At 52.4% G+C, this 70383-nt stretch overlaps 1 protein-coding gene across 1 annotated transcript; it reads left to right on the forward strand.

Moving 5' to 3' along the window:
• The first annotated feature begins 6056 nt into the window (after window positions 1–6056).
• On the forward strand, window positions 6057–53350 carry MN1 (MN1 proto-oncogene, transcriptional regulator). The gene is made up of 2 exons (XM_049788763.1): window positions 6057–10379; window positions 51662–53350. The coding sequence occupies exons 1-2, from the start codon at window positions 6386–6388 to the stop codon at window positions 51841–51843; spliced, it is 4176 nt and encodes a 1391-aa protein (XP_049644720.1). The 5' UTR covers window positions 6057–6385; the 3' UTR covers window positions 51844–53350.
• The last annotated feature ends 17033 nt before the right edge of the window (window positions 53351–70383 follow it).

Consider the following 70383-nt stretch of genomic DNA (forward strand, 5'->3'; position numbering starts at 1 on the left):
ATCGGCGTTTTCCTTTCTCTCCAAGAAAGACTGGGGAGGCCGAGCTGAGCGCCAAAGAAAGCAGATTTCTCGGGGCTCCCTTGTCTATTCCCCACCTCCCAGACCCAACCATAGAAATAATGGCGATGATGACTATGATAATGATGATGATGGTGATCATAATAATAACAGGAATAATGAAGACCACTGTTTAATGAACGCCTGCCATCTGCCACTCCGTCACTTTGGAAATGCTGTCTCCAGTTTGTCTGTTTCCAGTGAGTTGGCTACGAATCTCCCTTCAACAGGCAAACCAAAGCTCAGAGGAGCGAAGTGTTTAGTCCAGGGTTGCACCGCTCCATGGTGGTGAGAACAAGACTTGAGTGTTGGCAGGCAATGCCCGTGCCCTGTCATTCTGAGCCCTCTCTACTCCTGGGTCTCTCATGTCAGTAGATAGGCACCTTCAAGTGTGAAGAGGTTGTAAAGCACTGCCGGAGGGAGACTGGGGTTTGGGGAGCTCCCACTATGAAGTGTGGAGGGTCTGGGTTGAGAAAAGACTCAGGATGTAAGGTTTGAGCCAGAGCGACCATCCTTCACGCTCACTCTCCCCATCACAATTCCAGTCATAGCCTTTAGGGGGCAGCAGCGAGCAAGGGGGCAAACTGCTCTGGGATCTATTACATTCTGTAGGGCAAACACAAGGGAAGCCCTGCTTAGCCACTCTGATTTGATTAGTCGGAGGCTCCCAGTCCTCCAAAGGGGTTCACAGACCCTTCCTTAGCTCCCCTGTTGCTTCCGGAAGAAATGGTACCTCAGATATGAAGCGATTCGCTGGGGTCTGACTCAGAGAGAGCCTGAGGTGTGGAGTGCATGTGTGAGCGTATACATTGTGTGAGTGATTGTGGAATTTGGGAGGGGGGTAGTTTTGGGCTTATACTCAGCAGTGAGTGCTCAGGGCTTACTCCTGACTCTGCACTCAGGGATCACTCCTGGCTGGTTCCTGTGGTACTAGGGATAGATAGAACTTGGCTTGGCATTTGTGGGCCAGAGAGATAGTACAATGGGTAGGGAATTTACCTTGCATGAAGCCAACCCAAGTTGGATCTCTTTGTTTTGTTTTGTTTTGTTTTTGGGCCACACCCGGTGACGCTCAGGGGTTACTCCTGGCTATACGCTCAGAAGTTGCTCCTGGCTTGGGGGACCATATGGGATGCTGGGGGATTGAACCGCGGTCCGTCCAAGGCTAGCGCAGGCAAGGCAGGCACCTTACCTCTGGCGCCATCGCCCGGCCCCAACCAAGTTGGATCTCTTGTATCCCTGAGTTCACCAGGAACTATTCCTGAGCATTTTGGGGTGTGGCTTGACCACATACGAGGCAAGTACCCTACCCTCTGTACTATCACTCTGGCCTATGTGTGAGCGATTGTGTGTGTGTGTGTGTGTGTGTGTGTGTGTGTGTGTGTGTGCATATGTGAGTCCAGGAGATGGTGTGCAGACTCTGGGGCTGCATGCTTCCTTCATGATGTTGAGGCTTGATGAGTTAAGGCGACTGCTGAGTCGAAGGGCTCACCATGGAAGCCCCTTTGGGATTGGAGCTCCTGGGCTGGTTCAGTCATGCCAGGCCCTATTTGGGAGTGTTCTGGGGTGCCCACTGGGGAACAATGCAGGAAGCACCCCGCTTGTCACTAATTCAGAACACCCCACTCCAGCTCTGCCTTCCACTCTCTTGCTGTGACCCCTTCTGGTTTTGTCCTGGAGATCCTTTCGGACCTCAGCCACACTCGCCGTGGCTGCAGCTCTTCCAGGCTCAGCTTGAGCAAGAGGCAACGGGGACCTGGAAGCCTCTGAGCGCTAGGGGGCACTGTGTCTGTTTCAAAGACACCAGGCTAGGCCTGACCAGCACACAGCTCCACCGCCCCTACTGCTGGGACGGAGGACATGGGCACTGGCAGGGGCACCGGAGACTCCCACCCCCAGACACTCGGACACACACTGTGGGAGGCAGATCTGAAAAGCCACACGGTGACACTCTATGCCCCTCGCACTGGAGACAGGCTTGGAGACACGTACTAGGACACAGCCCTCTTACTTGCCCAGGGTCACATCACACAGTGTGATAGGAAGGTGACCCAGACACCTAGACAGCAGGATCCACTACACGCACCACAACACGGGCACACACACTCTGTGACATGCACACACAAACTCACAATCACACATACTCACACCCCCCTTCTTGTGTCCACACTCTCACATGTTCTCGCACTCATTCTCACACACTCACACACCCTACATTATTCATCCATACACATACATACATGCACACATCCCTCATAGAATTAATTCTTGGAAATAGCCCCAGAACAACACTCTTCCACCCCTCCACACCCCCCCCCCAGAGAGCGGGGAGCGCAAAGAATTATTCCACAGGAAGCCTGCCCAGGTGTTTTGGGGACCCCCACCCAGCTCTGCATGAAGTCATACCTTAGCTGAAAGCGGCTCCCACCAGAGACTCCCCAGACTGTGATTCCGGGAGGCCGTTTTCCTTCAGCTCTGGCAGCTCAGAGAGGTCCCCACTTTTTCTGTTCCTTTAGCGCAGACACAAGGCTACTTGTCTACTTTTCTTTGGCCTGGGTATGGGACCAGTTGTCGGGGTGATATAGGGGTCCGCTATGCCAGGAGTTGGGGTTGCCCTGTCTCTGGCCTGAGGTACAAGTTGAGGTAGTCCAGGGGCCAATGGAGGTGCACGAAGGCCCTTTATTCCGAAGCACCGAAGCAACCAGCCTCAGTCTTTCCTCTGGCTCTCACATCCCTGTCACTTTGCTAAGTAATAATTTCCATGTCCAATTCCATTTCTTTTCTAGTTCTGAAACCTCTAAGCTATCAGCAAGAGGATAGTTCACATGAAAACTAATTACACAAAATCAATATTTAATCACAGACCAACAACCTGATCCTGCAGAAAAATCCTTTTAAAACTCCACAGCCCTGTACAAATACTTCTTCCCGCTGCTTATTTATGGACCCCATTTTTGGTGGGGGTAATTTTCATTTTTAATTTCAAAAAAGAGAAAAAAAAGTAGCTACAGACACCCACTGCAGGAAGGGCCATAGCTCTGAGCTGACTTGAGTTCTGGGCGTTTTTTGTTTTCATGTGTTTATACTTTTCTTTGGGGGGCCCTGGGAATGGTGGTTAAGTTCATTGCAAGTCTGACTTCCCTTTCCCTTTCCCCTAAGCGGGCCACTTTTGGGTTCTCCAAAACCCTGCTGCTGCCTTCCGTGGCCTCTGCTCTGGGGAGCAAAGAGTGCGTGGCACATGGCGTGGTGGTAACTTTGCAACTCGGTCTGCTGACGGTGCACCGCTTAATCTGAAGTTTTTAAATAAAAACGGCTCTGGGGTTGGTTTTATTATAACGTTTATTTCATTTCAGATTTCATGCGCAATTTAGCAAATGCTAGACAGACTTGGGCGATAAACACTTTCTTTTGTGTGTGTGGGGGAAGGCCTTTTTATACACCATGCTTAATTTTATTTAGATTTAATAGGGATGTCAGAGGCACTTCAAAGAAAGTTTCTTTTTTTTTTTTTCCTCCCTTCCCGTTTTCCCCTTTTCCTAAGAATCCTGGGCAGCTAGCAAAATCACCTAGTATTATTTTATGGAATGAAAATGAAAGGCCTTCCACCTCTCTGCTCTCTTACGCAGCGCTTGAGGCAGGAAAACACACACACACACACACACACACACACACACACACACACACACGCAGAATAAACAACTCTTGGACCCTCCATCAACCTCCTAACTTCCAACTTCTAATTGCTAGATAGATTTCAGCCTCGGTGGGGATCAGGAAGATATAAACATTTAAACTAAGATTATTGGGATAAATATTTCATAAGGAGCAGGGCAGATATTAAATTACTCCTATTGATTTTAGTATCACAACCCAATTCTGTTCCGTGGCCTCTTCAGTTTAATTGATCTCTTAAGGAAGCCAACCTTGGGCCTTAGCTAGCCTTGGATGTCCAGGCACCAGCGGATTTCTCAGGAACGGGGGGGGGTGTCCCCCTCAACCCCCATCACCCTCCCATTAAAAACTGGGCTCCTTCGATGTACCCCCAGATCCACGGAAGAGAACCAATAAAGTCCAGAAAGCTGTCAAAACTGAGAACCCCAGTAGGTAGTTATTTAGAGAATAATTGTGGGATCCCGCCTTTGGGGATGTGTGTCTAATAGAGAATCCTAACTTTGAGGGTTCCCCCTTTTGGGGGGAAAGGGACCAAAAAATCCTGGGAGCCGCTTAACTTGGGGGGAGAAGGGCATCTCTGGCTGCAGCCAAGAACCCAGGCCATTGCATCCCAGAAGAACCAGCCAGCCTGAGAGCAGGGCAGGCAGTTGACACTCGAGCGACTCCCGTGCTGAGTCCCGGGAGCTCAGCCCGGCGAGACCCTATTGTCTGAGCGCCCCGCAAAGCTCACCGCCCACCTCCCCGCCCCCTTGCCCACCCCACAGGCAGCAGGACCCGCTGGCAGTGGGGAGGTGGGGAGTTAGGAACCCAGAGAGTGGGAAAGAAAAAAAAAAGGGGGTGGACCAAAAAAAATTAGCTAAGCTTTCGCCATTCTCCTCCTCGATCCCCCAACAAAGATCCACCCGGAGAAGTAGCCCCCCAAATGCTCTACGCTGCGCCCCAGCAGCAGCAGCAATAGCAGCAGCAACAGCCATACAGCCCGGCACTTCAGGACCACCTTAAGAGTTAGCCCCGCCCCGGACCCGAGTAGGGAGCGCGCTGATTGGTGGAGACGGCAGGGGTGAAATTGATGGGTGAAATTGATGGGTGAAATTGATTGCTGAAATGCAAAACTTGTTGCTGCTGCTCGGGGCGCTTGGGCGAGCGGCAGACTCGGAGCTAGCTCTAGGGGAGCCGAGACCTTCGCGACGCCCCACGCGGAGCCCCCCCTAGCGACCCCAGAGAGGGGTGCTCGGACCCCCCAGAACTGCCCCTCCGCCACCCGATTGCTCCCCCCCCAACCCCACCCCGGCGGCTCAGCTCTAGCTCGGAACGCCTCCTCCAACCCTGCTCGCCCCCCACTCCGATCCGAGGACGCCCCCCTTCGCCGGGGTCCGAGGTGGGGGAGATCTCGCCAGCCCGCCAGCCCGCTCAGCACCTCTCCGCCGTGCCGAGCTTCGGAGCGATCCAAGCAAGCAAGCAAGCAAGCAAGCAAGCAAGCAAGCAAGCAAGCAAGCAAGCAAGCAAGCAAGCAAGCAAGCAAGCACGCACGCACGCACGCAAGCAAGCAAGCCAACCAACCCATCTTGTTCGGCTGCAAGCGCTTGCTTGCTTGCTTGCAACTGGGTGCAGGAGGAGCCCCTCAAGAACTCCGATCGGGGAAGCGCAGGACATAAGCGGCTGGAAGGAGGACGTGGCGCCGGCCCCGGAGTGCAGCGCTCGCCCAGTTTCGGAAGAGCGGAGGAGCCTCGGTGTCTTTTTTCCACCCACCCTACACCCCAAGACCACGGGGCGCCCCGCGCCTGCCCAGCCTCGCCTCGCCTCCTGCCTGCGCTCTCCTCGGCTCGGGGCACCCGCGCTCGGTGATGTGCAGAGGCGCCTCCGATCCTTCGAGTCTCTGAAAAAGAAAAAAAGAAGCTATAGCCAGCCAGCCAGCCAGCCAGCCAGCCGGTGGCACCGTGGTGGATCGCCTCCTCGGATCATTGCCCGGAGGCGGCTTCTCGGATTGCGGGGCGCGGGTGGGTGGGATCACTCAGTTCAGCTCAGCTCAACTCAGTTTGTGCCGGGGGCTCCGGCCACCGCTTTGCAAAGTGAGGGGAAATCTCCGGGCTCCCCACCCACCCCGGCCCTGAACTGCTAGAGCACCGCCTTGGACTCCGGGAGGCTTCACTTCAGGCGACGTCTTGGGGGTAGGGGGCTCCCTGCCCGACCCTGGCCCACCCCACCCGATCGGACTTGAGAAGGTGATCGCCCTGCTCCTTCCCCCCACCCCCCACTTAACTTTTTATTTTTTTGTCTTCGCTTGCTCGCCTGCAGCTTTCCCTCCATCCCACCCCACAAAGCAAAGCAAAGCAAAGCAAAGCTACTCGCTGCTGCGTGGCACCCACCGCTCAGGGCATGGGTCCCCCAACTAAGCTCTTGGAGGCCTCGGGGCGCCGCAAGATGTGAGAGAGGCCCCGCAGCGGGCATAGCCAAGAGCTTTGGCGGGGAGAGGAGCGAGTGAGTGAGCCTAGCTCACTGGGGGGTGCTGCTTGAAAGCGTTCGGAGCGCCCAACCCAGGGCACCCCCAAATCGGATCGGGTAGCTGGAGGGAGCAGCCGCTCGGCGCAGAAAGACAGAGAGAAGCAGGCTGTCATGCCCTATTGATCCCCACCTCGTCCCCTGCCCCGTGCCAAGCATGTTTGGGCTGGACCAATTCGAGCCCCAGATGAACAGCAGGAACGCCGCCGGCCAGGGCGAGAGGAACTTTAACGAGGCCGGACTGAACATGAACGCCCACTTTAAGGCCCCGGCTTTCCACGCGGGGGGACCCCCGGGCCCCGTGGACCCTGGCATGAGCGCGCTGGGCGAGCCCCCCATCTTGGGCATGAACATGGAGCCCTATGGCTTCCCCACGCGAGGCCACTCCGACTTGCACGCCGGGGGGCTGCAGGCGCAGCCGGTGCATGGCTTTTTCGGGGGCCAGCAGCCGCCACCTCCTCCGCCTCCACACCACGGCCACCCAGGAGGAGGCCACCACCCGCACCAGCATCACCCCCACTTCGGGGGTAACTTCGGGGCCCCGGATCCGGGCGCCTCGTGCTTGCACGGGGGTCGCTTGCTGCACGGCTACGGCGGCGGCGGAGGCGGCGGAGCGGCCGGCGGCCTGGCCAGCCAGCCGCCGCCCTTCGCCGAGGGTTACGATCCCATGGCGGAGAGCCAAGGGGGGCCCGAGAGCTTCGGCCCGCAGCGACCCGGCAACCTCCCGGACTTCCACAGTTCGGGCCACGCCGTGCCCGCCCCTTGCCTGCCTCTGGACCAGAGCCCCAACCGGGCCGCCTCCTTCCACGGCCTGCCCGCCTCCAGTGGCTCCGACTCTCACAGCCTCGAGCCCCGCCGGGTCTCGAACCCGGGAGCCGCTGGCGTTGACTCGCTGGAATACAATTACCCGGGCGACGCGCCCTCGGGACATTTTGACCTGTTTTCGCCCTCGGATTCCGAGGGGCAGCTGCCTCATTACGCAGCCACGGGCCGCCAGGTTCCTGGGGGTTCCTTCCCGGGCGCCTCGGCCTTGCCCAGAGCTGCCGGCATGGTGGGCTTGTCCAAGATGCATGCCCAACAACAGCAGCAGCAGCAGCAACAGCAGCAACAGCAGCAGCAACACGGGGTGTTCTTCGAGAGGTTCGGGGGTGCCCGCAAGATGCCCGTGGGTCTGGAGCCCGGAGTTGGCACCAGGCACCCGCTGATGCAGCCCCCGCAGCCCGCACCGCCGCCTCCGCCGCAGCAGCCGCCTCCCCAGCAGCCTCCGCAGCAACCCCAGCCCCAGCCCCAGCCCCAGCCGCCGCCGCCGCCGGGACTCCTGGTTCGCCAAAATTCGTGCCCACCCGCGCTCCCGCGGCCGCAGCCGGGCGAGGCGGGCACGCCCAGCGGCGGCGGCCTGCCGGACGGGGGCCCCATGCTGCCCGGCCAGCACGCTCAGTTCGAGTACCCCATCCACCGGCTGGAAAACCGGAGCATGCACCCGTATTCCGAACCCGTGTTTAACATGCAGCAGCACCCCCCGCCGCAGCAGGCACCCAACCAGCGGTTGCAGCATTTCGACGTCGCCGCTCCCCCTTACATGAACGTGGCCAAGAGGCCGCGCTTCGACTTCCCGGGCAGCAGCGCGGGCGTGGATCGCTGCGCCTCGTGGAACTCCGGGAGCATGCACAACGGTGCTCTGGACAACCACCTCTCGCCCTCGGCCTACTCGGGCCTACCGGGTGAGTTCACGCCACCTGTGCCCGAGAGTTTCCCTTCGGGGCCACCCCTGCAGCACCAGACCCCCGACCACCCGTCGTCCCTGCAGCAGCAGCCGCCGCAGCCGCAGCCGCAGCCGCAGCAACAGCAGCAGCAGCAGCAGCAACAGCAGCAGCAGCAGCAGCAGCAGCGCCAAAACGCGGCCCTCATAATTAAGCAGATGGCATCGCGCAATCAGCAGCAGCGAATGCGCCAGCCCAGCCTGACCCAGCTCGGCCACCCGGGGGACGTGGGCCAGGGCGGCCTGGTGCACGGGGGCCCGGTGGGCGGCCTGGCCCAGGCCAACTTCGAGCGGGACAACAGCGGCGGGACGAACCGCCTGGGCCCCTTCGAGCAGCCGCACCAGCAGGCACCGCACTTGGCGCAGGAGAGCGCGTGGTTCCCAGGCCCGCACGCGCCTCCGGGCGACCTGCTGGCCCGCAGGATGGGCGCGTCGGGCTTGCCCGGGGAGTGCGGCCCTCACGACCCGAGCCTGGCGCCGCCGCCCCCTCCTCCGGGGGGTTCTGGGGTGCTATTCCGGGGCTCCCTGCAGGACCCCTTGAGGATGCCCGGCGAGGGCCACGTGCCCGCGTTGCCCTCCCCGGGCCTGCAGTTCGGGGGCAGCCTCGGGGGGCTGGGGCAGCTGCAATCGCCCGGGGCCGGAGTGGGGTTGCCCAGTGCGCCTTCGGAGCGCAGGCCCCCGCCGCCCGATTTCGCCGCGCCAGCCTTGGGGGGCCAGCCCGGGTTCCCCTTCGGCGCGGCGAGCCGGCAGGCCACTCCACATAGCGGCCCGGGTGTGAACTCGCCCCCGAGCGCGGGCGGGGGCGGCGCCGGCGGCGGCGCGGGCGGCGCGGGGGGCTCGGGGGGCGCCTACCCGCCGCAGCCCGAATTCCAACCCAGCCAGCGCTCCTCGGCCAGCAAGCTGGGCGCTCTGTCGCTCGGCTCCTTCAACAAGCCCAGCTCCAAGGACAACCTGTTCGGCCAGAGCTGCCTGGCCGCGCTGTCCACCGCCTGCCAGAACATGATCGCCAGCCTGGGGGCCCCGAACCTCAACGTGACCTTCAACAAGAAGAACCCACCCGAGGGCAAGAGGAAACTGAGCCAGAACGAGTCCGACGGGGCCGCCGTGGCGGTGGTGGCTGGCACCCCGGGCTCGGATTACTTCCCGGGGGGGCCCGGGGCTGCAATCGGGGCTCCCGGGCCTGCGGGCCCAGCTGTGGGCAGCAGCTCCAAAGTCCCCCCGGGCCCCTCCAACCCACCCCCCCGGGAGGCGGGGGACTGCACCAGCCTGTCCCCCAACTACAGCTTGGAATCCACGTCGGGGAACGACGGCAAGCCCATCCCCGGGGGCGGCGGCCGGGGCCGGGGTCGCAGAAAAAGGGACAGTGGCCACGTGAGCCCGGGGACCTTCTTCGACAAGTACTCGGCCGCTCCGGACAGTGGGGGCACGCCGGGGGTGAGCCCCGGCCAGCAGCAGCAACAACAGCAGCCACCCTCGGCTCAGGGGCAACAGCCGCAGCAGCAGGCGGCCCCGGGCGTGGCCGTGGTCGGGGCAAGCGCCCCCGGGGAGGCTCGCGGGGCGCCCACGCCGCACGACAAGGCGCTCACGTCGCCGCCCTCCTGGGGGAAGGGGGCCGAGCTGCTCCTGGGGGACCAGCAGGACCTCATGGCCTCCCTGGAAGGGGGCCCCAAGTCGGACAGTAGTTCGCCCCGCGTGGGCGAGTTTGCCTCGGACGAGGTGAGCACGAGCTACGCCAACGAGGACGAGGTGTCGTCCAGCTCCGACAACCCCCCGGCGGCGGCTGCTGCTGCGCTGGCCAAGGCGAGTCGGAGCCCCCTGGTGACCGGCTCCCCCAAGTTGGCACCCCGCGGGGCAGGCACGGGGGAACACGGACCGAAGGCGCCCCAGCAGCTCGGCTTGGGCATCTTGTCTACCTCTAGCTCCACCCCGGACAGCTACGGTGGTGGCGGCGGCGGCGGCGGTGCGGGCCACCCCGGCACCCCCGGCCTGGAGCAGCAGGTCCGCACCCCGACGAGCAGCGGCGCGCCCCAGCCCGAGGAGATCCACCCGCTGGAGATCCTGCAGGCCCAGATCCAGCTGCAGAGGCAGCAGTTCAGCATCTCCGAGGATCAGCCGCTGGGACTCAAGGGGGGCAAGAAAGGGGATTGCGCCGTCGCCGTCGCCGTCGGGGCCTCCGTGGGCTCGCAGAACGGAGGCGACAGCGAGCTGGGCAGCTGCTGCTCCGAGGCGGTCAAGAGCGCCATGAGCACCATTGACTTGGACTCCCTGATGGCAGAGCACAGCGCCACCTGGTACATGCCCGGCGACAAGGCCTTGGTGGACGGCACCGAGGAAGACAAGACGCTGGCGCCCTGGGAGAAGGCCAAGCCCCCGAACCCCAACAGCAAAGAAGGTAGAAGCGTCCGCGCCCCCTTTCCCCCTTCTCACCTCTCTGGACCCACTGGTCGGTAGGGGATGGGGGTGGGAGGACTGACTTTTGCTGACATCCTTGGGCTCCCAGGGCAACTGTTTTGCCCTCCTCATCCTTGTCCCCATGGCCTGGTAGGTGGTACTAGTTTATTCCTCTTAGGCCCTATTTGGGGGATCATTTTCCTGAGTCCCCAGAACCCCTTCTCTCTCTCTCTCTCTCTCTCTCTCTCTCTCTCTCTCTCTCTCTCTCTCTCTCTCTCTCTCTCCCTCTCTCTCTCTCTCCCTCTCTCTCTCTCTCTCTCTCCCTCTCTCTCTCTCTCTCCCTCCCTCTCTCCCCCTCTCCCTCTCTCTCTCCCTCTCTCTCTCTCTCTCTCTCACTCCTCTCTCTCTCTCTCTCAACCCCACTCAAGTTTTAGCTGAGTTGTTGGATGTTCTGAGTTCCCCTTTTCTTTGAAGCTTCAGTCCTTTCCCACCCTGAGTGTTTAGGCTGTTTCTACTTTTTTAGGAGTTATGTGACCCCCCCCCCCCGACTTTCCTTCCAGGTTGGTTACCTATGCCAATACCCACTGACCCCCTTCACCCCCTTGTTCTACTTTTCCAGCCTCCTAGTTTGAGTTTTCTTCCAGTGACAGCATTTAGGGGGAAAAAGTTCTCAGGTCTGGTGTCACAGCAGCCCAGCCCAGAGGCGGTGTCTAATTTGACATCGGTTTCTAATGAATAGGTGTTTTGTTTCTTCTGAACTATTAGCGCTTCATTGGATACCTAGGGAGCCAGGGGCTTGCAAGGCAGCACTTTTCTTTTTCCGGGTGCATCTCCCTGGCAAGTGGCGGCATGGGGTGGGGGGAGTGGTGCATGCCGGATGGATGGCTGGGGTGGGGTTGAGTACTGGGCCCAGGGAAGATTAGACAGCCAGAGCACTGGTTGTGGACAGGGACAAGGAAGCATTTTCCTTAACACACAAAGGATCCCCCTTGTCACTATCTCCCCTAGCTTTAGTGACACGTTGGGGCTCAGCTCGTCTTGACATTCTAAGCTTCTCCCTTCCGCACCAGGCCAGGAGCCCTGTAGGGTGGCATTGGTGGGGCTTAGAAAACGGCCACCCTGAAGTCAGACTAGTAAGTTTATTGTTGTTTAACCTCCAGAGGAATGAATGAGTGTCAGTAGTTGTTCTTTTTTATTCTAATAGGCCTGAGAACGGGACCTTAAAAATAGGTAGCCTCTTATCCCCAACCCTTCGGCCCACCCCTTCCTACATTTTCTAGAAAACCCATACTTGGATCCCCTTAGTCTCACTGGAGAGAATATTATTCCGAAGTCAGTGGTTGGTGATTTCAGACAATCTTGGGGAAACATATATCTGGGATGTGTCTTCTCTTAAGAGTTCATTTTCCCTAGCCCAGTCCACATCTGGCCATTTCTTACCCCTGGATTTAAGGTGAGGGGAGGCAGTAGAAGACTGAGGTGGAGCAGTCCAGAAGAAGAACAGAGAAGTGTGGCAGAATTGGGTGGCTCTGGCCTCATCCTGGGCAGCTTTTCCCCCTGCTCAGGGTGATTCAATTCATGAATGCAGCCTGGCTGGATGCTTTTCTCTTTGTTCCTCTACTGCCCAGCCCGACTAGCCCGCCGCTCTCTCATTTGAAGGCTGGTATTTAGCATGCACCACGCCGCCGTGGCCAACAAGCATTCTAGCATTCTCCAGGCTTCTTGCTGGCAAGGCCATAAATTGGTTAGTTTGGGACCCTCTGTATTCTTCTGTCCCCCTGCCCCTCCCCCACCCCTGCACCCCTTCTTTCAAAAATGGAGTTGGACGCAGTGTTCATCCTGCTTGCGCAGCCCCCCTTCCCTTTTATTTTCTTGTACACAACATCTCCAGCCTGCCCCATCGATCGATAGCTGGTTAGCACAAATCCCAGCCCTTGTCACTCCTACCTGCCTGGGGGGGGGGGCGCTCCTCCCCCTTCTTTCCTGGTGCCCACACCCCTCCCACCCCTACTCCGCCTCCAGTAATTAAGAACACACTGGTCAAAATGGGGTGAGAAAAGTTGAAAAATAAATAACACCCTCCCACCCCAGTCGATTGTGAGAATTTCCAAAGAAAAAACAAGAGTATGTCACTCACTTGCTCACCAGTCTTTGGAGAGGCTTTTGGAGATGAGGTGTGGAAGTGGTTTTCATGCGATTTTTGTTTAAAAGCCACGATCTGCCTCTCTTCTCAGTCAAACTCATCGACCTTTACTGGTGGCAGGGGTGGAGGGGGGAGAGTTGCCGACAGGGAAGGAAAAAATGTCATTCAGGTAATATTTGGTTGGGTTCCCAAACTGTCCTCTATCCCTTTAGGGTTTAGTCCCTCTGGAAAGGACAGGGGTGACTGGACTGGGAGTGAGGAAACTGTTTCAGGGCAGCCTATTGGAAGCTTCTGCAGAGGGACACTCACTTGACCTCCTTTGTTTTCCATGCTGTGATGAGCGGACAGTTTCCTAGATAAAGTTCCTGAGATTGAGGTCAGTTGGAGTCGCAGACTCTGGCTGCTCCTTTGCATCTTGCAAGGTACCAGCCTGTTTCCCTTCCTGCTAGGATCAAACTTTTTGTTTGGCTACAGTTCCTGAGACATCCATGCTAGAAGTAGGTACTGAGAGTTTCTCCATCAGGCCCTGAAGTCCTTTGGTGAAAGGCAGAGTGAGGAGATGCCTGTTTGAAAAATCATTGCGAATATTCTACTTTGCCTTAAACACATGCCAGCGGGCAGGGGACTGGGGGTAGGGGTGGGTGTCCAGCCACGGTGAGTCCCAGTCTTGTGGGCCCTACACACTTTCCTCTCCCACCCCTCCTCTCTGCAGGAAAAGCCCGTTTTCTTTTTGTAATGATATTTTATTTTGTCACGCCATAAAGCACGCCAGTACTAATGTGATTAAATATTAACACCGTTTCTGAAATTCTGCGCTCCAATGACAAAATATGAGTGGGTATTTAACAAAAAATGATCCGTACTCGGATTGGAGAGAAGGAATAAGTCTTCAGAAGGGCTGGAGCGGAGCAGCTTCGGGACGTGCATGGATTGTCTATGGTCTGTGGATGGGGGATGATGGCCTTGGAGAGGGGGAGAGACAAGCTCAGTGCTGATGGAGTCTAGGCCAGCTGCACAGATTTTAGCCATGAAGAGTGTGAGTATGTGAGAGAGAGAGAAAGAGAAAGAGAGAAGAGAGAGGGAGAGAGAGAAGGGGAGAGGAGAGGAGAGAAAGAGAGGGGGAGGAGAGAGGAGAAAGAAAGAGAGAAAAAGAGAGGAAGAGGGGAGAGGAGAGGAGAAAGAGAAAAAGAGAGAGGGGAGAGGAGAGGAGAGGAAAGAGATAGAGAAAGAAAAGACCAGGAAACTGCGTCTTCACATGATGCTTTCCCTGACCAAATCAAATCACCAAGCAAAAAAAAAAAATTTTTTTTGCTTTTTGGGGGGCCTCACCCTGTGACGCTCAGGGGTTACTACTGGCTATGCACTCAGAAATCTCTCCTGGCTTGGGGTACCATATGGGATAACAGGGGATCAAACCACGGTCCCTCCTTGGTTAGCGGCGTGCAAGGCAAAGCGCTCTACCACTTGTGCCACCACTCTGGCCCCTAACCGAGCAACTTTTTGAGAATGGAACTGGACATCTTTCGAGGTCCTGTTCTGCATCAACCTGGGTTTGGAGAAGGGTAATATTTTACAAAGAGGGGGAACCCCTATCCCCCAAGTGAGTTAGTTTAGGTCTAGTTAGACATCGATGAAATCCATGAGGATTACATGCATTTGTGATTCCTTTGCAAAATCTGTCCACCTATCTTTGAAACGGATATGTGACTAGAGGCATTTAAAAATGGATAGAAGAGAAATTGATAATTGATTGGAAAAGAGAAATTAATAATTGATTGAAAAGGAAGGCTCTTAAGTCTGGAAAAGTGCTCCCTGTTTACCAAACCCCTTCCTGCCCTTTACAATTTTCAAAACTTGAGTTCAACTGTAAGTTTATCCATGCTGAACTTCCATTCCAGCATTCCAGTTCTCTCTCTCTCTCTCTCTCTCTCTCTCTCTCTCTCTCTCGTCTAGAGCAATCTACAAACAGGTTTTCTTCCACATTGAACTGGGAGAGGACTTCTATATACTTCAAGCTAGATGTGCAATGCTGCCTTTTTGGGGAGGAGTTGGCTATTTCCCCGTAGCGATGTGGGAGAAATTTTCAGAATTTTATGCTTCTCTCTGTGTTCCATTTGGAACGCAGGAAACAGAGCTGAACAATACTAAGCAGGCAGGATTGGGGCAATGCATTTCCAAGGGAGGACAGGGCTGGCCTCAGAATGAGGGAGTACAGTGTTTTGGAGGGGAGTCGTTTCTACTCCCTATTCTGCAGAGAGCATTCTTTAAAGACTCCCTCAAAACTTGTCTGGGTGGGGGGAAGCAGAGAGCCTTGCATTCTTAGTCCTCAGTGAAATCACCCAGCTAGGCAGGGTTGCCTGCCTTGGTGTGATTTTTGCAACCTTCAGCAGATGTAACCCAAAACTCCGCAGGTGTTAATGGGGAGGGGAATGTAAACGGGAATGTACTATTACTGTTCTTGGTGCTTGTTTAATATTTCATGGCTGTAGTAAACCTGTCTGCTTTCCCCGCCTCTGGATAGCCTAGGCGCCCATCTGCAATTACACGTTTTCCACAAAATATTAATAATGGACTGGGATGCTTTCAGGGGCTAAAGTTGGTCACTGTTGAAATGGCCGTGGTTTCTGTCCCAAGACTTTATTTTATTTTATTTTTGCCTCCCTGGCTCTTTTGGTTCTAAATAACCACTGTATTCTATGGACAGAATTCTGCTGTGCTTGGATGGGATGGCTGTCCTCCAGGACAGCTTGCTTCCATGTACATCCATTTAGATTTCTTGCCAGCCCTTGTAGCCAGCAGGTAGAGACCACCGGATGCACTGCTCTTTCGTGGAGGTTTCTAGTGGGGGAAGAAAAAAAAAAAAGCGAGGGTTAGTTCATCCCATTTCTCTTTCTAGCAATGCAACTCTATAATTCCTGATAGGATTTTGTTTGTCTGACAGAGGTATTTAAATTTCCACCCAGCATTCTAAGAGGTCAGAAACATATGGCTGCTCTCTGCCTAGAAGTTATTTGATCCCCTCTGCTGATATGAGATGCACATCTTCCTTATACAGTCTTGAGGACCAGGTGGAATTAGAGGAGGATTTTCTTTCTCTCCTCCCCAGTGGGAAGGCAAACTGTAGTGTCCCCTTGGGATTTCTGGGCTCACCTAAGTCCCTCCCTCCTAGAAGACTTAGCAAAATCACCGTGACCTTTCTCTCCACTCGAGTGACAATCACTCTGGGTCCTGTTCCTGGCAACAGGACACGGTTTGCTTTGCCGACAGCATCCAGGAGTGGCGTCGCACACTCAAGGCAGGAATTCCGTTTTGCCTCCGCTGAGTCCAGTTTTAGAGATGACAAGGCTGAAAGCTCCAGGGACCAGGATCAGATGGGCTGGGGAGACAGGGCAAGCCTCAAGGGGGGTTCGCCCTGCAACAGGGCAGCTCCAAATCTGCCCAGCCACAGGGAGTAATGTTGGCCTAGTAGGGAGGGGGCTTGTCACTAGTGGGGGTACTTTTTCCACTACCCTCAAAACTCCCCTTCCTTTTTGTGTGTGCCACCAAGTCTTCATTTCGGAGCAGGCGGCTGGTCGAGCAGGGCTCCAGTTGCTGGACGCCAGGCAGCGTTTTTGACAAGCCGAGCGCTGTGTTTGCTTTAGGACAGCTTCTATTTTTAGGCACGTCCTGGGTGGACAGATTTGAGTGTGGGTTTTGATTTCTCATGGCGGAGATGTTGGTATATAAATGAGTGCGTGATTGAGAAGAGAGACACTGGGGGTGGATGGGCGGGCAGGGGAGTTTTGTTCAAGTTTTCTTGCCTTCTTGAACAGCACTGGGGCCCAAATAAGTGAACTTGGAGGATGGTTGGATTGAAATGGGGGTCTAGGCTCGAACTGCCTAGTGCACAGAGATGAGTGAATGAGAGAAGCAGGGGCCCCAATTCTTGGGTGTGGGAAGGAACCCCTCTCTTCCCTGTGCCTCTCCCCAGCATATACACATACATGTATGCATGGTCAAGTGTATTTCAATGACATCACCCAGGCTAGTCCTTCCAGGGTATTGGTCACCTGCTCTCCAAAGGGGGGAATGAAGTGAAATGTTGACTCTCAGTGGCCTCAGCTGACAACTTCTGCCTCTAGAAGGGACGGAATGAGTGCGAGGACTAAAAATAGAGGGAGGATTTGGAAGCTCCTCATGAAAGCTCCTCTGCTGCCCTGGCCTCTGGGCCAGGGGTGACCTTGATCTGAGTATTCCAGCCACAGACCAGCAAGCATGCGGCCCCTCGTTGAGGTTGGCGGGTTGAACGTGTGGCCATGTCTCTCTGCCGGGTTCAGCTGCCACCACCGTTCTGCAGCCGTGAGAGGAATCTTTGAATCAGTGACCCCCTGTCTCCCCCCTACTGCCCCCTTCAGCTCTCCCCTCCCAATTGTGGGACCCGGACACCGCTTTTCATTTATGGAAATTCGAGTCCTTTATTATGATCTGTGGGTACCCACGACAGTGGCTCAGAGGACGCTGGCCTTTCCAATTAGTCACAGCCTTCCCCTTGGGACCCTCTATCCAGATGCACAACAGCTCAGTTGGCAGCCCCCAACTCAGGGCTACTTGCCCCCTCCCTCCCCAAAAATAAAACCCTTCAAGAAGCTGCCAATGGGGATCCCACTCCTAAGAAAAAAGAGGTTTCTTGGATCTGCATGTTTTACCCAAGTGATCACCGGAGCCCACTTGGCCCTGATCATTTTGTTTTATTTTGATATGATTCTCCCATAAACTTGGAACTCTCATCACCTCAGCCAGTGGTTTGGGGGCATGAGTGTGAGAAACTCTGCAGTATGCCTTGGGGGCTGGGGGCCCAGACTCTGAACTTCTTTTGCTGCGGCTGAGATGGGAGAACACAGTTTGGTGACATTTAAAGCAGCGAGGCTTCATGGCAGGCGGGCCTAGGCTTTGTTTGCTGGCCTGCATTTTAATCAGGGGCCTCCAGGGTTCTGGAAAGAAGAGGAAGATTGGCTCCCAACCCAGGATTTGTGCAGAGAGGACCCAAGGTGGGGTGGAGAGAGGAACTGTGCCCCCAAACTTAAACCCTCTGGACCCCCATACCTTGTAGCGGAGAATCTCAGCGACCCTCTGAGGATCCTGGCAGCTTCAGAATTGGAGCCCAACAAGGCTGAGAACCATATTGGACCAACACGCTCTGTATTTACTGGGTGGGATTGGGGTGATGGTACCCCAGGGTCTCCTTTCTCTGACAGACACTGGTAAGGTTCCCCCATCACCGCTTTCTAAAGAAGCTGGGTCTGAGCGAGAAGTTTCTCGAGCTTGTGGAGGTGGCATTTCTGGCTTAAATACGTAGTTGCCTAGGTTCCAGTGCCCTTTCCATGCAAAGGCACCACCGTGGAACCATTCAGGGTACTTAGCATGAGTGGAAATCAGCGGGGAGTCTAGAGAGCCCCGAGGAGTCTCTTATAGGAAATATAGACTTGTCCAACAGAACGGGGAGGGTAAACCCCCCCCCCCCTCAACATTCTAGCACAATCCCCTTGCCCTGGTGGCTAGACAGGCTTTCATGCAGTTCTGATCTTTCAGGCTCAGGGAACGGGACCTCCTCAAGGCCCTCCAGAGCTCGTTTTCTTTCTACCTTTGACTTCTCTGTGGAAGACCCTGGGTATCTTCTGAAATGTGCGGCTCCATTCTGTAGTTTGCTGGGAGCAGCTGGACTTCCTGGGGCTCGAGTTCGGTCTCAGGTATCGAATAGTGGTTTTGGGAAACAGATTTCTTAGCAAAGGCCTATGGGTATTTCCTGACTTAAGGATGGCAAATGGGGAAATTCAGTGCTTGGAAGCAGGACATTTGCGGGGAGCAGGGTCGTGTCTGTGCGTTGCACACCTCGTCTGTGTCTGCACAGGCTCACACAGAGCGGGCATTGTCCTCCCGCGCAAGAAGCTAGTGACGGTTGAGCTGTCTGGGGTCATTTTCCCTCACCCTTGCACCTTCTTTCTCTCCGAAGCCCATTTTGGGAGAACAGAGTTACCCCATAGGTGCATTTGAATCTCTGGACTTAAAAAATATTCATACCCTCTGTCTGATATCAATCCACAAGTGTGCTGGGACCCAAAGGTTGCATTTGTTTTTGAAGCTAGGGTCAGAAATTTCACTTGGAGGCATTTCTTGGTGCCACGTGGAAATCTGTCTGAGGATGCGTGGAGATTGGGGGTCATTGAGGGCCCCTATATGCTCTTTTTGGTCTTCTTTGGGAGTTTCTGGACAGAGAGGTTGATGAGGGGACCCCATCACGCACTCATGCATACAGACAGGCCCGTTCCGGCCGTGTCTGGCCCTTCACATCTGTCTTGTTCCCATCCACCCGCTGATCCAGGGCCTGGGAGAGTGCAAGAAGGGGTGACCCTTTCCCATTCCTGTGAAGAGTTGTTTTAGGTGGATGTTTTGTATGGGGATGTCAGCATTGTGCCATAATTGGGTTGAAGTCCTTTGGAGGGACCTTCTTTGCCAGAGAGGGGTGTCCCCAGCAACCCAGCAGAGGTGCTTGCTTTGCAATCTGCCCTCCATCCAGCTCAGTTTTGGCCAGAAAGCAAGGGCAGATTCACATTGAGTCCTTGGGAAATTGTTTGAAAAGTTCTTGAAAATATTTGGTGCCCTGAACTGGATACCGCAGACTTTTTGCTTTATGAGCTGGAAGAAGAGAGAGAGGAGAGAGCAAGAGAGAGAGAGACAGAGACAGAGAGGAGAGACAGAGATGTCCCTTCTTTTTCCACTACCACCCTTGTTCCAAGACACACACACACACACACACACACACACACACACACACACACACACAGAGAGACAGAGAGACAGAGAGACAGAGAGACAGAGACAGAGAGAGAGACAGAGTCAAAAAGAAAGGAGAGAGATGCCTACTGCCATTCCTGCTCCCCCAGAGAAGAGAGTGGGGGTTGCGTTTCTTTCTCTCCTGCTTGGCTCCCATGACCCTGCATGAATCTAAGCGATACTAACACAGCCAGGGTTTGAGGGGGCAGGAAATGGGGAATGGTGTTGGTGGCTGAGGCTGGGCTGAAGAAAGTGAAGTCAACCCACTGCCCGGTCCTGGTCCAGCCTCATAAAGGATGACAAGTCTGGGGTTTACGTCTCTCTGGCGGGAGACTGCAAAGAGAGGGGAGGTCCCCATAGGGCCTGATGGCTACATGTGAGCTGTGACGAACAGTGGTGTGGTGGGTGCCCAGCGGATGAGATTGGTATGTGTGTGGAGACCCCGAGAGGTCCTTCTGCCTATGTCTCTGCTTGAGTCCTGTGAGGTGCCCATGACCAGTTTCTTTTTCCACAGACCACTATGACTTACCTAGTTGTACCATAAAAGAGAGATGTTGGGGGTGGGGAAAAGGGGTGACATTTCCAGGTGACCCTGGAAAATCATCTCCACCCAGGCTTTCCTCCCTCCTCTGAGCCCCTCTGGGGACAATCTGGTAGACTCGTCCCACCGTCTAGAACCTGCCAGCAATTCCCTCCCACACACTTTCTACACTTTCTCCTGCTTCTAAGTGGCAGGCAAGAGGGGGAACAAAAGTGACAAATGTGGCACGAGGAAGGTATCCCCGAGGGTGGGGGAGTCCTCTCTCTCCTGCTCTTTTCGGAGACCCAGGGTCCAGCACTCAGGAGTCCTTAATGCGTTGGTATTGAGACTTAATTGGCTCCCTGGCAAATATTCTGTTTTCATGCCTTGCCATGGAACTTCGGGCGGTGGTTTTGCAGCTGAAGGAAAGGAGAAGCTCCAGAGCAAAATCTGGCTTTTTAAAACAGGAGCAATTTCACGATTCTTAGGCCGTGACTATTTCTAAATTGTCTGGGTTGAAAGCTTTAGAGGCCTTGGTTTCTGCTCGTGTGCACGCCCGCCCACTCGCCCACTCTCATGCACCCGGCATGGGCCTTCCAAGTCTTAATAAGAAATTAAAAAGAGGGGGCAGGGAAGGTGGTGCTAGAGGTAAGGTGTCTGCCTTGCAAGCGCTAGCGTAGGACGGAACGTGGTTCCATCCCCCGGCGTCCATTTTGGTCCCCCCCCCCAAGCCAGGGGCAATTTCTGAGCACATAGCCAGGAATAACCCCTGAGCATCAAACTGGTGTGACCCAAACCCCCCCCCCCCAAAAAAAAACCAAAAAAAAAAAAGAACAAAAAAAAACACACAAAAGAAATTTAAAAAGTTTTTTTCTACCCTCAACAAGCAGCTTTTACAAAGATTTTGGCCCCATTCCGTGATAAGTAGCTTATTGATCTCCATGGGGTCAATTTTTGCCGAATTTGTAATCCTGTTAGGTCTCCGGGAGAGGCGTGATTAGTTTACTCGTATACCCACTATTGGGGGGCCAGTTTCCTTAATAAGCATTTATTGTGTGCTCAGCGTGTGCAAAGTATTTTGCTGGGATTAGAAGAAGCGTGTGTGTGAATGTGGGTGAGTGAGTGTATGTATGTATGTGTGGGTGTTTGAGTGTGTGTGATGTAACTGTTCACTAATGGGCCTGCTAGCCTGTCACAGAATAAAGACACCCTCCCCTACCCCAGTTACAGCCCTCTCTCACCTCCCTGTCCCTTCCCCTGTCCCTGTCGGGGAGAAAGGAGGAAAAGGCCCGATCCTTCAGGAAACTGCTTCTAGAAAATTGCCTGAGATGCGGGTTTTCATGGGGAACCTGATTCGTTGCAAATTTCTAGCGTATGAGTCCTGGCCTAAAGAAGACTTAGGAATCTTATACTTCTTTAGGTTTCCCTCTATTCTACAGGGTGACGAATGATGGTTGCTAGTGTGTGTGTGTGTGTGTGTGTGTGTGTGTGTGTGTGTGTGTGTGTGTGTAATTCTCAGAGACACGCAGGGTTTGATTTCCAAAGAAGGAAGAAAAATCAGGCATTGGTCTTGAGCGCCGGAGAAGGGAAGAACAGAGCCAAGCAGTGGGCCACATTGTTGGCCTTGTGGGGGAGAGACTGCCTCTCCCTAGCCCTGTGCGTGTCAGCTGACCTGCTCAGGGTGTCCCTTCCTCTTTTCTGGGTACCACAGGTCTATCTGTCTGTCTGCTTCCACGGGATGGGTTAACATTCCACTTGAATAATTTATTTTTTTACTTATTATTATTAATTTTTTGTAAGAAAGAAACTCTGGCTATGCCTTATAAAAGCAGTTTCCCCCCCCCCCCCATGCTTAAACTTAATTCCTCCCACGTTCCTTTCCAATGGGGACCTCGCTTTTGCCTGGCAGAGCGTTTTCAGCATCAAGCCTGCCCAAAATGAACTTGAGGTGCTGAAGAAACAGGCACTAGGAGAAATGAGGAGACAATTTCTTTTTTTTATGTGGGCCCGTTAAAGCCTAATGGACGCCGGTGTCTGGCCTTAAATTTGGAGAGCATCTTTATCTAAGCCTTAAGAGCAGAGTCATTTTGGTGGTTATGACACCCCAGGCTAGCTACTAAATCTTCCCAAAGCTTGTGGCAGGGGTAGGGGGGTGGGTGGGAGGCTCGGCATGCACACCTGTTACCTAGATCAGCTATAATGATGACATTTCTGGGTTTGAAAGGAAGAATTTATGGGCAGAGCATGGAGGGCACAGAGCCGCCTGAGGCATCCTGGCAGCCAGAAGCGAAGGCCCCCCCACGCTCGGTGCCCATCACAGACAGCCCTTGTATTTCCTTAATGAATTAATTTAGCTCCCAAACATTTGGTATTAAACAAGGAGTTATTTTGGGAATCCAAAAGAGAAAAATATGGAAGAGGAATTTTTTTTTTGGTTAAACTTTTTTTGGGGGTTAAAAAAAAAACAATATTACATTTTGAAGTTTGAATCAACGGGCAGCCAGGCATAGGCTGTCGTGGGAGAAGACATGACAGAATAACGGCCTTCCTCTTGCCTGTGCTCACGTTTCTCTGCTGAGGGAAGGCTCCCCACCCAGCACCTCCTTTCTTCAGAACAGAAGAGACCACAGTCCCCCTCCACCCCCCCTCAACTCTGGGGTTTGTTTGAAAGTCTTGTTGAGGCGACTCTTGTTCTGCAAATGGAGAGAAACTTAGTTTAATGGGAAGTTAGTGGTATCATTCTGCTGCTGTCTGTGTGTATGTGTGTGTGTGTGTGTGTTTGCGTTCACGTTTAAAAATAGTTCGTTTTCCTACTCTGCATTTCATTCTTCCCCTGTGAACCTTTCTGATGGAAACCTGTGTACATGTGTGTGCATTTGTATGTGAGATTACACATCTGGACACGCACACGGACACACCAGGCAAATGCTTATAATCTCGCATCAGTCCAGCATCAGTTGCGATTTTACAGCTGGCGCGAGGGACCCCAAGGCCCGATCATTTGCTTTTAACTTAAACCATCTTTCCCCTTCCTCCCCCCTCCACACACGCTCCCCCCACCCCTGCCCCTGCACAATATTTATTTCTTCCTTGAAAAAAGGAATGTTGGGTCTGTGTGCTGAGGTCCCTGTTGGAATAGATTTTCAGGGGTTATGTATTAAATGTCTGAGGGTGATTTCAGTCCTCAGCCTTGGCGTCCCAGCACTAAATGGTAGCAGGGCCCATTATAGAGAGGCAAAGAATATTGTAAATGGCTTATGCAGAAAAACCATTTAGATAAAAATGCAATTTTCCCTTCTGCATAGAGTGCTAAGAATTAATAGCACGTTCTTTCTAAATGGGTATTTTTATATTATATTTTCCCCCTAATGAAATTCTTTCTCCAAACAGGAGTATGTTTCATTTTAAACTTTAGAGTAAAATGGATCTGTTTGGAAGTCGGCCCCAAAGCCTGGCCCAGTTTTCAGCCTGCCCCATCTCTTCCTTCTCTGCACCCCAGAGTTTAGAGGTGACATCCATGGCTATTGGAAATTTGGGTTCACTGTTCCCCATCCACATGTCAGTTAAAAATAGGAAGAGAGGGCTGGCTTTGTCCATATGGGGCTATTTCCCCCTTTTCTTCTACTTGGGCTGGGTTTGGGGGTACTGAGTTGGGACTGGAGCAGTTTGTGTTTGAGACCCACCTGTGTTCGGGGAGGAGGCTCACCCCTTCTCTAGCACCAGGGAATTTTCCACCAGGCTTTTGACCTGGTTGCCCCTTGATCCTTAGGTCCCCACTGCTCAGTGCCTGTGCCCCAGTACCTGAAAAGATGAGGAAGCCCCCAGATATCCAGGGAGGGCAGCTTGTAGGTGACAGCCCATGGAGCCCCTTGAGAGGAGAGAAGACTCAAGGCTTCTCAGGAGGCTGATTTCACACCCGTGTGCAGACACTTCCAGTAACCTCGTGGCAGGAAGTCTGGAACATTCTGTGCCAGCTTCTGGGGGTGGCTTTAAGCCAGTCCTTCCTGCGGATGGACGGGCATCAATGGTTTAGCTGCTTAGACAGACACAGAGGTGGGGGAGAATTGAAGGGTCATATTATGGGGGGGGGTTTCTCCAAATACACGATTGCCATTCCCCGTTATAATAGACCTAGGGATGAGTTTTAGTTAGGTTCTAGGACGGGAACTGACTTCTTTTTTCCATGACATCTTCCAACAGAGAGATCAGTGGCTCAGAGAGGGTCAGGAGCTAGGCCAAGGTCACACAGTTCTTTCACAGAGGCAGAGCAGACTAGAACTGGTCCTGGGCTTTGGCTTTCTCCTGACCCTTCTCATTGGGGACCTAGGAGTTGATTTTAACTGGTCAAGACCAGGACTGGGAGTGTTTTGAACCACCTTTCTCAGCCTGGAATAGAATTTCATGTTCTGCCTTCCTTAGCTTTGTAACAGCCACACATGTAGCTCTTCTTTGATGTTGTGTAGATCATTCTAGGCCTGTGAATGCCACAGGGCCAGGTGAGGGTTGTGGACATTAGGTCTGACCCTTGCATGCTGCAGGGCCATGTCTGTGCTCCAGCTTGTTCTCCTAGAACTGAAGGGTGAGGAGGGGGACACGCAGGCCTGTCAAGATGTGGTAAGGGCTCAGGTTCTGGAGCTAGACCTCAGTTCAAATGGCAGCTTCTTCACTCCTAATGGAGTGACCTTGACCTAGTCACCTCACATCTCTCTCTGGGCCTCTATTTTCCCATCCTGGAGCTAGGTTATCCTTTGCTCCTATCCCTAAAGGGATGCTCACAGGATGCCCAGTGGGGGGGAAGCAGCCCTTTGCTCTTTGTCTGTCTCCAAAGGTGCTTGGGGCACTCAGGATTGGTGCTAGGATTGTGGGATGGCTCTGAGAGTTCAGCATTTGGCCCCCAGTGATCAGTGGGATCCTATGGTCTCAGGGAGAGAATTAGGGCTCTGGGCATGCTGGGGTGTGAGTGGTGTCCAACCCACCAGCTTTCATGGATGCCTGCTATGACCATTAGGCCCCCAGAGTGAACCAGAGTGTCAGCTATTACTACTTAGTCCCATCTAAGGGCGGAGGGATGAGATGCCAGAGAAGAAGTCATTCTCCAGGGCTGGCTGGAAGAAGACCATGGCATGACATTGTGTTGAGCTGGCACCCTCAGCCCTGGAGACTGGCCCAGGTAATGATTTTGTGTCCTAAGCCAGGGCCCCTGTGTAGGTCACTTTGGGCACTGGTGTTTTTCTACTCACACGAGGAATGGGCAGGTCCTCCTGGAATGAAGGACTTAGTTTAGAGAGACTTAGAATGACTCTAGCTTTGAGCACTTTGCTCAGACAGTCTGGGAGAGGCCACAGGGAAAGGCACCTAGTCTGGTCCCTCCATAGTAGCAGGATTTAAATGGAAGGAGGAAAGATGGAAGGAGAGGGAGGAAGAGGAAGATAGAGAAGAAAGGAGGAGGAATGGGGAGAAGGAGGGAGATAGGGAGGGAGGCAGAAGGGAGAGAGTGTGAAGAAAGGGAGGAGAGAAGAGAGTAGTAAAGGGCACAGAGGGAGGGAGAGAGGAGCAGGAGATCCTGTGGGATCTTGGACTAGTGAGGGAGTTCAGGAATGTGCCTAGGTCTCCTTCCCGAACTTCTGCTCAGGTGGGTGGTTCCCATTTCTGAGCCTCAGTTTCCTCACCTGTGACCTTAGTATCTCTTCCAAGGTTAATGGTATCTCTCTCTCTCTCTCTCTCTCTCTCTCTGCATCCTTTTGGGGGGCACCCAACAGTCCAACAGTAGGGTTTGATGAGAATAACTCGGGTTTAGGATTAGCCATGTCCTGTTCCCATCAGAGAACCCTCCTGGGCCAAGTGCAGACATCCTTCTAGAGCTGAGAGTCCCTTTAAGCTGAGAGTCAAGGAGAGTGACCCCCCCAGAGCTTATCCTGAGGGACGGGTATAGATATACTATAGGGGACAGTTGGGGCTGTCACAGCATTAGGGAGACAGATGCTGCTGCATGTGATGGAGAGAGGCCTGAGAGGCTCCTGAGATTCTCCCGGGCATGGGCTCACCTTCACTACTTGCCCTTCCTCCCCAATAAAAAGAGACCCACAACTACAGCAGGGAAGGTCCAGAGGCCAAGGGAGCCTGAACCCCACAGGGAGCTTGCAGTTAGATTCACAACCATACTCCAAACCTGGCTGCCCCATCCCACACGCTCACACATGTGCACACAGATGCACATATAAAAACATATGATCAATGTACACCCAGCCACTTACATACTCTCCACATGTACTCAACATGTGCACATACATTCATGGGCACACTTGTACATACATGCTCAGGTGAGTCATTCTACAGACACACATGGAGCACTGGCCCCGTGGCAACCCTGGGCTAGGGACAGGCAGGCTCATGAAGGCTGAAATTCTTCCTACATGGGGTCAGAGAAGAGTCAGGGCTGGAGTGAGAGACTTTTGGGAAGGGCACTAAGGTCTACTGTGGCGTGTTTGCCCTTCCCCATGGAAAGTGCTGAGATCACACCCCAGTGGCCTGCAGAGCTCCTGGTTACTGAACTACAGAGCCCCACCTTGCCCCACCCAGAAAGGGGTGTCCTCGGCTAGTGTGTCCAAATGTCCTAAGGCCAGGCTAGCTCTTTCCAGGGACAGGCAGAGTTGCTACCCAGAAAAGAGGACCAGCCAGGCTACTCAGGGCTCCTTGGCACAGGATGGCCTGAGTTCGAGGTTTGTTCTTGGTGCTGGGGGTGAACAGAAGGCTTGAAGCACAGCAAGGAGGGAGTGATGACACCACTACACTAGAGATGCTCCCCCTTTAAATTTTTTTTTTTTTGGGCCACACCTGGTGACGCTCAGGGGTTACTCTTGGCTATAAGCTCAGAAATCGCTCCTAGCTTGGGGGACCATATGGGATGCTGGGGGATTGAACCCTGGTTCATCCTAGGCTAGTGTGGGCAAGGCAGATGCCTTACACCTGCGCTGCCACCACTCTGGCCCCTATTTGTTTGTTTTTGTTTTGTTTTGTTTTGTTTTTTGGTTTTTGGGCCACACCTGGCGGTGCTCAGGGGTTACTCCTGGCTGTCTGCTCAGAAATAGCTCCTGGCAGGCACGGGGGATCATATGGGACACCAGGATTCGAACCAACCACCTTTGGTCCTGGATCAGCTGCTTGCAAGGCAAACACCGCTGTGCTATCTCTCCGGGCCCTATTTGTTTGTTTTTTTAAGACCATGGTGACAAACTTGATCATGCTTGAGTTTCAGTCATAGTGTTCCAATACCCTTCTCTAGTGCACATTTTCTGCCACCAATGTCCCCCTTGACAAGACCATTAGGCACTGCATTGAGCCCCCAGGGTGTGAGATAGGACCACTTTTTGTGCCTCACCCCTTCCCAGGAGATAAAATATCTTCCTAGAGGGTGGCAGCAGGAGCCAGGGAGATAGCACAGTAGATATAATGTTTGCTTTGCACGCAGCCAACCCAGATTCAATCCCTGGCATCTCAGATGGTTCTCCGAGCCTGTCAAGAGTGGTTCCTAAGTGCAGAGCCGGGAGTAACTCCTCAGCACAGCTGTGTATGCCCTCAAAGCAGAAAAACAAAACAATTTTAAAAAAAAGAAAGAGGGTGTCTCATCTGACCTTGGGTTAGGACAGAGGGTCTTAGGCCCTTGGGGACAACTGCCCAGGTGGGTGCATGGAGGCTGTTCTCTCTCCCCCAGCCGGGCAGGCCACAGTTTCTGTGCCAGCATAGGAGGCTGTTTCCTTCTGCAGCCATTTTCTCTGGGCCTGCAGAGATCACCGGGCAGGAAGTCAGGGGCCCTGCAGGGGACGAACCATAGAGGCGCAGGGTCTCTGGGTGACCCAGCTCTGATATCATTATCTGGAAGCCTGTTCTTTTCCTTTTTGTTGGGTCTCTGACTCCCTGAGAAAGAGAAAGATGCAGAGAAAGAGGAGTGGGGCACCTGAGACTCAGAGATGTCCAGATACCTGCCTCTGGTTTCTTAGCATAGAGCGGGGACAGTGAGGCTTACCCCAGGACCAGGGCTCAGGGGTATTGGGAGGTGCTAGGAGTGGGGGTGGGAGTGTTTTGCTGCTTTCTTATCAGCAGAATCTATTTCTTAGCAGTTTTTTGTTTGTTTTGTATTGGGGCCACACTCAGAAGTGTTCAGGGCTTACTCCTGGTTCTGTGTTCAGGAATCACTCCTGGTGGGTTCAGGGCACCATGGACTGCTGGGGATAGAATCTGGTTGGACTGAATGCACCTTAGCAAAATTCTTGAAATCTGAGCAGACTGTAGTTGCAGCTCCCCACGCTTCACTCTGCCTATCGAATGAATATAGCTAGTAGATCACAGAGGTTCACTCTGCCTGCTTGCCTAGTGAATCTCTGAGCCTCACTCTAGGGACTTCAATAGATCTCAGAGCTCCACACTGTGTAGTGGTTCTAGTGGATCTCCAACCCTCACTGTCTAGTGGGTCCAGTTGATCTCCGAGCCTCATCCTGTTTGTCCAATGGATCCAGTGGATCCCAGAGCCTCGCCCTGTCTAGGGGATCCAGTGGATCTCTGGGCCTCACCTTGTTTGTCTAGCAGGGGTCTTCAAACTATGGCCCGCGGGCCACATATTGTATTTATTCTATTTTGTTTCTTCACGTCTAAATAAGATATATGCAGTGTGTATAGAAATTTGTTCATAAATTTTTGTTTTCACTATAATCTGGCCCTCCAACAGTCTGAAGGCCAGTGAACTGGCCCCTGTTTAAAAAGTTTGAGGATCCCTGGTCTAGTGGATCTAGCAAATCTCTGAACCACACTCTCCCTAGTAGTGGATCGTGCTTGTAGTCCACGGACCTCTGTGAGCACATGCCGTGTCTGTAGGTGTCACCTTCCTTCCTGGATCTGTACTAGTGGGGTTGGGGTTACCTTGAAACCATGGGTAGAGAGAGAGGGGGTATGGACACAGGCCAGTGGCAGGAGAAGGGGACCATGGAGAGTGGGAAGCTGCCAGGGAGGTGAGGAAGCAGCTCTGAGAGATAAGAAAGACCAGGAAGAAGAGCAAGTGGGAGACATGGGGGCTAGTAGGTCCCCCACAGTGAGAAAATTCACCAGTTTCCAGAGTGCAATCCTGCTCTGTTGTGACTTAGTACCCCTGTACCCTGAGCTCATGAGGGTTTTCTCCAAAATGCCAGCCCCATCTCTGTCGAATGGAGGGTCACCTGAACTTCAGAGTCACCCTCCCAGCTCATCCTGGGACCCCAGCCCTGGCACCTCACTTTTTTTCTTTACTGTTTACTGATTTCCGGGTTCCACAGTATCTTGGCCATAACCTGGCAGCTGCCCTCTGTGAGGTTGTCATCTGGTCCCACAAAATCCTGGGGTATCCCCTCACTGGACTCCCTAGAGAGAGGGTGGGTGGGCTGTAGGAATTAGGAGTATCACTTGATGCGGTGGGAAGAAATACACCCAAAGAGCCCCAAGGGTTATAAAAGGGCTGTAGTGGCCAAAGGTGCTGGCCACTGTGAGGGTCAGAAGTTTCTGGAAGGCTGGCGCTGTAGAGTGCATGTCTAGAACATGGCCTGGAGCCCTGTGAATCTTTCAAGCCCTGGGAACCATAACCCTGGGACTCCTATTCTCTATGTATGGCTGGGAAGGGAAGGCAGCCCCTGGTCAGTGTTAGGAGACTTACAAAATCATGAAAACCCTATGAAGAATCTGCAGAAACTTCCTCACACCTTCTAGTCTTCGAACAGATGGACCCCGTTTTTAATTTATTTCTTTTCTGTTTTGGGCCTTACCTGGGTGGTGTTCAGCTCTTACTCCCGAGTAGGCTGAGGGATCGATCCCTTTTGAGGGACCATTTTTGGTATCAGGACTCGCTCCCCTGCAAGGCAAATGCCTTAACTCCCTTGCTCTCTCTCTGGTCAGCGCCCAAGCCTTAGGCCAGGATCCCAATTTGCTATCCCCTGCAGCTGCCTTCATTCTGGGTTCCCAGCTCAGAATAGACAAGACTAGCCCAGAGGACTTTTCTTGTTGGGGGAGTCAGCTATGACTAAAGATTTCTTCTAGATTCTCTCTCTGGGAAGCCCAGCTCTGCCTGTTCCCTGCCTCCAACCTGACCTTAGGATTTAATCCGTCCAAGGAGGGGTGGGGATGTCTGGGCACAGGGAGCAAAACCCTCCCGGTCTCCAATGTGTGTGTGTGTGTGTGTGTGTGTGTGTGTGTGTGTGTGTGTGTGTGTGTACACTGCGCGCGCGCGTGCATGCATCACACCCCCCAATTGCACTTGAAAGAATTGTACAAGAATTGCACACCAGCCCTTGGGGAATGGGAAAACTAGACACCCAAGGTGTCTGCTCTGCTCCCCGCCCCAGCCCCCTTCTCCCTTCTCATCTTTCATTCCTAGAACAATCCTGCAGGCTGGTTCCTTTGGGCCCTCCCCACTCCCTGCCAAACACCAAACCCACTGTGAGCCCCGTGACAGGCCTGCAGCCACTTTGTCTGGCATGCAGCCGTGGAGGTACGCATGCTTTCAATTTATATCTTGGGCGCCAGCTCTAACGGGATCAGGGGGTCTCTAGGAGTTTCCCAATGGCTTCAAGAGAGGGGAGAGAGGATGCAGGAAAGGCGGGAGGTTGGGGGGCTCAGGTCAGCCCCTTGACGGGGCATGAGGGGGTTCCCTGTCTGGCCGGGCCTTACCCTGTCTCCACCCCCTTCCCATTTGTCAGCCCAGCCTGGGGCTTGCTTTGGACTGTATTCTATTTGGTTATTATTATTTTTTAATGAGCCCAGACTGAGGCCCCACCTGCCTGGGCCTGCCTGCCTGGGTTTCGAAGGCAATTAAACTGAAGACTAACCTCTTAATTAGGGGGGGTTCCCTGTGTAAACCTCATCTGATAAATTTCTTATCACTCTCAGCTCTAACTCCAGCCAGTCCTGGGGAACACTTGGCGCTCTCCCCGGACCATTGCATGAATCAGCCCTCCCCAGGGGTCCCCCTGGTTCTGCCAGCTTGCTGCTCCCCCAGAAGGACCAGGGGAGAGAGAAACCCCTTTCAGAGTTAATTAATTGGAAAACAGAGCCCTGCCCGGTGCTTCCTGAAGTGTCTGCCACCTTCTCCTTCTCCAGTTCCCCCTTCTGCCTCCTTTCTAGATCTTTCTTCAAAACAAAACAAAAAAAATTTTTTTTTTAAATTTGGGATGAAAATAAACCCTGCTAACGGAACTCAACAGCCCCCTTTTCCTCCCTGCCATTCTACCCCTCCTCCACTTCACCCCCAACCTGTTTGGGTTAGATTTTTTTCCTTCCCCTTTTTAAATGCCAGTGTGGCCTGGAGGGCCAGGAGTCAGGCCAGGATCTAGCTTCAGGCTGGAGCAGGGGTCTCGGCCTTTTCTGGCCTTTCCTGGAGAGAAATCTGAGTCCAGTTTAACCCTGTGGTGCCCGGGACCTTCTCCCTGCTCTCTTTGGCAGATTCTGGCCACATTGTCACCAGGATTCTTCGAAAAGGATTTTCAGGCCAGACCTGCTTTCCTGAGTATAGGTCGGAGGGGCTGTTCTGGGCCCAGCTGCTCAGACCATCTGTGTGGATAGGGCTGGATGGGGGTGCAGATGGGGGCAGACCCAGTTACATTCACCGCTGTAAACCCAGGAACATCTTGGGTGATTCCTGAATCTCCAGATGGGGAAACTGAGGCTCAGTGAGGCATGGCGTGGCCTGACACGTCAAGTGGATGCTTGGGGCTAGGTGACCAGCTCTCTGCTTTTGATCTGTCTTATACATAGATTAGCACCTTCCGGAGACTGTCCTCCTCAGCCATTGAAAAGATGGGACTTGTCTGAGGCCCTCAGTGATGCAACTATAGGACATCATCTGCCTCATAGAAGTAGCTGCTTCTATTGAGATTTGACCTCTGTGGCCTAGGAGATGGGGTGCAGGAGGGGAGGGTCTGCTTTTGCCATGTCTCAGTCCCCCCAATCTTCCTGCTTCCAGGCTGGCTGCCCCAAAACAGGGGATGCACCTCCTCAAGGAGAAGGGGGGAAAGGTCCTGTCCTGAGACCACCTGAGTCCCTCCCGCAATGTGTTGTGGGTCCCAGAGAGAAGCAGCTATGGCTGGGTGTCATCTGGGGATGGGGCTGGAACCTGGGCTGCCCCTCATACAATTTTCTGGATTGGGCAATGGGACACATTCGGCCTGGAGTGCTTGGGGCAGCCACTTTGGGATGCAGCCTAGAGGTGAGGTCTCAGTTTCCCCTCTGGAATGAGGAAGCTGTGGGATAATGCAGAGGAAGTGATACACCCAGGCGGGCTCTGTTACCTCAGCCAGGGGTGCAGGTGTCAGGATTATTCTTAGCACACTAGATAGTGGGGGTGACTCCAGAGGATGAGGGGTCTAGACACATCATGGCACCGTGCCTGGCAGCTGTGGCTCTGCCAGGATGCCCTTGTTTGATTCTGCCCCACAGAAGAGCAGGGGTCTATGAGTGAGCCTCAGGGAAATTGGGTCCCCTGACCCTGTTTGGGCACCTGTGAAGTGGGCACAGTCTCATGCCTGGCCTTTGGGGTGGTGGTGAAGGGTGCCAGCCTGCATTTGGCACCCTATGTTTCGACTCTGACTCCTCACCCCCTCTGCTCACTGCTCACCAGCAGGACTCAGGCAAAGCTCATGCTGAAAGAATCTTTGAAGCTGCCTGAAGCAGAACTTGAAGTCTCCCCTGTTCCCCTGAGGCCTCCTTCCCTCCACACCTCCCACCTCCCATCTCCATCTCCCCAAAACCAAAGGCCAGAATCTGTTTCCCCCGGAGCTGCTTAATATTCAGGCACGGTAAAATGAACTCATCTGGGCCCCTGGGAACGGACAGCCAGTGAGCCCTGCGCTCCGTGGCCTCCCACCTCCTCCAGCTGGCAATGGCAGTGGCTGAGAGAGGGGGGCTTTTCCTCTGGGCCCTCAGATGGGAAGGAGGGAAGGAGGGTGGGGACCAGAGGCCATTTGTTTTAGGGGCCTTATTTGTTCTTCTTGGCTCAGAAATTATATGTGGGGCTCTCCTGGGAAGGCCGAGAAAGCTTTCACTCCCCATTGTCTTCTAATCCTTCCCCACCCAGCCCACCTTGATGGGGCTCAGTGGAGGCAGGAGACCCCAAACTGTCAGCAGTGCAACATTGGTGGTGACGATGGTGATGGTGAAGATGATGGCAGATGATGATATTGGCAATCAGGACACACACAGCTGAAAGTCTGAGTAGAGCTTCCCCACAAGGCCCCCCTATGGCTTTCCTATGAAAGCCAATGGCTTCTCTGCTCAGTGGAGTGGAGATGTAGGGACACCCTAGCAGGCCCCTACACAGTGGAGGCTGTGACGTGGTGGCTTGGAGCGTGGTGTTGGCGCTCTCTTATGTGTTAGCCATGGGTGTACCTGGAGACTGTGGAATGCTGGTAGTTTGTTCTGTGCAGTTGGGGTACCTGTGCCCCACCCCATGCCCACTGATTGTGAATTAGCTTGTACCCTGCTCCATAACCCATTTGAGAGGGTTCCTGTTGACCAAGGGCTTCCAGGTAGAAGTTGTGTTAGTTGCATGTAATGGTCTTGATATAATGAAATATTCCTTACCATCAGTCATAGAGGCAGTCAGGTGGAACCAGGCCAGTTTGGTGCTCATGGGACAGGTCCTGGCCAGGGACACCTAGGAAAGCTTGGGGAAGGCCTCTCCTTGCCCTGGGCTTTCTAGGGAGAATGGGGAGGATGGGGCTGAGCTTTTCTAGCAGGGCACCCGACACAGGTCTTATCTGCCACTTTTCTAGAATGTTCCAGAAACAGGACCTGAATGTTAGTGTTTTTTTCCCCACTAGTTCAGCCTAGCCATATCACTTTCTAGCAATGTGACCTTGTCTACATCACCTCCTTCCTCTGAGCTGCAGATTTTCCCACCTATAAAAATCAGGGTCATTTTGAGTGACTGCAATAGTGAGCAAGCTCTCAGTGAAAACTCTGAGAGGCAATTTCTGGGTATTTGCAAGTCATTGACTTGTTATAATTACCATTCACTGTGCTGTTGTGGATGTGATCTGTACTGATAAAACTTTATGCATTCTACCATTATAAGGGCTGTAGAGAGAGCACAATGGTCAGGCAAACCACTTTAGACCAAATCCAAAACCTGGGATCACATGGGTTCCTGAGCATGACCAAGGTGGCCCTGATGGGTGTTAGCACTGAACCATCTGGACCTGTTTGCCGACCAGGAGTGACCTGGACCATCTGGACCTGGACCAGGAGTGACCCTGGCCCCATGCATTGTTTGGGACCTCCCCCCAAATAAAACATAACAAAATAAACCCAAATAAACATAAATTGAAAATAAAACTTGTTGATGAAAAAAATCCTCTTACTCCACAATGAGGTAGTAGGGAGTGTTTGCTGGACCCCGAGTGAATTCGTGAAAGTTGGTTTCCACAGTACTCGGCTGTAAGAAGTGGATCATTACTTCCTAATGGCCATGACTTTCTGGGCTTAAAAACTCTCTTCAGGATGAATTTGTGATATAGTTGAGGGCAGATCTGTACAGTGACATTCACGTGACAATGATCAATCTTTTTATTTATTTACATATTTATTATTTGTGGGTTTTCTTGAGGACCATACCCAGTGCACTACTGACAGCTTACTCGTGACTCTATACTCAGGAATCACTCCTGGCAGTGCTCAGAGGATCATATGTGATCCCAGGGATCAAGCCTAGGTTGACTGTCTATAAGAAAAGTGTCCTATTATCACTCTGGTCTGAGATGACTGACGCTTTGAGAGACTGTGTTTTCAGCCACTTGAATTTTTATGTTTTGGGACCGAGGCAGAATCCATGACACAGTATGGTAGAGGAGATAAAGGCTCAGGGAGAGTTCACAGTCGCACAGCTGAAAAAATGCAGAATTGGGACCTGAGATCCCCCAGTCCTGCTGTGTTAGGGCCACACAGGAGCTTCCTTATCCATATCACCTAGAAACTGCCCTTCAAACTGTGTCCCTGAGTCTCCAGGGGTGCCACTGCTTTCCTTGTCTGATGTTCACACACAATGGTTAGGCCCCCAAATATTCCCATTGCCTTGTGTGTAAGGGCAGAGGGATGTGTGGTTGCACCAGCCAGAGAGGAGAGAAGTGTGAGCTGGTGCGAGGAGGCAAGGGATTGGATGCTGGAGATGAGGTGTGTCAGTTCTGAGTGCGTGGGATACCAGATCTCCATATCAGATGATGGTGCCCCTTGGTGATTGTGTGACCTTGATGGCTCAGGAGAGCAGAGTTCCTCTGACTGTAAGGATGAGGGCAGAGGTGTGTGTGTGTGTGTGTGTGTGTGTGTGTGTGTGTATGTGTGTGTGTGTGTGTGTGTGTGAGAGAGAGAGAGAGAGAGAGAGATAGTGATGAAAAATAATAAAGTTCTGGGGCCTGAAAGATAGCATGGAGGTAGGGTGTTTGCCTTGCATGCAGAAGAACAGTGATCCCCCTATCCAGGAGCAATTTCTGAGCACAGAGCCAGGAGTAACCACTGAGCACTGCTGGGTGTGACCCAAAAAACAAAAAACAAAAAAGGAAAAAAAAAGTCCTATGGAAAACTGAGGCTTGGAGCTGGCTACACAGGGGATCTGTAGATTGAAAATATTCTTTTGAAATCTATTTTTCCCATTACTTCTAGTATTATCACTTTTTTTTGTTTTCCTTTCCTTTTCTTTTTTTTGGGGGGGCCCACACCCAGTGATGCTCAGGGGTTATTCCTTGGCTATGCGCTCAGAAATCGCTCCTGGCTTGGGGGACTAAATGGGATGCTGGGGGATCTAACCACGGTCCGTCCTAGGCTAGTGCTGGCAAAGGAGATCCCTTACCACTTTGTGCCACCACTCTGGCCCCTCATCACTCTTTTAAGTTGTTACTTTGCCATTTTCAGGCATCATTTTACTTTGGGGCCATATCTGGTTAGTGTCCTGCCCCTGTGTTCAGGGGTCATTCCTGGTGTGCTTGGGGGACAATATGCAGTGCTGAGGGACTGGATCAAATTGGAGTAGGCTTCATACCAGGCAAGTGCTTTACCCTCAGACTATCTCTTTGGCCCTCCAGACCTGTTTTTATAGCTTGTTAAGCGATGGGAAATTTTAAAGTAGGGGCCTTCCTCTGGTGCTCAGGGAAAGTACTGACTGGTCACCTTGGGTCTGATGATGAGAGGTTTGGTTTTAGAGTTCCAGGAGCCATGAGAGCCACACCTGGGAGTGGGGAATGCAGTGGTGGGGTTGAACTGGGGTCTTTTTCATACAGAGTGCTCTTTTCTCTTTGCCCAAGATGTGAATTCTCTTTTTTTTTTTTTTTGAAATATGAAGTTTCATGAAAGTGTCAGTACTGTGTCTACAAGGTCTCACATTAAACAGGTCTTCATGAAATAAAATTTGTATTCAACAGTTTGTTTACCTTTATTTCTCTAAGTCAGACTTTATAGATTTGATAACCTTATAGAAAAGGATATTTGCATAAACTATTATTACATGGTTTTATTTGATGTTTTTCAGTTTTATTCACTTGAAATCTATGTGAATTCTAATCTGATTGGGGCCATGACTCATTGCCTGGTGCCTGTGATGTGGCCAGGTCCTATTTATTGATGCAACGTCACAGCCTAGGCTGGATTGATTTGTTTTGCTCAGAACAGGGCCTGATGCTGAGACAGTCTCTGGGGCTGTGTCTGGACCCCTTAGGGGAGCTGCCATGTCCACTGTTTGTACAGGAGGAAGTGATGCTTCTCTGGTGTCTTGTTCAGTAGACAATCCTAGGAAAGATCCTTGTGGTTCCTGCAAACAATTTACAGATAACTCTTAGTTGGAAAATGATGAAGCTGGTCTTTTTTTGAGCAGGGGAAGTGGAAGTTAGGCCATGCCAGGTGGTGCTCAAGGGCTACACCTGGCTCTGTATCTTAGGGTCAGCTTGGGGTTCCAGGGTCTGACTCGGACAAGTGACTCAACTCCTGTACTTTCTCTTACAACTAGTTTTTGTAAGAAAATGAGTCAGCTGGCCACTAACCCATATCAGAAGAGACTCTATAGCTTATCCTTCTAGAATCTAGAACTTTCCAGTGCTGCCCACTAGGACTTTCTGCCATGTCGATGAGTTCTGTACCAGGACAGTCCAACTAGAAACCACTAGCCATGGTTGATGAACTTCTATAAACATTAGCTGTGAAGCCAGATTTGTTGGGGACAGTGCTCTCAAGGGGCCTGGCTCCTGGGTTAGTGGTGTTATTTGGGCCTTTGGGTGCTGGGGACCACCAGGGCAGTGATGGCTGGAGCTATGCTGGGTCAGTGGTTGGTCCGGGCAGTGCTGTGATAGAATCAGGCCCGTTTTTGCCCCTTGCGCTCTCTTTCTAACTCTGAAGCAGGATTTGTTTTTGTTATTTTGTTTGAGATGGGGTGCTCTCATGGGATTCTCAGTAGGTCTAAGAGCCCCATTGGCAATTCTTGGACAAGTTTCAAGGCAAGTGGTGTGGCTCAGGGCCTGTGATGTTTGGAGTTTCAGGGACCACCCCCTGGGCATCTGATGATGGTTTGAGGGGGATCATGGTGTTAGAAATCAAACCCAGGCCCGGTGTTACCTGGTAGACACACTAACTGTTGTACCACCTCTCAGCCCCTAAAATAAAATTTTAATGTTGATTCCATGTATAAAAGAAAGAAAAATCCATGTGTGATTATTAATTTCCCAAGATGCATTCTTCCCCAAGGCTTCATGGACTCAGCATGGACTGTCATGGGCAAGTTCATTGCTCGGGTGTAGGCCAAGACCAGAGCTGGAAGTATCTGTGCTTGGCTCCATCAGGGCAGCGCAGCCTGTTGAGGTGAGGGGTGCTTCTCCCATCAGATCCTGCCAAGGGAGGAGCTCCTATTGGGGGCTTAGGGTCAGCGATTTCACACCCCCAAACAGGCAGGTGTTTGCAGGCAGCACTTTGGTCGACGGGGACCTGCATGCTGGGGACTGGGGCACAGTGGTGAATGACAAACACTGCCCTGATAAAAACAGACACCGCAAGGCCAGGAGTAGGGTGATTATGAGAAGTTGAGGCTCATATCGGGATGTTCCAGGAAGGGGAACATGAGAGCCACTGAGAGGCTTAGAGAATTGTCCCCAGGGAGTGGGGCATGAGGTGCTAGTTGTGGGGCGGATAGGAAGGAGAAGAGCTGGGGTCCTTCTTCATGACCATGCATTGTGAGGAAAAGACTGTGAATCTGCCACCCCTCTTCTCCAGACTTTCCTCTTGGGCCTCAGTTTCCCTAAGCATCTACCACCACACGCCCTTCTCAGACCACAGGGCGAGGGACAGTGGCCTCTGGGCTGGGGGCAGGTACGTACGCCAGTCCTGTTTCCCTCAGCCCAGATCTGGGCCAGACTGAGACTGTGAGAATGGGAACTAAGTGGAATATAGGGACCTTTTGCTCCCCCCACCTTCCTGTTAGATGCAATGGGGGACTGGCCATGTCTTTCCCTCAGAGTCGACACTCCAGCGTCCCCTTTAATCTGATCCCTGCCGAGCCCTTCTGTGTCACTCACTGCATCTCCCCCTCGCCCCAGGTGAACATCAGTCAACATTTCTCATCAGTTTGTGGCACAGTTTGGGGGAGACCCTACTTGGAGAGTCAGTGCAGGTCTCAGGTCACAGACCAGGCTGCTGGGACTTCTGCTACCGACAAAGGGGGACCCCAAAATGGACATGAGACTTGCCCAAAGCCCACACCTGTGGCTACTGTAGAACTGGGCCTGTTCCCAACATCAACCTGGAATGGCTTATGTTCCTCCTGAAAATACACCCCCTGCAATGGGGGGGACGACGACAGTCATACAGCTCCCTGGAAAGCTGAACTGGACATACTGCTGCCCTTGGGGCTGGGACGAGGGGATGCACATCTGGGACATTCTGGTTCCCTATTGCAGTGAGGGGCGCCTTTTCCAAATCCACATCAGCCTCTCCAGGCCCCCCAGATCAGGTGGATGCCACCATGTGGGTGAGGAGAGAGTTGGGGCTCCCGACTCACATAAACCTGGATCCTAGTGGCAGCTGTCCATTTGTTTAGATCAGCCGTGTGGAGACAGAGGGGCAGTGAAACTGAAGATAAATGCTCTGCCTGCCATGCCCACTTATGTCCACTTGCCCTGCTTGACACCATCTCCTCTGCCCATCATTGCTCTTTCCCGAGCTGTGCCAGGCCCCTGAGGTTGGGCAGGAGTGAGCTTTTGGGGCTGGACACTCCTCAGATCTGGTGTGGCCACTTGCTTTATCTTGGAGCCCCCCATCTCCTCTTTCCATAGTTTCACATTGACACACTTTTAGGGAGCAGGTATTGGACATCTCCTGGGGACCTGGCTGCTATTTCTATGTGATTGGATAGGAAATACCTTCTAAGCCTCCAAGTGAAGGCACATCTACTGTCCCTGTAGCCTGGAAACAGCTGGAGATGAGTGGAAATATGTGGGCATAGCTGTGTGTTAATAAAACTTTATTTATACAAACAAGTGGTGGTCCAGATTTGACCCATGCATTCCAGTTGGCTGATCCTGGGAGGTCTGTGAAATGGGGCTGAGAACATAGAAGCAGTGATGGGAGAGGGTGCTGGTGAGGAAGAAGGATGTGTGTGTGGTGTTGGGTTTATGGTGTAGTTGACTTTTTGTCCTGTCAGCACTCAGTCTCCGTAGAGAGTGGCGATCAGAACAGCGGTCCAGGGCTTTCTCACCCCTTCTGCTCCCTGTTGGATAAGTTGGGATGCACCTTCTCTCCTCGCCTCAGCACCCAGCCCCCATCTGCTAGCCTCCATGATGACTCAGTGGTAGGAAAGCTCAGAAGAACCAAACACTGTGAGTACTTGGAGGCAGACATGGCGGGAACCCCTTGCAGGTACCACCTGCTGAGATAGGGCAGAACTGGGGTTAGACCTAAGAAGGGTTTCTGGGCGACCCCAGAGTCAGGGGAATGGCTTGGAAGCAGCAAGGGAGCAGTAGTAGATTCAGTTAGATCAAAACTTTCTTGGCGGTGCAGACTCCATTCCATCCTTCTTACAATTGGGATAAAACCTGTCCCCACTGAGGAAGTGACAGGACCTAAGTCAGTTTCCAGTCCAGCCCAAGGTTCCTCTCTTGCTCCCCATCTTGTCTGGACTCCCCTTTGCAGAGAAGAGCCAAGATCCTAGCACTGCTGCCTCCTCTTCCTCACAGAACCCCCAAAGCAGAGGCCCTGGTTGATGTCTTTATCTTAATGGTTTATTGGGATGGGTTGTGTTGGCCACATCTGGTGATGCTCAGGGCTAACTGCTGGCTCTGTGCTCAGGGATCACTCCTAGTAGTGCTCCACTCTCTGCAGGATGAATATAGGACCTGGGCTAGTACTGTGTAAAGCAATCACCCAGCCTTCTTCTATCTCAACACCCTAGATCATACCTCTGACTTTGTCTTCTGTAGAGTTTTTTACTCCTAATATCTGACAACCTCAGTAGCCCCCCCAGATCCCCACCTCAGCCCTGGCTCTCCTAGCCATTGTGAGTTCTCTTCTCAACCCAAGTGCCCTGTGGATGTCAGGGGATGTTCGATCCTCACAGTCCTGAGGACCTTCTTACCAGCTGCCCCAGGTCGAGGTTTGGGAACAAGCTGATTTCGCCTTTTTCTCCCCTGGCACTAGGGCCACACCCTGTGGTACTCAGGGTCTGTTCCCAACTTTGTGTTTGGGGTCTGCTCTCAGCAGTGCTTATGGGACTATGCAGTGCTGGGGGAGGGTGGGCTTAAACCTAGGGCGCCTGGATGCAAAGCTGGTGCTCAGACCTTTTCACCACTTCTCTGTCCTTGTATTGGGCTTCTCACTCTGTGAGGTATCGGTCCCCAAACTCATCTTCTGGGAGGACATTGGCAACATCGCACCTGACTCAGGGTCAACCCAGCGGGTGTGGAGGACTGGGTTGGGGTCTGAGCTGAAGCCACTGTTGGTCTTGACCTAGCAGGTGCCACATGGCCCAGAAGGCAGATCTGCTGCTGCCATGTCATTGATCCCCAGATTTTGGCCAGCTTGCCAGACGTCGGCGCTGGGGGAGATTATCCTGGGGGACAGGCCCCTGATGTCCCACCATTCACACAGAGTGACTCTCAAACACTTGGAGAATTGCTTTTCTTACCTTGGGTCTTGTCACCGAGTCTGTGACTTCATTTCAGGGGCTGAAAACAGCAATTCTGGAGCTAGAGACTTAGGATGGCAGGGAGGGTGTTTTCCTTGCATGTTACCACCCAGGTTCAATCCCCAGCACCACCTACTGTGCCCTGAGTATTGCCAGGAGCGCTCCCTGGGCACAGAGCCAGGAGTAAGCCATGAGCGCCACTGAATGTGCCACCCTTTCCCCAACAAAACAAAACAAGAAATGCACAGCGCAGTTCTTTTAGTTTTTATTTGGATTTTTGGGCCACACCTGACTGCACTCAAGGGTTACTTCTGACTCTGTGCTCAGAAGTCACTCCTGGCAGGCATGGTGGATGGGATGTTGGGAATCAAATCTGGGTCTGTCCCAGGTTGGTAGTATGCAAGGCAAACATTCTACCGCTATGCTATTGCTCTAGCCCCATCAGAGCAGTTCTAATTTGACAAAATTCCCCAAGCACATAGATATTTGTCTTATTAAAACCCCCTTTGAGGTGCTGGCATCCCAGAGTCTCCTGAGTACTGCAGAGTGTGGCCCTGGAGGGCCCCTCTTGTCCCACCATTGTTGGCGCAGCTCATATCACCTCAGCTCCACTGGGCCAAGTAGCACTGAACCATCGGCCTCAGTGGCTAAGAGACACACCAGTGGGGATACTGGATCCCCCTGAGCACTACTAGAGACCCTCCAAAAGTCCTCTTTGAGTGGCATATCAAATGCCAGTGGTGTGTGAAGCTGGCCTGTAGTCAGGTAGGGAATTGGGGTTTGGGGCTTACAGAGAGGCGGTGGTGCTCCTTAGCACCAATATCAGGACTAGCACAGAGGAGACAGTGAGAGACAGAGTGGAGAGCCCTGGGCTACCTCGGGATGGGGAAACCCAGCCCTGTGACCTTGTTTTATTTATTATTTTTTAAACTTTATTTGATTGTTTTTGAACTATCCTCAGCAGTGCTCAGGGTTACTCCTGGGTTTGTGCTCAGGAATCAGTCTTGGTGGGTTCAGGAGACCATATGGGATGCCAAGGATCGAACCTGGGTTGGCCGTGTGCAAGCCAGGCGACTTTCCAGGGCTGTGACTGTCTCATCACTCATCATAACAGCAGCTCTCATTTCTTGGGGTCTCCTGGGTGCCTTGCAGCCAGCTGAGTGCCTTGCTTGCCTTGATACCAGGCCCTTTTATGGTCTCAGAGAACAGGCCTGCCCCTGGGCCTGGTCTCATTGTCCAAAGGGTAAAACAGGCCTGGATCAGTCTGTCTGGGACCAAGGTTGGAAGACAGTGCTCCCGCCTCAGGACCCTTAGTACATTTTTGGGGATACTTAGAGTACAGTGCAGGCTGGTAGGCTGACCCACTGTCCGTCCCCAACCCTCCGTCACACCCATGCAGGTCATAGGCACCAAGGCTAGAGATGCCTGTACAAAGACCCTGTGTGAAGACTCAGGCTGGGGGAGGACTCTCCCTCAGTCCTGTGGATTCCAGCCCATAGAGGATCACCCCATCTCCTTCTCCAGGGCTAGAATCCAGCCCCGCCCGAGTTCCTGTTCCCATCCCTGCTCCCTGCCACTTGTCCACAGCGATGCCCTCACTGCCTGACCACCAGGAGTTCACTGCATGGGGGCTCCTCCAGCCCAGTCTAGTCCAGTCAGGGACCCCTCCTAGGCCCCTCTTGGTGGCGGGCACCCATTTATCCAGCACCCCTGGCAACCTGGGCTTGATGTGGTGACCCCCCCATAGTGGCCCTACCTGGAATGCATTAAAGGGATGTGGATCTTTCTGGATCATTAAATCAGCTAGAGTGCTGGGTCCTTGTCATGTAGGGGTGATCCTCAGGTTCATTTCCCCAAAGTGGAGTAGCAGAGACAGGACAAGGGATCTGGGAGGCCAATGAGAGGGGCAGAGACTGCCCATCACTAGGGGTAGGCCCCTGGGCTGAATCCATCACTGGGATCCACACTTGGGTCTTGGATGGATCTGAGAGTGATACTGGCCTTGCCACCATGGGCTTCAGGGACCCAGAGACACCCCCCTGACTGAGCCTTAGTTTCCCTGTCGCACCATGACTTCTTTCCTGGGCTGGGCAGGCGGAGGTCAGCTTCACTGCTTCCTTTTCTAGGTTGTCATAGAGACAGTTGCTAGAAGTTGCTGTGAGCATGAGCAGGAGCGGAGAAGGGGTTGGGGAGGCCGGTGGAGGAGCACTGGGGTGAGGAGTCTCCTTTCTTTCAGCCCTCCCATATACAGCCTCCCCCTTACCTCATTCCTGGGCCCCTAGGATTGTGGGGGCTGGGCCCCTAGGCTCGGCTTTAGCATTGTTTTGGCCTCTTGTGCTTCATCTGGGTGGGAGGGGGTTTCTGCCCCAGCCTCCGTTGACTGCAAACCAGAGAGGGCAAGTGATAAGCCCCAGGCCACACAGCAGGCGAGTGGCGAATGACATTTGTTAGAATATGCAGTAATGTCTCCCCTGGTGCCTCTTAAATGCCAGGGAGCCTTGAGAGCCTCTGTGTCCCTGCCCTCTAGCTGGTCACCTTCCACCAGGGCTGGTGGGATTGCTCTGCTCGCTCACAGAAGGGGGCAGTGAGGGCCAGCAAGGTGACCTTGCCCAAGGTCATGGGGCTGGCATGAGTAGAGTTGGGTTTGAAGCCAGGCTATTCAGCTCAGAATTGGGTCTTCCCCAGCTGCCGGAGGAGCAATTAGGGTCCTGGCTGTGCCTTTGGACCATAGTCAGATCCTCTGATGGTGGCAATAGGGCTCCTCAGTGCCACCTGCCATTCGGCTTTGCTTTTCTCTTCCTGCATCTGAGCCCAGAGTCGATTTCCTGAACCTCAAGATGGGGGCTCAGGGTTCTGTAGCTGAGGAGTCTGTACTTCTGTGCTTGAGCCCCTCACTCGGCTCTAAAGGCAGGGTCTCTGTTTCATTGGGAAACCTGATAGCTTTGCTTCCTTCTTTAATTCCTCTCTACTCACTTAGATACCAGCCGCCCCATGCACACAAATGTACACACATCCACACACGTGTCCGGGAGTTTGATTTCCCAAAGACTACCTGCTGGGAAGTCTGGGTCCCAAAGTCTCTTGAATGATCTTCCAGGATCTTGATCTCAGGAGCCCTCTCCTACCTTCCTCCTCTTTGGGAGAGATGGAGCTGTGTATCTCTGCAGGGGTGAACTGAGGTTGTGCATCCTGCAGGGGTGAGGCAGAACTGTGTGTCCCTGTCGGGTGAGGTAGAGCTATGTTTGCCTGCAAGGGTGAGGTGGGGCTATACATCCTGTAGGGGTGAGGTGTAGCTGTGTGTCCCTGCAGGAGTGAGGTGGGGCTGTACATCCTGCAAGGATGAGGTAATGTGTGTCCTTGCAGGGCTGAGGCAGGGTTGTGTATCCTGGAGGAGTGAGGTGGGACTGAGTCCCTGCAGGGCTGGCTGGAGTGAGACATGGCTGTACACCCCTGCAGAGATGAGGTAAAGTAGTTATGCACTGCAGCTGGGGGGGGGGTTAGGGGACTGGCAGGGTCATTGCTGTTATGGTGGTCCAGAGTACAGGTACCCCCAGGAACAAGGTGGGGTCATAACTGGCCTAGGTAGGAAGGTTGGAAACAGCAGTGGGGTGATTGGGCCTCCCTGCCTGTGGGATGCTGAGTAACTGGGCCTGGGTGTTGGATGGGCAGGAGAGGGGGGTACAGGTCAGGGTCTGAATACTGGACCCCAGGAGGTTTTAGCAGCAGGAGCAGAGCTCAGGACTGCTTCCGGGGCACTTGGCTCACAGGGGGAGAGAGAGAGTGGTCTTGGGGACCAGGCTGGAGGCAGAGAGAGGTGGGGTCAAAGTGTGTGGGCCCTGCGACAGAAGTAGGTGCAGTTTGGAGCCTGGCCTGGCCTGACTGAGCACAGAGGAGGAGCAGGGCCCTGTGAGGGCGCGGTGGTTATTGTCTGGGGAAGGACTGCAGGCCCATGCAGCAGATGACAGGCTTGTCCGTAACTTGAGTGGCAGCTGTCAGACAGCAGCCTCCCCTCCCCCAGCTCCTCTGCCGGGTCCAAAGAAAGGAAAACCCAAAATACTTTTTCTACCTTTGTCGGCAGGCAGGCATCCGGGAGGGTGAGCAGCGAGTCATCTGGTATTGTGTTCTGGGGCCCACACTCCCCCTTACATAAGCCTCAGAGTTAAAAATAAGCATGGAATTCTAATTCGCCTGCTCTGCCTGGGATGATGCCCAGCACCCCCCACTGGACCCCCAGCCCCAACAGGCAGGGGGCAGGGCACCCTCCACAACCCTGAAGAAGAAACAGAGATGAAGAACTATAGCACTAAGCTGGCACAGACTAGTGAGGGTACGAGCGTCTCCAGGGCCTTGGGCTCAGATCTGACTCTGAGACCCATTCAGAGGCTTCCAAAGGCTTCACCCCTGTTAGCACCAGAAACCCTGGCAGCCCACCACACTAGTTACCAGTTTTGATTTTATTTTTTGGGTCACACCTGGTTGTGCTCAGGGATTGATCTTGACTCTTTGCATTAGGAATCACTCCCGGAAGGTCTTGGGGAACCAGATGGGATGCTGGAAATTGAACCTAGGTTGACTGTGTGCAAGGCAAGTGCCCTACCCACTGTACTATCTCTCTGGCCCTATTGGTTCCCATTTTACAGCTCAGCTGAACCCCTTTCTCAGACCAATCCTAGAGAGCACCCACAAAGCTCACCCTTGTCCCCCACCCTCACCTCTGGCCATGCTGTCTTTTTATCAGAGAGGACATGAGGCCTCCAGGCAGGAGGAACCATGCCAGCAGCTAATCTTGCAGCCCTGGGGGTGTTGGATTAAGGTCGGGGTGACAGGTAGCTAGCTGCCCCCTACCCCAGGGCTCCCCAGCACATGGCCTCTGGTTGGAACTGGGACTTTCCACCCTGCACAAGTGGTGAGAAAGTTCTATTTTGCTGGCTTCATGGTAGGGGGGGAGGATCAAGAGAACGGGGGTGTGGGGGGTGGGTGGGGGGAGGCACCCCTGTGGGTGGCTTCTGCAAAAGTGACAGGAACAAAGGTATCCCCAAGTAGAATTCGTGCATGGCTCCTTCCCCTCCGCTCACCCCACCTGAGGTCAGCATCAGTCACTGTGTGGGTCCTCTAAGGATGCCTGGTGACCTTGAAGGCCGTGAGGGCCCAGACTGGCAGACTGACAGCACATAAAGCACTTTCCTTGGGGTGTTTCCCTACATCTCTGTGGCGCCCACTTTTGGGAGCCCAGGTCTTTTTTTTTTGGTTTTTGGGCCACACCCGGCGGTGCTCAGGGGTTACTCCTGGCTGTCTGCTCAGAAATAGCTCCTGGCAGGCACAGGGGACCATATGGGACACCGGGATTCGAACCAACCACCTTTGGTCCTGGATCGGCTGCTTGCAAGGCAAACACCGCTGTGCTATCTCTCCGGGCCCTGGGAGCCCAGGTCTTGAGGCAAAGGACAAGCAGCCGTGTGTCATGTCTTCCCCACACACTGTGACTGCGACTGTCTTCGAGGAAACCTATGAGAGCCAAAGTGGCATTAATAGTGGGGCTGTGGTTGGAGGAGGTAGGATAGGGGGATTCCCTGGCCCCCTCTACTGCCCCATTTGTGGAGTGGCCACTTCAGCCAAGGACCGAGAGGACACAGACCCTCAGGGTCTCCCATCAAGGGTCTGAGTAGAAGCACCCCCAGAGGCCCATGGTGAAAAGCTGACTAGTCTGGAGAGAAGTGGAAGGGCTGAGTGTTCAGCAGCACGGATGGACCAGCCAGGGCTGGAGGAAGGACACAAATGATAAGGGAGCCAGAGACAGGACAGTGGATAAGGTACTTGCCAGCACCACATAAGTATGCTCCTGCATTCTTTGAGTGATTCCTGAGCACAGAGCCAGGAGTGAGCTCTGGGCTGCTCTGGGTGCGGCCCAAACACAAATTCAGGTTCTGGAGCCGGAGCTTCCCTCCTCTCAGCTCGGGCATGTTCTCAGGGTGAACCCCCTGGCTTCTGTGAGTTCCCTATTCCTAGCCACTGATGCCCCTGCTTGGGCTGGAGCCCCTCACCTGCTGAGGTATGAGCTCTTGGTCTTAGAAGCCGAGACTGATGGGAATGAATCAGCACCCCCCAGTGTAGATGAGGGAACTGAGGAAGAAAGGAGAAAGGGAGGAAATGGGAGGCTCTGAAATTCAACCTCAGGGGAGCCCCAAAATGGATGAGCTGAGTCATAGTGGACCCCCACAACACCCACCCCCTCATGCACGAAGCAGCTCCCAAATCCCCTTACTCAATGGATGCCTCAGTCTTTCCCTCTGTGCAGTGGGCTTTGTGCATGGTCAGCTCACAGGCTCTGATGGAGCCCCAACTCCTGGCAGAAGGTGGAGCTGAACAGTTGTCTTTCCCTGTTGCAGCCAGTCTGATGGGGGAGGTGTCAGCTTATTAGTAGTAGACTGACAGCACCCACTGACAGGGGTTCCAGGATCCATAGTGGTTCCAGGGTCCTCAGGGGTTCTGGGGTCTTGCAGAGGTTCCTTAGGATCTTCAGGTATTCCATGATGTCTGCATGGATTCCGTGCATTTGCAGTATCGACCGATGACTCACTGCTGGGTGCTCTGAGAGGGGCCTGGCTACACCCCTGGGTCCCGGCATGGGGGGCTGGAGTGTCTCTGAGCTGGGCAGGCCCTGACCTGAGGCGGCTTCCGGGGGCTGATTTATCTGCTGTCACTCTGCAGCAGCCCCAGGGAGCTGCGGTCCCAGGGCGGGTGAGGGACCCCCACCCCCACCCCCAGCTGGAATGAGTCCGGCGGGAGGATGAGTTTGGTCATGCTCGGATTGTCAAGAACTGAAGACGAATCTTCTCTCTACAAACATTCCCTGTGGGTCCCAGACCCGCCGGCTCCCTGGCGGGGCTGTTGCACCTCCTGGGATGTCCCTGAAAAGTCACTCTTGCTCTGGGCCCCGGTGCCCCTCTCAGGCGGGTGCGGGAGCACCCAGCTGCTGGCCGGGAATGCCTCTGTGGTGTTCAGCAGGCTCCCTCCCCTGGCTTCATCCTGTCTATCCCCAGCTGGAAGAAAAGCCTCTTTAGAAAACTTCTGCCCTTTGGGGCAGTGAGGAAATGTGTCTCAGGAAATGACACTCCCGTTCTGGTGCTGCAGCCTGGGGTAAGAGGGCCTAAAGTTAGGACTTGGTCTGGGCCTCTGCTGCCTGGGACTCTCCAGACACCTACAGGACCAGCTTCCTTTGAGTTTGTTTGGGTCTAGAGTCCAGGCCTGGGATCATTTGATTTCAGGGATCATTTGGGTTCGGGCGACCAGATGGGATGATAGGCTTGAAACAAGGTTGGCCACATCCAAGACAAGTTCAGTAACTGCTGGGCTATCATTCTGGCCTGGAACTCAGTTTCCAGTCTGTGAAATGGGCCCAGATAACGTGTGTGTGTGTGTGTGTGTGTGTGTGTGTGTGTGTGTGTGAGAGAGAGAGAGAGAGAGAGAGAGAGAGAGAGAGAGAGAGAGAGAAAGAGAAAGAGAGAGAGAGAGAGAAAGAGAGAGAGAGAGAGAGAGAAAGAGAGAGAGAAAGAGAAAGAGAGAGAGAGAGAAAGAGAGAGAGAAAGAGAGAGAGAGAGAGAGAGAGAGAGAGAGAGAGAGAGAGAGAGAGAGAGAGATAGCGGGGACTCTCAGAATCATGATGCCTCTTGTACCCTACCAGCTTCGAAACCCCGGACTCAGAACCCTCCCTATCCTCCAGAGGAGCAGGGCAGATGCTTCCAGGCAGGCACCCTCTGCATCATCTGTCCATCTGTCCCTCCGCTCTGCCCCTCTGCTCCGCCCAGTGCCCCCAGCTGGGACTTCTCCATAGACCATTGCAAATCCCCAAGGGAGAGGGAATCACCCCAAGTTTAATCATTTTGATTTATTTGGGGGCCACACCCGACAGTACTCAGGCCAAAGCTGGCTTTATGCTGGGGTGTTGCTCCCGGCATTGCTGAGAGTGGGCGGGAGGGACCACAGGATGCTGGGGTTGGTCCCAGGACTTCCAGATGTAGAGCATATGATTAGCATTTGAGACCCTCCCTGGCCTTCGCCCGGAAAATGGAGGCTCATGGAAAGCGAGTGGCATTCCCCAGGTGCTTGGCCACACCCATGTGGAAAAGTTGGGGTACCCAGTCTGCCTTCACAGCAGCTCCAGAATAAGGGTGAGGGAGGTTGAGCACACCTCACCCCATGCCCCAGTGAATGGGAGAAGAGCGCTGAGCAGAAACCCCTCTCTTCTCTTGGCTCTCCCAAAGGGGGGTGTCTCTGGGGCTTTAGGGTGGGGCCCCCAGCCCGGTTAGTCACAGCCTGATCCCGGCATTGCTCTGTGAGGCTTTTCTTTTCAGGCTGCTCCCAGCTCCACTGGGGTGTCTTCCTCCCCCTGTAATCCCAGAGAGGGGGGTGGGTCACTGAGTCCTGCCTGGCATGGCGCCCATGGGCCCGCCCAGAAGCCGGTCACGAAGTTCAGTATCTGGGTGTGCTTCCTCGGTTCCTGGCTGCTGTCGAGTCAGATGTGCCTCAGAGCCCAGCTACAAACCCTGTGCTCCTGCTTCCCACCACTGTGTAGACTTGGCCAGGTGATTTCCAAGGAGGGCCCCATGCCAGGTGAATCCTGTCCTGCAGCCTCTGCTTTCTCCTGCCTCCAAGCCTTCCCTCTGATTCCAGGCTATTTCACACGCAAGTTTAAATGCTGCTCAGCACCCTTTCCCCTACTTTATTATTTTTATTATTTTTTGGGGGGAAAAATAGATAAGCTCACATAGAATCATGTGCATGTCTTATGATGTAGTTTGTTTGAATATTTGCAGGTAGGGCAAGTCACTGCTCTGTTATAGTATACAACGTGTTAAGAGGTCATATATATAAAAATTACACACATAAAAAATATATTTTTTGATCACACCCGGTGGTGCTCAGGGGTTGCTCCTGGCAGGCTTGGGGGACCATATGGGAGGCTGGGGATCTAACCAGGGTCTGACCAGGGTTGGCCGCATGCAAGGCAAATGCCCTACCACTGTGCTGTCACTCCGGCCCCTTTCCCTTACTTTAAGTTTTCACTTAAAATTAAATTTTAATTTTCACTATTTAAATTTTTGCTTATTTGTTTTGGGGCCACACCCAGTGATGCTCAGGGCTTCTCCCTGGGGACCATGAAGAATGACAGAGATAGAACCCAGGTCAGCCATGTGCAAAGATGCACCCTTCCTACTCTGGTCTCCCCTTCTACATCTCTAACCCAGAGGCCTCTGGGGCCTGGTGTTTTTTTTGGGGGGTCGAATCCAAAGGACACAGGACTGTTTTCAGAGCATTGCAAACCAGACCCACCCCCAACCCCCTAGTGTCCCATCAAACAGTTGAGGACCAGTCTCATCATCTGGTTGGAGATCCCATCCTGGAAGGGCCCTGAGCAGTTTGGGAGTTGTGTGATTTTTTTTTTAAATTTTGGGCCACACTCAGCAGCATTCAGGGGTTACTTCTGGCTCTGCACTCACAAATCATTCCTGGAAGACTTGGGGGACAATATGGGATGCTGGGGGTCGAAACTGGGTTGGTTCTAAGTCAGCAGCATGCAAGGCAAACTGTGGTATCACTTCGGCTCCTAGTTTGAGAGTTTTAAAGAAGTTCCCAATTCAAAATGGGTCCTTCACACATGTCATTCTCAGGAATGACAAAGAGAATGGACTGCCCTGACATGGCAAACTCTAACACATCCTTCAATACCCAGTTTAGATGCCCCCTCTGTTGGATTAACTGGTTTCCATTCTATTCGGGATATTCCTTCTTTGCCTGTGCTTGTTACTCACTGGATGGAAACACCTTTGGATTGAAGCACCTTTTGGACTGGTGCCTTGGACCACCTATTCTCCTCCCTTGGGTGTGGTCTTTGGGGTCCCCATAAAGCCCCACCCCCATCTCATCCCATACCCCATCTCTGGGAGAAACTTTTTTGCAGTTTTGGTTTTCCACAGGAAGTCTGCCTGCAGTATCTATTTTGCTAGTGAGCAGAAGGCTTGCAGTGGAAGTCCTCGAACCTGGGTCTTTTTGATTTGTTTTGTTTTGGGGCCACACCAGGTGATGCTCAGGGATTACTGCTGGCTATGTGCTCGGAAATCGCTCTTGGCTTTGGGGGACCATATGGGATGCCAGGGATCGAATCCAGATCCATCCTGGGCCAGCCACGTGCAAGGCAAACCCTACTGCTGCGTTATTGCTCTGGTCCCCTGGAACCTGTTTTATCTCCATAAATGTGTGTAGATTATTTTTGGTGTTGTCCTTTGCTTCCAGACTTGTGTCTGCCCAATGTCCTGGGGTTGGGCCATGAGACTTCCTTTTCCCCTTACCCTAGGACTTCGTTTGGTCCAGTTCACCTTTTGGAATCCTCTGGGCCACATGAAGCTCTAAGTTGATCCTGTCCCACTTGCCTTTTTCCCAAGGGGGAAAGTTGAGACCCATTAGGATGGTGGGAACTTTTTTTGCCTCACTTGAGGTCCCACAGCTGGGAACTAGGAGCCCCTTCTCTCTAGGCCCCCAAGCCTGTCCTGGGGCAGATGTTGGCCTAAACATGGTGGCTCTTCTGCCCCACAATGAAGTCATCCTGCAGAGCCCAGCTTGCCTCTAACCTCGGTCTTCCTTCTCTCTCCGCAGCCCATGACCTCCCTGCCAACAAAGCCTCTGCGGCACAACCTGGCAGCCACTTGCAGTGCCTGTCCGTCCACTGCACAGACGACGTGGGCGATGCCAAGGCCCGAGCCTCCGTGCCCACCTGGCGCTCCCTGCATTCTGACATCTCCAACAGATTCGGCACCTTCGTGGCTGCTCTGACTTGAATGAACACGACTCGCCCTGTCCCCCACCAGGCCCTTTTGTCCCCTGGTCTGCCACCTCCACTCCTCTCCTTGGCCTCTCCAAACCCCCACCCCTGACCCCTATCCTCCACCCCACTGCTCATTTGGAAGGGCCACTATTGCTGAGTGGATGGCTTATTTTTCTCCTCCCTAGGTTGGTACCTGCTTAGTGGCATATGGACCGGAGAGGGTTAATTTAAAGGGGGGAGGGGAACTTCAAAAACATTTTTTTAAAAAAGAAATTTGTCTGCCACAGTACGTTACCAGTGTTTACCCTTCTGCAGTTACAAAACCTTTGCTTACGTCTTTTTCCTGCTAGAGAATTCCCCCTCTTTTTTTTTTTTTCTGTAATCTTGGCATACTTTTTTTTTTAGATGACCTCTTTCCTTGTTTTATTTTTATGCTGCTGTATGTCCAAGTATTGTTATTTCATAATAAGACAAGAGTTGCTTTCCTCTCTTTATTTTTTTTTTAAAAAAAAAGCTCTTCTCCCCCCCTTTTCTTCCTCTTCCACTCTTCTCCTTGCCTTTTCCTCTTTGCTCTCTCCCCCTCCATTTTTTTTTTTTTTTTGCTTTGTTCACTGCTTATTAAAATGGAAATCCTGAAGAATAGTCGTCTGGAATATTGCCGGGTGAAAGTCGGCTTGTCATCACCACTTGTAGATCGACACCCAACTGTCCTTAGGCACACAGGAGTCTAACAATGAAGGGTCCCCCTTCCCACCCCCATCCCTCACTTAGGTGTTCGGCCTGGGATGTTGTTTCGTCTGCTCCCCAAGAAACATGATAAATGCTCATTCCTACAAACACATATGTGCAGCCTCCACTTGCCTCTGTGGGTGGAGAGATGGTCTCTCTGTCCTGCATGTGGGCTGGAGCCTGGATGGCCCCAGCGGAGTTCTTGTTCTTTCCTGAGCTTTTGCGCTGTGACCAGGGGTCAACTGATCATGCTGTGCTGAATAACCCGAAGTACAAGAAGGACCCTGTCCTTCTAGCTTGTGGAGCTCCAGAGATGGGGGTGTTTGGGGCTCTGGTTTCTGCTGCAGCCAGACCTGGAGATCTGGGGGGAAGGGAGGTTTGGAGGAAAAATTCTCAGCCTTGACCATTGCTAACAGCCTCTCTTGGCTTGGCACAGAGGAAAGGGCAGGAGGAGGAGGAGGGATGGGGCCTGCCTCTATTTCTCCTTTTGGGTCCCTAGTTTTCATCCACTAATGTGGGGCCTTTAGCCTTGGGCAGCATCTTTCTCCCTTCCTGCCCACCAGTCCTGGGAAGATAAGGCCTTCCCTCACTAAGCACTTTTTAGAGGGAACCCAGACTCAGCCAGCTCTGCCTCCTGCTTCTTACCCAGAGTCTGGGTAGATACACTTGCAGGAGTCTCCAGAGAGAGAGAGAGAAAGGGAACCCTAGACAGGACTTTCAATGACTGAACCTGGTACAGGACAGACCTGGAACCAGTCCTTTGGATGTGACAGTACCAAGTACCCAAGGCTCTGCACAACTCCCAACTTCCCTGAGAGTAGACGAGGGATGGCAGGACAGATGGTTCAGCAGAGAGGGGGTCTTGGAGACACAGAGGTGCCCTTCCAGGACAGGGATCTCTGGAGGCCTGGCAGAGGCAGAAGTGGACATCTTTGGGTGTTCTGATGCCTGAAAGTGCTTGGATGTCTCCTGAGAGTGGGCATGGAAGGATCCAGAATCCAGAGTCAGAGAAGAGGCTTGCGTGGGTTCTTGGCCCCTGACGGGTGACTTGTGTTTTCTGTCATTTTCAAAGGAGTGTGCTTACAAATAATCCAGCCCAGCCCCCACCTAGTCCCCCTTATCTTGGGAGTGTATAGACCCAGCTTTTTTTTTTCCCCTAGCAGTGACCCAAAGGTTTTGGGCTCACCCTACAACACCCACATGTTTTATTTCTAAGAACTTTGCTGCAAAGCGAGAATTACCCCCCTCTTAGTGGCTCCAGCCTAAGGTGTTGATTGGGGCTAGGAGAGTCTAATCCTGTGACCTTCCCTTTAGGGCAGGGGGAAACAGGTGGGGTGAAGGGATCAGTGAGAGGCGGGTGCCCACTCAGTCCTGGTTCTGCCACCCAGCCCCTACCCCCAAAGAAAGAAAAGGGGAGAGAATTCCCCCTTCCCACTGGCTGCAGGAAAATCAGCCTTCGTCTGAGCGAGCCTCTCCCGATTCCACCAGGGACAAGCGGTTTGAAAAAGGCCTTTTTTTGTGTTGAAACGGGAATGAATTTTCTTTTATTGCTTAAGACTGGGGAGCAAGGGAGCTTGACTTCTGCTGGACTCACCATAAACTGGGGGTGTCTATGTGTCAGGGAGGGGTGAGGGCATTATCACCACTTGGTTCTCAGCTCAAGGTGGTCCCAGCCACCTTGGAAAGCCCTGACATTTTCCACGTGTTTGCTCCCCGTGATCCCCGATGGAAGAGCTTTAAGAATAGTCCTAAGCAAAAATAAATAAATAAATAAATAAATAAATAAATAAATAAATAAAAAGGGTGCTATTTTATTCAATTTGGTTGAATGGAGGGAATAAAGGCAAATTAAAAACATGCCCAGCCCAAGAGAGACTCCCAGCAACGGCGACGGGCCGCAGAGCTAATGCTTCAGGAAGGGAAACGAAAATGTTCTTGCACATGTAAAATATGGAAACTTAAACTCTGCTGTGTGTTAGGCAATCCTGTCATCTTTTTTGACTCTTAAAAGAAACTTCATTTCTGAGATGCTTGGTTGGAAGACTGTGACGATAGCTCATGAAATTGAGTGTTATTTTTTTTCTTTCTTTTTTAAAAAAAATATGTAAAGTGCAGTCTTCTGTATTCCTGCATATTGTATATACCTGTATATGTTTTCCTGAGCAGCTAAATAACAATAAATATGACGTTAATGGTGAGTGTGGTATGTTTGTGGGCGGGGTTGTTTTCATTTCTCGGTCCCCTCCAAGCCCTCCCCTTTGTTCTGTGAGGTTTTCATGTCATGGGGGTCTGACAAGTGTGAATATGTGTGCATGTATGTACCGATGTGTGTACACATACATGTCCTGTGTTGATGGTGTTCTAAGTAGTGAGGCTTCAGAACAGTAGCCGTATTGACATTTGAAGCTGGATAGTGTGTGTGTGTGTGTGTGTGTGTGTGTGTGTGTGTGTGTAAGGGGTGGGAAGCTATACTGTGCACTGTACCATCTTAATCACCACCGATTTTATTTTTTAATTTGCACAATGCTGGGAACTGGACCCAGGACCTCACTCCTGCAAGATAAGAGCTCTACTGCCGAGTGTGGGAAAAGTTTTTCTCGTAGTTCGCATCTTGTCATACACGAAAGAACCCATGAAAAAGAGAGGCTTTTCTCCCCTTCTCTGAGTGTGGGGAAGCAGAGCAACAGCACCCCATTTCTTACACATCACACAATCCCCAAGGCAGAGAGGAAAGTTTTTGAATGTTTGACGTGTCGAAAAAGCTCCGGCAAGGCATGCACCTCACCAGACACCAGAGGACACACACTGGAGAAGAACCATATAAATGTACCCATTGCGGGGAAAATTTCTCTCATAGATCCAACCTAATCAGGCACCAGAGAGTTCATACAGGAGAGAAGCCCTACACCTGTCATGAGTGTGGAGACAGTTTTTCTCACAGTTCCAATCGGATTCGTCACTTGAGGACCCACACAGGAGAGAGACTCTATAAGCCTCAACTCCTGTCCTGCATTCTGGTATCATTCTTTTTTCAGGGGGAGGGGGCACACTTGGCGGCACTCAGGAGTTACTCCTGGCTCTGTGCTCAGAAGTTGCTCCTGGTAGGCTTGGAGGACCACATGGGATGCCAGGTAGCGAACTCAGGTTCGTCCTGGATTGGATGCATGCAAGGCAAATGCCCTACTGCTATGATATCTCTCCAGCCCCATCATTAGCAGCATCCTTGATCTCCACCCACTGTGGCCAGAATTCCTCTTCTTCTTCCTCCCCAGCAGTAATGTGGAGTTCTGGGTCTACCCACTGCCCTATATCCCTGCCACCTCCAGCTACCAGATGGTGCAGGAGGAGGGAGGCAAGAGTTTGGGAGGCTTGGCAAGCATTGGAGATGTATAGAGGGCCCAGAACTCAGATCCTAGGAAATTCCCTGCTCTCAGAGTGGGCAGAGGAGCCAACTCCAGGTCAGGTGAGTGTCAGACCCTCCATGGGTAGAGTGGGGGACAGTAGTTTAACTGTCGCCTCTATTTCTGTTCTCTATGTGGAGGCAGGTCCCCAGTGCCAGCAGGTCCCAGAGCACCAGCCTTGTCCCAGGCCACCCTCCTCTCCCGTAAGGCGATGCTAACCTCAAGTCACTTACAACTTCTATTAGCACCTTCCCTACCACCTGCTTTGTAAATTTGCTTCTTCGATGTTTGAAAAGGGTCCCTTGGGGATCCTGTCCACCCACTCAAGGAAGCTTGCTAACTCTGTACTTTCCGTCTTAGGCTAGATGGCTTCGTCAGCACCCTTCACTCTTACCTGACCCTGAATCCAAACAGGACCGGTCACCTTTGACTCCCAGCCCACCCCAGAAGAGAGGGTCTAGGTCGGCTCTAAGTTGCTGTGAAATGGGAAGAGGAGCAGGGAGAGAAGAGGAAGGGCTGATGAATAAAGAAGGGAAGTGTGTTCATTGGGTGTAGAGGCAGACAGACAGTCTCCCCCAGAAGTTATCCTGGAAGCGCCCCCTCCCCACGCATGGATACCTGAGCCTGTTGTACCAAAGTTCCCTCCCATCACCAGCCTCCCACCATCAAGAGTACTCACTGAGCTGGCAAAAGTTGAAGAATGACTTCTAGCAAATTCTCCACCACTTGAGGCTTGGACACTGGGTCCAAACCTGGAGCGGGAGACCCCCAATTAAGAAGCAGGCTCGGGCCCGGAGAGATAGCACAGTGGTGTTTGCCTTGCAAGCAGCCGATCCAGGACCAAAGGTGGTTGGTTCGAATCCTGGTGTCCCATATGGTCCCCCGTGCCTGCCAGGAGCTATTTCTGAGCAGACAGCCAGAAGTAACCCCTGAGCAACACTGGGTGTGGCCCAAAAACAAAAAACAAAAAACAAACAAACAAACAAAAAACAAGAAGCAGGCTCACCCACTCTCTGAGCCTCAGTTTCTCTGGGTGGGAAGTGGTATTTGAGTGTTATCGGCCCCGCTGAGTATAATGTAGGTCTCAGGAGAGTGGGCAGTGCCAAGTTCCTTCTGACACTAGGCAATTTCACCCCTCTGGTCTGTGACAGGAAGCCCTCCCAGACTTCCCCCAGCCAGAGGGACATGGCCGAGATCTGACCCGCTGAAGGGATGCCAGAGTTCGTCCAGGTGCTGACGCCAAAGGTCCCGGGTAGGGAACTCAGTTGATTTTACTTCTGCTCCCAAGACTTGCTGCTGAGTGCCTGGGTCCGAGCGCAGACATGTACCTGCCACATCCTGGGACTCGGTGGTCCAAGGCACATTGTAGATGACTCTTGTCCCAGTGAATTCTTCAGATGGGCCTGTATTGGGGTGGAACATCATTGTGCTGATGAGGAAACAAGCTCAGGGAGATGAAGTGCCTGAGGATGTCTGCGGAGAAAGATCTGAGCCCAGTTGGAACTGACATCAAGGCTCATCCTCGCCCCCAAATCCTCTGACTACTACCTTGGGAAATGAGAGGAAGGAAGCGATTAGTTGGACAGTTGCAAGTGAAAGGAACATGCTCAGAAACTGATGATGACACAAGGGATAATATTTATCCTTTCAAGAATCCAAAGACACAGGAACTCCACATGAGGAGCTCAGAGAAGGTTTCCTCCTGGAGGTCCTATGCAGATGGGCTTTTGCAGAGTAAGAGCTCACTCTATTCATTCTAGCATATACACTGACCCTCATTTGGCAGAAGATTTTTCTTTTTGTTTTCAAACTTTTTTCTAGGGGCCAGGGAGATAGCATGGAGGTAAGGCATTTGCTTTCCATGCAGAAGGTCATTGGTTCGAAACCTGACATTCCATATGGTCCCCTGAGCCTGCCAGGAGCAATTTCTGAGCATGGAGCCAGGAGTAACCCCTGAGCACTGCCGGGTGTGACCCCCCAATTTTTTTTCTTCCTTTGATTTTTAAAATTTTATCTACATGCAATAACATACATGTGTTAGAATTTGAGACCTTAAAGGAGATTCTATATTCACTTTAATTTAAAAAAAAACCTCTTAACTTTTAAGGTCCATGCCAGAGTGACAGTGGTGTCTGATCTCATTCAGTACCCAAAGAGGAGAAGGAAGGAGAAAAAATAACGGGTATTAATTTTGGACTTCTGGGAGGCTGTGGCTTGCTGTTGATGAAGGAATTTGTTGTTTGTTTTTTTTTAGGGGGCGGGGCACAACTGACCGTGCTCAGGGGATACTCCTGGCTCTTCGCTCAGATGTCGCTCCTGGCAGGCTTGGGGGACCATATGGAATGCTGGGACTTGAACCTAGGTTTATCCTGGATCGGCTGCATGCAAGTCAAATGCCCTACCGCTGTGCTATCTCTTCTGCCCCCAATGAAGAAATTTGTATCTCAGCAGGTTTGGGTACTGGAAGGATTAGGAAAGAGCTCATCATGGGAGATGGGATGGGACATCATTTTGGAGGAACTCCATAATCTCTGCAGGCTGTCTCTGAGAGTGGAAAGGGGTGCTCCCACAGCAGCTGGGGTATCTCAAAGATCAGCCCTTCCATGTTTGAGGGAGAGGGCTTGGCTATACCTGGTTGTGCTCAGGGAGCACTTTTAGTGGAGCTTAGGGAACCCTATGTGGTATTGGGATCAAACCAGGATCGGCAACATGCAAAGCAAATAAAGCCCTTAACCCCTGGACCACACCTCCAGTTCTGATAAAGTCCATGCTAGGACCTTATTAAGCTCTGTCCCCAGAGAATAATTCTGAAACAGAAACCAAGAAGATATATGGACTCTTGGTGCTGTTGGTTTGGGTCTCACTTGTTCCTTTTCTGCAGAGGAAGAACAACAGCACCATGATGATCCCTAAGATGACAAGGACTTGGTGGCCAAGGCCTCTTGGTCTTGTTCTTATGTTTTTACAGCTTGAGCCACAAGCTTCAGACATATCCTTGGGTAACCTTGGGTACCCTCCACTTTGCTCTGTGACACCCCGTTTTTAAGACATGTAGAGAAAAGCTGGCCCTGGGAGAAAGGGAGGGATAGGATTAGGGTATCACTGCACTGGGGCTTCCCCAACTTCTAATGGGAGTATCTTAAAGTTAGTCTGGGCTGGGGATCCCACAGAGTGTGGGGATTGGGGAAGACCTGGTGGTCTTCAGTTAGGATGTATCTTGCACTCCTAGGGTAAATAGGAAGGCAGATCAGGTACAGGCCCTGGAGTCCTGAGTCTTGCCTTTCTGGGCCTTAGTCTCCTCATCTGTGGGCTGGGGCAGGGACTTGACTGCAGGCCCATAGCTGGAGCACACTGAATGCCCAGAGCTGTCCTGCCCAGGATAGTGGCTGTGAACCCAGTATGGCTCTTGGACCCTTGAAATACAACCAGTTCTGGGCCAGAGATAAGGTAGAGGGGCTAAAGTGCTTGACTTGCAACAGGCTGATCTGGGTTTGGTCCCTGGCATCCCCTATGGCATGCTGAACCCTGCTAGGAGTGATCCCTGTTTGGAGAGCCAGGATTCAGCCCTGAACACTACTAGGTATGCTCCCCTCAAATCAAAACAACAGGCAGACAAACAGAATAAGCCAGTGCAAACAAACATAGTTGTGCAAGTATAAGATGGGTTTTAAAAGACTCAGTGCAGGGGACAGAGTAATAGCACAATGGTAGGGAACTTAACTTGCATGCAGCTGACCTGGGAAGGACCCAGGTTAGATCTCCAGTATCCCATATGGTTCCCTGAGTCTTCCAGGAGCGATTTCTGAGTACAGAGCCAGGAGTAACCGGATGTGTCCCCAAAACAAAAACAAACGAACAAACAAAAAGACTCACTGTGAAAATGTGAGTCGAAGAAATTCACCCTATAAATTGACCATGAATTGGCCACATGCAGAAATGCTCAATTTTGTATATACTTTATAAAGCAGCCATAAAAAGAATCTCACCGATTTCGTAATACTACGGTGGATATTAGTTTTCCAAGTCACCACCACCTCAGTGGCCCCTTTTATTGCTGCCAGTGGCAGTGTGTGGCTCATCCGGGAACTTGAGCAGCTTCTCAGCTCAGAGCCGAGCCAGCAGCCAGGCAGCTACAAGGGGCTTTTTGCTGCAGGAGTCTCGGCCAGAGAATGATGGAGACCAGCGAGCTGGCAGCAGAACTTGCCTCCTAGGAGCTGAGTGACCCTACCTCACTGGCTCCTTATTTAGGCTGTTTCCTGCAAACCAGGAACTCCACAGCACCCGGGGGTGGGGGTGGGGGTGGGGGGAGCTGGCTGATTGTTTTTGCACAGCTAACAGGATCAGCTGCTAAGACGAGCCTCCTGGGATGGAACGACAGAGTGACTTGCTGGTCTTATTCTGGACACTGTGACCTAATCACAGGGTGACCCCCCTGCTTCTGCTGTGTCCCCTTGTCCCAGATGAGCCTTCAACTTCAACCATGCTGAAGTGGGAGGTGAGGGTCTGTCTCCTAGGGCACTGCTGTTTGGGGGGGCTATGTTTAGGGATATTTGATGTGACCCCCCCCCAAATGTGACATCTCACACGTGTTCACTATTTCTGTTGGACAGTCACACTGAGAGTTGCCACTGAATTGTGCCCTGTGGCACTTGGCTTAGGCTGAGGAGCCAGTGGAGATAAGTGCTGGACACCCCTAGGTAGAGTGCTATAGGTCTCTGAACCTTCTGTCCCATGGATCTGGCAGCTATTTCAAGTAGCCTGGGGAGATGAAGGGAGATGAGGTGAGTCGTTTCTTCCCTGTGCTTGGCTACAAGAGGGGCCAAATTCCTGACACAGAGACAGCAGGGCTGTAGAGGGCAGGCCCAGTCTCCCCTAGCAAAGCCAGAAGTGTCTCTGGGCCTCAGTTTTCCCTTTTGTGAAATGAAGGCAAAGGACTCCTGAACTGTCCACTCAAGGTTCCTCTCAGCGCCTCAGTTTCCCCAGCAAAATATGGGCTAACAAGTGCCTGCTCAGGGCCCTCCCCACTGCCTGCTCCCTGAAGAGAGAGGGAGGAAAGAGCGAACAGGATATGTGATTTCCAGACGGTGTTGAGGGACACCCTGGTCTGTTACAAGGTCCTGTCCAGCCGAGGTGAGTCTTGCCCACAGAAGAAGGGGTTCAGGAGATGGAAGGATAGCATAGCATAGGGCATTTACCTTCCACCAGCCGATCGGTTCAATCCCCGGCATCCCATATGGTCCCCTGAGCTTCCCAGGAGTGAATTACGAATGCAGAGCCAGAAGTAACCCTTGAGCCCACCCTCCTCCCCCCAAAAGAGAGGGGTTCCCACACTCTCAAGATCAGACAGGTTTGCATCCTTAGTTTCAGGGGCTAGAATTAGGGGAGAGGGAGGCTGAGAGCCAGGCGTACTGGAAGTTAGGTTGGCCAAGTGTTTGTGCCTGGTCCATAGAAAAGCTCAGAACCCCCTGTGGGAGATTCACAGGCTCATGTCTAACTGGCACCTTTGCCCAAGACATGCATGGGACACATGTCTTTTCCTCAAAGGCTGGGAAGACCTGTGTGTGCCAGCATCAGCTGGGGGCACCAGGGAGGAACAGGGGGCCCATTCTGTGAGTGGGAGGTGAAAGGGAGAAGGCAGGAACTGGTGGCCTCAAACCCATCTGTTCTAGCTCCTGTTCATTGCCCCTGGATCCTCTCTCAGCCTCAGTTTCCACATCTGCAAAGTGGAGCCAATTCTAACATCCCTCTCAAAGACATCAATATGCAAGAGGATAGGAAACTCCACCCAGAGCTGCCCTGAGCAAACACTCCTCTATGTCTGCTGTTGGGGGCTGCTGCACAGATGCCTCAGTTTCTCCCTTTGCTGTGTGATAAGAACAGGAAGTGCTCAGGAACTGAACTGTTGCTCTGGGCAGGGCTGCCTGAAGCATCAGGTGATGTGACCAATTAGTTTAGAGTGGCAGGGCTGGCCAAGGCAGTTCCTGTTCCTGGGGAGGAAGTTGAGGCTCAGAGGTCTCCTGACAGCTAACCACAGCAGGTTCTCATCCAGGGACCCTTGAAATGTCCTTGCATTGTACACAAGGCCACAGCAGCTCCCATTTGGGCCTATGAGGATCAGAGAGGCATAGCAACTTCCTTGGGGTCACAGCCTGTTGTGGCAGAACCTGGATCCCGGATCTTCTTTTGACTATTCCCTATACTGCTTTTGGGGTTGTGTCTCATGCCTTCATCATCCCAAGAACACTCTGCTCCTGGCCAGGGACACAGTGGGCCTCATGGGTAGCTCTTTGTCAAGAAGATGAGGGAGAGGGAGGCGGGTTTCATGTGCATCAGCCCCTCACCCTGGAGAGCCTGGCGGTGCAGTCCTCCTGCAGTCCCTCAGATCTCACCTTCCTGTGGGGTTGCTGTGGGGCAGGGGCTAGAGAGGGCTGGGCCTTTGTCCCCGCTATTATAGTCTTGCTGACCCCCTGGCAGCCTCCCCATGCAGTGCAGCACATTCTTCCTGGGCCTCCAGAGACCCCTAAGCCACCCCCTGAGCAGACCCGTCCTCCCAGCCTTTGTCCCAGGAGGAACCCTCAGGAGTTCTGAGCCCCCCAGGACAAAGGGCTCATTGAGGCGACTCAGAGGGGCAGAGAGGCGGAGCCGGTGGAGGGTCCTGGACTGATTGACAAGAGCTGACAGGGCTCAGGGCCCAAAAGCCAGGGCCGAAGCAGGTTCAAATCCTGCTGCTGCCACTGCTGCTTGCACACCCCAGTCGCATGGGTCAAGTGGGGAATGAGTGTGGAAGGATGGAGCAGGCCCGAGTGCATCTAGAAGGCACATTGTCGCTACAGCAACCAAGGCTATATCTTCCTTGGAACCCCCACTATGCTCTCAGCTGTGCTTTCAAACCTGGGATAGGAAGAACCGAAGAAAGCAGGGGGTGGAGCAGGCACTTTACCAAGTGTTTGGGGACTCTCCAGGGGGCTTCATCAAAGATCAGAAGCCTCTGGAGGGCCTGGAGCGATAGGACGACAGGGAGGGCCTCTGCCTTGCATGCTTTGTACACAGGATCCATCCTCAGCATCCCAGATGGTCCCTTGAGCCTGCCAAGAGTGATGCCTGAGCACACAGCCAGGAGGAAGCCTGGAGGACCTCTGGGTGTAGCTCAGAAACAAACGAAACCCAGAAGATAGTGGGATTCTCTTTCTTTTTTAGGGGGGCAACTCCTAAAATAAGGATTCTCCCCCAGGCACTTGAGTTTAAGAAGAGCTTCCTATGTTTAGAGTCTTTTTACAATTCAAGTTGTACAGAAAAATCTCCCTTCTCAGGTCACTCACTCACTCACTCACTCACTCACTCACTCACTCACTCACTCACTCACTCATTGAAAGACTCATTCATTCACTCGCTCAGCAGATTTTTATTGTGCCAGCACTGCTTCAGGCTTTGGGGACCCAGTAGGAGAGAATCAGCTTTTGCTCCCAGGAGCTCAAGCTTGGGTGAGTTAGGTGAGATCAGTCCTCACATCTGTACATGCTTGGGGCCTTGTGAAAGCATCAAATCCTACAATCATCCACCTGTCCACCCCAGCTAGTATGGCCTAACTCCCTTTCCATCTTGGATTTTTCTTCTCCTCTTCTCTTCAGCCTCTTCCTCCTCCTCTTCTTGTTCTTCTTTTTCTTCTTTTTCTTCTTCTTCCTCCTCCTCTCCTCTTTCTTCCTTCTTTTTCTTATTTTCTTCTTTTCTTCTTCCTTCTCAGTCTTCTTTTTCCCATCTTCTTTTCTTCTTCTTTTCTTCTTTTTCTTCATCTTTTCTTCTTCTTCTTTTTCTCTGTCTTCCTCTTCTTCTTCTTCTTCTTCTTCTTCTTCTTCTTCTTCTTCTTCTTCTTCTTCTTTTTCTCTGTCTTCTTTTTCCTCCTCCTTCCTTCTCCCTTCCTTCTTCCTTCTTTTCTTCTTCTTTTTCTTCCTTCATTCTTCTTTTCCTGCTCATCCTCTTTTTTTTCTTTCTTTTTTTTTTTTTTTTTGGTTTTTGGGCCACACCCGGCGGTGCTCAGGGGTTACTCCTGGCTATCTGCTCAGAAATAGCTCCTGGCAGGCACGGGGGACCATATGGGACACCAGGATTCGAACCAACCACCTTTGGTCCCGGATCGGCTGCTTGCAAGGCAAACACCGCTGTGCTATCTCTCCGGGCCCTTTTTTTTCTTTCTTGATCTTCATTTTCTTTTTCTCTTTCTCCTCCTCCTCCCTCTCCTCTTTCTTTTCCTTCTTCTCCTCCCTCCCCTCCTCTTTCTTCTCCTCTTCTTCCTTCTCAACCTCTCTCTTTCTTTTCTCCCTCCTCCTTCTCCTCTTCCTTCTCCTCCTCTTCCTTTTCTTTTTCTTCCTCTTCCTCTTCTTCTCTCTTCCCTTTTTCCTTTTAGTCACCGTGGTTTGCAATCCTGCTATTGAGGGGATATCACACATATCATTTTATCTATTTTCAGACCCAGTTCTTGTCCAGAGTGATCACTTCCCCCTTTATTGTCATAATGGTCTCTGCCTTAACTGCACTTTCCAGGATGGCATTTTTAAAATAAAAATCTTCTGAAGGCCTGTTTCTTGAGGGGCAGGGGCCATGCCTGGTGGTGCTAAGGGGTTTCTGGGACCGAAGCTAGGGTGTTGGGCAGGGATGAGGAACTACGTGGTCCTGGACTCAGACACAGGGACTCCCATTTGCTAGGCCAAGCAGCAGCAACTGGAGGCATAGTAACAGTTTCCAGATGAGTTGCCTTTTGTGGGGGATTCAGGGCAGGGTCAGGGAACTGTGGTACCTCTTGGAGGGGGGTTAGAGTTAGTTCTAAGGAGGGGTCCACAATTCTGTTTTGGGGCTGGAGTGATAGCACAGAGTAAGGCACTTGCCTTGGACTCGGCCAACACAGGACTGACTCTGGTTTGAATCCCATATAGTCCCCAGAGCCTGCCAAGAGTGAATTCTGAACACAGTGCAAGGAGTAATCCCTGAGCTCCACCGGGTGTGACCCAAACAAACAAAAATCAAAAAACAAAATTCTGTTTTCTGGGTCAAGTGCTAAACCCCAAAGCAGGACACTGTCCCACCCCCAGCTGCTGGTCCCAGTGGTTTTTGGACCTCCAGACTGGGCATCCAGGGAGGACCTGGGGAAACCAGAGTTCTCTGTTCTGAGTCCAAACTTGGTTTGTCCAATTGACCTGCCCATGCTAGGGGCTTATAATTTTGTGGGCCCAGTGCAGAGTGGAAATGCGACCCCCCTCGGAAGGACAATGTCATCACCAGGGGGCCCAATCTGGGGGGTTTCTTTCTGGTCCTGGTGTTGGTTTCTTTGTTTTTCTAATTAGTCCTTTCACGTAGTTCTCCGGAAAGAAAAATTTAATTTTCCCGTTATGCGCCCGTCTTTCGATTGTGCAAGGCCAGTTTTAAGTCCCTGTGGAAAAGTCTTTTGTTCAAGTGCACAATCATGAAGGAGCGTTTTCTCATGTGTGGACTCCATAAACTCACAAGGAGAATCTGGAACCAGAGTGGTGGAAAGGCAGCTCAAAAGGAACTCCATGGAATTTTTTTTTTTTTTTTTTTTTTGGTGCTAGGAGCTACTTCTGTTTCGTGCTGAAGGATGATGTCCCACAGTGTTGGGGATGCCCTGGGCTTCCTACATGCCAAGCATGTGTTCTAATTCTCGAGCCTGCTCCAGGAAGAACCTTCTGGATTTTTTGGTGGTGCTCAGGGGTTATTCCTGGCTCTGCACTCATGAATCACTCCTGACAGGCTCAAGGGACCATATAGGATGCCAGGGATGGAACCCAGGTCAGTGGTGTTCACACACTCTCCCTCCCTCTGCTCCTCCTTCCCCTCTTTCCCTTTCTCCTTCCTTCCCCATCTCTCCCTTCCTTTCCTCCATCTGCCCTTCCTCTTCCCCGCTTCTCCTCCTTCCCCTCCTTTCTCTCCCTCCTTTCTCCTTTCTTCCAACTCCCTGTTTCCCTCCTGTTTCTCTTTCTTGCTTCCTTTTCCTCCTTCACTCCCTCCCTTCTTCTTCCCTCTCTGGCTCTTTTCCTCCTTTAATCTCTCTCCCTTTTCCCCTTTAGACATCCTCCCCATTTCTTTCTTCTTTTTTCTCTGCCAAGTTCTTGCAGACCTGGGTCAGTTGACTCAGCACCACGTCCAGGTGAGGTATCTCCTCAGGAGACGCCATCATTTCAGGGATGAGGCAAATGAACCCAGAACATTGAAATGACTCTCCCAAAGCTGCTGTAAATGGGGGTATGAAGTTTGAACTCAGGCTATTTATGGGTCACCCTATATATGGGCCCCTGATCCACAGGATACTGCTACAGGTACCATGCTCACACCTCCATATTCTTGTCCTTTTGTTCCCTATCCCTGCTTCCAACGTAATGAGCTCCTATTCATCCTTCAGAACCCCGCTTAAATGGTCTTTTCTGTTAAGTCACCAACAAGGAACATTCCATTCCTGTTTCTCGTAAAGCCTCTCATTTGAAAACCTCTCGTGTCTCTGGCAGGGTGCTAGGTTCTGGTGAAATTCAGATGACTAAAAGCATGTGAATCTGTTAATAAATAATCACAGACTTGAACATTATTTGTAAAAAACGGCCTTCAAGAATGGGTCTTGGTGCTTTAATAAGGAGCAGTGAACGGGAGATCAGAGACCTTCTATGGCCAACAGGCAAAATTTGAAAAGAACTGACCAGTGCAAAGGCCCTGAGGCATGAAGAGTTGGTGCCAAGAAAAACAAGGAGTGAAGGTTGAAAGGATTGAACCCGAGCAGGATCAGGCTTTAACAGGACTGTCCCTTTGTCCCCGAGGATGCAGTTCTGGTCCTCTCAGGGTGCTTTGAGTACAAAAGCCCCTCAGGAGACATGAGGCCCAGATTTGAGGCAGGCAAGGACAGACTCAGGATGTCAGTTGGACTCTCCTTTCCTCATTGGCTCCTGAGACATCCTCTTGGGATACAGATGGGTGTGGTGGCAGGGGACATGGAAGGTGCCCATGGGGGCCCAGGAGGGCAGCTGGGGCATTTCTCCTTGGAGAGCCAGCAGGCACCATCTGTAGCTCATTTTCCTGTGTCATTTGCATTTTTCTCTGAAATCATTTTTTAAAAAGGTTCCAGCCAAATGCTGTCAAGCTGGCTACAACTTTAAAGGAGCTCTGGGGAGCTGGTGGGCATGGGGCGTGGTCCCTCTAAACGCCTAGTCTCCCCTCTCCAGCCTCCTCTGCTCCAGAGGCATCTGAGCCAAGAGGGGAATGGTGGCAGTTGGCATCTGCTGCGGTGACCCAGTCTGTGCCCAGAAACCCTGATCCACTCCCTCTAGAACTGGTGCTGGGGACTGTGGGGGAAGATTTGACCTCAAAGCATGTGTTTCTGCTTCTAACGAGCAAAATCACAGCTTCTCACAAATGGACGGACAGACAGGAGTGGACAGTTTCTGCTGTCTCATGAAGGTCTGATAGGTAATCCCCCACACCAGGTCTGTCTCCCTGCTCTGGACAGACAGACTTCCCCAAGTCCCTTCAATCCAACAACTGGGAGAAGGTGGTATCAGGATAAGGACTAGGAACATCTGCTAGAGCAATAGCACAGCAGGTAGGGTGTATGTCTTGCTCACAACCAACCTGGGTTCAATCCCTGGCATCCCACATAGTCCCAGAAACAGAACTAGGAACTTCTGTAGAGCAGCAGAAATGGGGGACCAGAGAGATAGCACAGTGGTAGGGCATTTGCCTTGCATGCAGCTGCCCCAGGAGTAACCTAGTTCGACCTCCCAGCATTCCATATGGTCCCACAGCCTGCCAGGGGCGATTTCTGAGTGCAGATCTAGGAGTAACCCCTGAGCACTGCTGGGCATGGCCCAGAAAATAATTAATCAATCAATTAATGAACCAATAAACAAAGTTAAAAAAAAAAGAGGAGAAATGAATGACCTCAACCCTAAGGTAGGTGACCTCCATAACCTTGTAGGGCTGCTGGACTTACAATGGACAATAACCCTGGGTCCTTATGACCCATCAAATCTGCTAATGAGTCTGGAAGGACAAGGCAGGAGAAAAAGAATTGTGAGTTTTCCTGTGAGTGGACTTTTCCTGCTCACGCTCTCCCGACACCAGCAAAGACTCTAGTTGGAGCTCATGTGTTACTAAAAACTCCTGCTCTTGTTCATGAAGCAGCCCAAGGCTTTCTGCAGGCAGTGTGGTCCCAGCTGAAATATTAGTGATGGTTTGGGCAAGAAGGAGTCTGCACTTAGAGGGATACGGGGCACAGCCCTGCAGGCACGAGGCAGCAGGAGTGTTTGGAAACCCAGTGGGCATCTCACAGGATCAGGACTGATGGGCATGAGGGACCATGAGAAGGGAACTGAAGGAAAGGGCTGCAGATTGATTCTAGGGGTGAGAAGACTCATTGAGGTCTCTGGGCAGGAGGCAGGGTGTTGGAGGGGGTGGAAGGGAGTCCCAGTGCACTGTGGTAGAGGCAAGGAGGAGCTGGAGGAGGAAGAAAGGAACCTTGAGAGAAGTCACATCTGTGTTGGCTAAACAACTAGGCTATTCCTAAGGACATCATGATAATAATGAGGATGGAGAGATGGTGATGGGGTGGTGCTAGGGATGAAGAGAGTAAGGATTGTATTGATGTTGCTGCTGGTGGTGGAACTGGAGGCTGGGGATGGTGGGGTAATGGTGGTGCTGGGATGTTGGTGATGGGATTGACTTTGCTGGTGAAGGTGGTGGTATTGGGAATGATGTTGGTAGGGTTGATTTTGCTGGAGATGCAGCATCATGAATGCTATCAACCAACATTCCAGTTTAGAACCCTCATTTCCTAGATATCATTGAGCCACTCACTGTCTTATGGGATGGACACCCTTTTCTCTTTATTTTTCAGGTAAGAACACTAAGCCTTTGAGGGCACTTCATAAATGGCAGGCTGGGTATGGGATATGGGGCTGGCCCTCCTCCTGAATCTTACCTCTGGCCACTGTGTCCCAATTCCCCCTTAGCCCTTCTCTAAGTTCAGGACAGAGAGGACAGCCAGTCTCCCTCAGTCTTAAACTTTGTCCCGTTCTGACCCTCTGGGGTTAGACCAAGAAGCCAGTCAGAGCTTTGGCGGGGGGCTTAGCATCCCGTTGGCTTCAGCAATTGTGTGCTGATCCCAGGAGGAGAAAATATTCCACAGTCCTCAGCCTTCTCAGTGCCAAAGCCTGGCCCAAGCAAGATGTGTGTGGAAGAATTTGGATTCTCCATATGGATGCAATTTCCCTTGGAATATAAGCAAATAATGCTGGACCAAGGCAGCCTGCCTTGGTCAGACGTAAAATATGTGGGTGATTGCTTCGGGAATGTTAGACAACTCCAGCTTACTGAACCAGGCTGACAATGTTGGGCAGGCACCCGGTGCAGGAATGAACAACTGAATGCCACACAGCTCATCCTTCAGGCATGCCTGGGACACATGCAAAGCAACCAAAGGAAGGGGAATTGAGCCATACTGGACAAGGTACTGAACAAGGCTGCCCAGATGGGAGTTACTAGCCTCTTGTCCACTGCAGGAGAAAGAGTTTTACATCATGGCAGAAGTGAGATCTTATTTTATTCCTGAGACCCTAAATATATCTCAGGACCAGGGAGCGAGCGGTAGGCACTTGCCTTGCACGTGCTAAACTAGGATGGACCAAAGGTTCGATCCCCCAACATCTCATATGGTCCCCCAAGCCAGGAGTGATTTTTGAGGTCATAGTCAGGAGAAGCCCCTGAGCGTCACCAAATGTGGCTAAAACCACCCCCCCCCCCAATACAAAGATATCTCAGGATCTTGATGAGAAGTAAGGGTATCTATCTCTCTAACTAGGCAAGTAGGAACAGAGAAAACCAGTTTTCATTTCTTCCGGGCATCTGTTATTCCTCTATTCCTGGGGAGGTCCCACACTCTGATGGCAGTGATTGGTTGAAAGCTAGCCATGTGACCTCGAACAGGCCAATCAGGACATTTCCCTGGGATTTTTGTCAAAGAAATTCCTTTCTCTCCAAAGAGCTGAGCGCTTGGTACAAGTATCGTATCCGGGAGAGCAGTAAAGAAAGATGGAGGTAGAGGAAACAGTCATAAGAAGCTTGGCATTGTGGTGACTTGCCTGGACTTGCCACCCTCACAGAATTTTAGGAGATAAGAACCAAGGAAGTATGTTTTACTTCATTTATTTGGACTTTTGCTTCAGTCTACTATGACTAAAATAATGATGATAAAAGCGAGACTTTCTTAGCTTTCAAGACCCTTCCACGATTCATTACCTTGATTGTTCTTCAGAACTGCTCTGTAAGATGAGCATCAATACTACTGTTTGCAGACAATCACTGTCTCCCATTCCTCATGGACAGGGTACTGTACCTATCATGGCCCAAGTATCTTGTAGGGATGATTTTATTAA

Source organism: Suncus etruscus, chromosome 15 (assembly GCF_024139225.1).
Source record: "Suncus etruscus isolate mSunEtr1 chromosome 15, mSunEtr1.pri.cur, whole genome shotgun sequence".
NCBI classification, from domain to species: Eukaryota; Metazoa; Chordata; class Mammalia; order Eulipotyphla; family Soricidae; genus Suncus; species Suncus etruscus.

Bases quoted from the DNA above. Each gene is read 5' to 3' on its own strand.
- MN1 (XM_049788763.1), top strand. From the start codon at position 6,386: ATGTTTGGGCTGGACCAATTCGAGCCCCAGATGAACAGCAGGAACGCC. The intron at 10,380-51,661 runs GTAGAAGCGTCC...CTCTCTCCGCAG, and splicing joins GAACCCCAACAGCAAAGAAG to CCCATGACCTCCCTGCCAAC.